Genomic DNA, 72,089 nt, shown 5'->3' with positions numbered 1-72,089 from the left:
TTCTATTAATATAGAAAAATCAAAATTCGGAGTCGAAGAGTTGCCGTTTCTAGCTATCTTCTCTCTACGGAAGGACTTCGAGCCAACCAGAGAAAGTACGAGCTATAGTGGAATACGATAGGCCCAATTCTATAACCAAGTTGCGCCGTTTCCTAGGAATGGCAACTACTATCGTTCGATTTATAGACGACTTCAGTGGAATTACAGCTCCACTCTCTGAGCTCCTCAAGACCAAATCCAAAATCTTGGGTTGGAATGAGGCTGCAGAAGAAGCTTTCGACAAAATAAAGGAGAAATTAATTTCCGCTCCGATTCTCTCCCCTCCAGACTTTGAGTTGGAGTTTACAATCCAGACCGACGCAAGTGATGTGGCGGTGGCCGGAGTGCTTACCCAAATCCAAGATGGACAAGAGAGAATTATAGCTTACTTCTCGCATAAAATGACAACTCCACAGCGGAATTATCATGCTTGCGAGAAGGAAGCTCTAGCCGCCCTCCTGTCCATCGAGGCATTTAGAGGATATGTTGAAGGGTCGCATTTTACACTAATAACCGACTCCACTGCTTTAACCCACATAATGACAGCAAAGTGGAAGACTGCGTCTAGATGCAGCAGATGGTGCTTGCAATTACAAGGCCACGACATGACGATCATTCACCGGAAGGGGCGAGAAAATACGGTCCCTGACGCTTTATCTCGCAGTGTCCCTACCAATTTGGCTTCACATGTCGTTCAAGCTGAAAATCAGGTTACTCCGTCGTCGGAAACCGGAAACCCTAATCCGCTTGGAATCCGATACGCAATGGTATGAGAATCTGATGACGAAATCGTTGAAGCATCCAGAAAAATACGTCGACTTCCATATACGGGAGGGAAGGCTTTAAATAGTATTGTGTCTACCCCCGGATCAATCAACGACCAACGTTTTGACTGGAAGGAAATTCCAGCCCCTAATGAGCGGTTCGCGATTCTTGTAGAGAAATCACGAGAACTCAATGCACGTAGGCACAGACAAAAACTCTGGCCCGTATTAGACAGCGGCTATTTCTGGCCTCGAATGGCAATTGAGGTTCGAGAACATATCCAAAAGTGTACGGTATGCAAAGAGACCAAAAGCGGCCAACATTTTCCTTAGCTCCTCCTTTAGGGGAGCAACGAATACTACACATCCGTGGCAGATCATTGCCATAGACTTTATAGGCCCCTTACCTAAAAAGCAAAAAGCAAAATCAGTATATATTTTCAGTGATGGATGTGTTTAGCAAGTGGGTTATGTTGGTACCAATTCCGAAAAATTGACAGTGTGGCTCTTTGCTGTGCGCTAAGGGACCAGTGGTTCTTCCGGAACTCGGTGCCGGAAGTTGTCATAACTGACAATGCGTCTTGTTTCCTTTCGCGAGAATTTCGTTCGCCTCTTGGAACGATTTGATATTAGGCACTGGCTGAACTCAAAATATAATTCTCAAGCGAATCCAGTGGAACGGGTTCACCGTACTGTAAATGCAGCTATCCGCACCTATGTACGTGAAGACCAACGGCTGTGGGATAGCAAATTGTCAGAAATTGAAACAGTACTCAATTCGTCACTGCACTCAACAACCGATTTAACTCCTTATTCACTACCCCACGGATATGAGATGATGATAAGGGGACCCGATCACAACTTTAGTGAATCGGGACTGATCTAAGCCTTGAAGAAAGGGCAAAACGTCAAGCCGAACTATATGGCAAGATTTGTGACTTGGTCACGAGAGAATCTTGCCAAGGCACACACTGAAACTAAGAAACGTTATGATTTGCGGCACCAGAGGTCGGAAAAGAATTTCAAGAAGGACAATTAGTGTTTCGCAGAAACATGAAATTGTCTAGCGCAATCGAGCATTATAATGCTAAATATGGTCCTCAATTTTTGCCAGCGCGTATCGTACGGAAAAAGGGATCCTCGTCGTATGAAATCGAGGACCTCGATGGTAAACAACTCGGGGTCTGGCCGGCAGCTCATCTCAAACCGGGATAACGGGTCAATCGAAAGGGTCTACTGCATCCCGATACATTCAACAATTTTCAGCGATAGTCAGAATGGGAGCCAAATTCTGATTAAATTAAAATTTTCTCGGTTTTTGTTTTCCTTTCGAAGAACGATGAAACTTTCTCACTTGTTAGCTGTGTTCAAATGACTTTGATCGAACTTGCTCGGGGTTGGTTGTAACTAGCTCGTATTTTTTGTCAACAAATAACTGTCAAAGCTACTTCGAGCAACTCCAAGCTGCTTTCTCAATGAAACGCTCTTTTTCGCTTCGAAATAAAAACAATTCCATTTTTGCATGAAAAACTGTCACTCTCCGCACTAATTACCCGGAATTCCACGTGAAAAAAAAAATTCGCGCACTTAACAATCCGTATCGCTTTCGGAATTTTGCTTTTTTTTCTCAATGTTTACGGTTTTTAAAACGTCAAAAAACACGAGCTAACTGCGAGCTGGTTGAACTAGCTCGGACTCTAGCTTCCAACCTGTTTCGAGCGACTCGGAGTTGGTTGGACTCGGCTCAATGACACAAACCCGAGCGACTCGAAGTAGGTTGGAGTGGCTCAATGAACACCAAAAGCTGACTCGCAAGTGGTTGCAACAAGTTCGAGCAGCTCGTTGAACACAGCTTTGTTTGGTTGCTGATTGGACATATCAATCAGGGACCGAACTGAAGTTGGCCGTGATGTTTTGCAGATAGCGGCGAACTGCAATAAAAGAGTGCGCTCACAACTATTCGGCGATCTGCAATAAAAGAGTGCGTTCACAGCTATGTTATAAAAAAATATATACTTTTTCAGAACCGCGGATATCAGACAAATGCTGTCTAGGGTAAAGTTTTCAGAATTGATCGAGTTCCAATTATTTCTGCCCCCTATTATTAATTTAAAAAAATATATATAACGGGTTAAAAAAATACAAACAGCCCATCAAGCCTGAGGTAGACCTAGCCTCGATGATAAATCTGTATACCGCTGAGACGAAAGGCATCGCTCGGAAAATTAGGTTTCAGGAGAGTAACTGAGAAGTGGATTAGGGTAGGTAATGTTAAGGTAATATATGAATGGTTGTGAAGTATGAATGAGTAAGGGCCCAATGAGTGTACACGCATGACATAGGTGAATGAGTAGTATTTAACATTAGTCAGTAGGATAAGGAAGTACCAAATAGTTGAAAAAGAAGAGAGGCAATTCTTCACCGATATGCTATGAAAATTTTCAATTCTTATATAAGAAAAACGTTGACGTAAATAGCGAAAGATAGTTCGTTAATTTTGTTTTGCACACGGAATAGCAAGAATGGCTGAAAAATAAGGCATTGTCAAGAGAGTTCATTATTCAAAGAAAGTGAAGGCAAACCGGTACGAGCAATTAAATACTTATAGATCCAAACTGGCGCCCTTATCTGGGAGTTTATGAGATGCTGTCACTTGGAACCTTTCCCGATGACTAACAAAAATCTATAACTTACTGATGAAGCATTCAAAAATTAAGCTTTTTAAGCTTAATTTTCACTCTATTGGGAGACAATTGTTACCCGAAACCGTTAACAATTTGGCAACAAACTTTCATGTCCGCAAATACTAACATAGATTGTGAGACTATGCATGTAGTACCTTTGAAGGGGATTAGACAAATAAATTTCGGTTTATTTGTCTATCCCATCCAACATTGTTATCACTAACGCTACCCGGCTCACTCCCCTACCACTTGAGAGCGAAATCACCGAGGGCAACCCCACATCCGGGGCGAAGAGACAGAGTGATAAAGAGGAGAGAGAGAAGGGGATGTAAGGAGAAAAAGTGAGTCGGCAGGAGAGTTGAGTCTGGACCGTCAACCGATCAAGACGAGGCGCTGGAAAATTAAGAACCCATCCTGTAAGGAAGTAAAAAAGTTGAAATTTTTGCGGAAGTGAGGATTGGCCCGAAGTCCGACTTCAACGAGTGGAGCAAAGATTGCGACTCCAGCTTTTCCAGTCCGGAGCTCGAAGTCCTACCCCCACGCCGTCCAAACTGGGGACGGGGACTACTGCTGAAGGCGGAATATTCTACCGTTTATCACCCCACGACACGTGTTCTTGGGGTCAATTCGGCCTACTGGCGGTGTGCTGAAGAACTGGAGCCTGTTCCGGATTATCAATCCCGGCTGGCGCCCAATAGCGTCCCGTGGTGACCCTCTAAACCCGGCGTAGAATTCTCCGCCATTCCGAGTAGCTTCAGGTGGCACGTGGCGAAACAACCCCAAGAACCCGAGCGTTGCGAGACCAGTGAGACCCGGCAAAGGCGACGATCGGCACTGTATCCCACCCCTTTGGCCAAAGACGAGCGCCCCCGGGTACTCCAGGCGGGAGAACAGCTGGATTCTGGCCATTTCCAGTACAGCAACAACCCACCGTTCGGATGCACTGACCCGTATATCCAGGGTAAGCCCCCCCCCCTCCCCCCAGAACAACCGAAGGAACCATTCCCGGCCAACAACTCCTGCAACGGTGCCCCATCAGAAGCCAGCTCAGGTATGTCAAGCAAACCACCCTCCTCCACGTCGCATGTCCTGCTATGGGGCCCCAACGTCTCCGATCGGCCGCACCCAGATACTAACCTCTAACTAATCCCAATTCAGAAAAAATGAATTTAAATAAACTTAAGTAAAAATGTATAACCTCTCTTTTAATTTCAAACACGAGAGCCATTGGTTGCATGAAAGTTCGTTGTCCTTCTTAGTTGCGTCCACTCAGCTTCACTTTATCCGTGTGTCCTCTAAGCAGGTCTAGAGCCGACCCTGGAAGGCAAACCGTGAGCTAGCCGTTTGTCGCAACCTATGGTTGCATTTAGCATCCATGCGGCAATGTTTTGTTCCATGATCCTATTCTTGGTACCGACGGCACTGAATGGGGTTCCGGGAATTACGTCCAGATTTCTGGTAATGTTCCCATGTCACACTTAATATCGAACACCTGGCTTTTTTTTTCTAAAGCTTTAAAATTATTTAGATCACTTTTGTTATAGTGAACAAAATAATATTCTTGAGAGAACCCTTTCCCGAACAATGCCAGATTGGGTTCTCTTTTTCATGATAATTACTTGGACTGAAGAAAATCCAAGTACAGTGGGGAACCGAAATCCGTACACTTCATACAAATAGTAGGAGTTTGTATGAAGTGGACGGATTTAGATTCATTTCTTAGGTGTACGTATTTTTGATCCTACACTGTAAATCATTTATTCCAATTTGATCTCTTCAGGTGACTCATAGTCACTTGAGAGACCTTTCAAGACGACTTTCAACAAACGTTCAGTTTTGTCGTCATAAATAAAAAAAATGTGCTTCTCATGTTCAAGATGTTTGAGCAAAAGTTCGCGATCTTTGAGAGTTTCCGGTAAAACACGACTGTCACAGGTAACAGGCGATTTGGAAAGAAATCATGATTCCCCTAATGGAATTCTGACTGACGGCATTCTTTGTTTCCTCACTTCAATCAAAGAGCCTGGGGTAGAGGTTGCTTCGATTTTGGTGTTCGAAAAATTTATCTAGATTCTAGAGTATCGAACTGATTGCTCATTTCGATGCATTATCAACATTAACCTTTCTTCCTTGAAAAAAGTTCACATTCCCGGAGAAACGTCCTTTCTTCCATTTTTGACACGTTTAGTCACAGTTTTAAATCCCACTTTTTGGGAGGAACCTGTGAATTCAGAGATTCAGCCTTCCTTTTGTTCGTGGTTGCAACCATGTTCAGTGCATAAACGAAAAGAAGAAGAGACCTTCTAAGAGTTTTTTTTTTAGTCGGTCTTTTACGAAGGATTACCACCGCTAGCTTTCACTAACGGGTCCCAACGAAAAAATCGATGGTACGGGTCCTTACAAGGTTCGTAAAGGGATCAATAGTAGAAAAATAGTACTGAAAAGTACTGTTTTTTTTATTTTAACACTGAAAAGTACCATTTTTTTGATACTGAAAAGTATTGTTTTATTGCTTTAGGTAGTTTCAAAAATTTCCAAGAGCAGAGAGAATGTTGTGTTATCTAACAGATCCTTCGTTGATCCAGTAAACCTTTTAGATACTTTTAAATTCAGATCTCTAACTTATAATAGCCATAATTCTTTGCAAAATTTTGAACCGGCTTAGTTTTAGACCTTTGTTTGAATGTATACCTGGGTACATAGATAAATTTCTCAAGATAATGAAAGAATACTACATTATATTGATGATGGTATACAATATCAATATCAGTGAATGGCTTGGTACCCCAAGCCATTCAATGATATTGGTTTCAAAAAATCACTGCATAAATTAGTGGTAGAAAGTGCGTTTTTTGCGATGGTATATCACGCCGCCACATAATGATTTCAATTGACCGCAGACGAGTTTTCAGCGTTGCCTTACCCTGTCACCTACCCATCCAGTAATATTCACTGTAATCAACACATTTTATCCAGTGCAAATTAGTGTAATAATATGCATAATTAAAGGCTCATTATGGCTGCTTGAATAATCAGTAATTGTATTCTGAACGCCCTTTCACTTTAAAATTGTACTCGTTAGGCAAACATTTGAACGCTCATCGCTATGGCAATTCAGCACATGAAACCAACATTTAATTAATCCTCAGTTTTGCAACCACATTGTTTGCCAAAGATTGGGCTAAAATAAATATGAGAAGCATCATAGCGCCCTTTTCATGAGAAACTACAATTCATTTCCATTCACAATAACACAATCTAGCAGGATTAATTTAATGATGTTTCTGCGGTTCTGCTTCATACAGAGATTAAAAGTATCGATGTTCTACATGAAGTGGAACAATCCAAACAGAAAAGCCTGTGGTAACTTTTTCCATTCTGTATATTTTCCACTAATTTGTAAACAAGGTGAACCTATTTTCGGAGGCATGAGAAATATCAGCAGAATAAAGTTATTTGCTGAATTTTACTTTATTCATGCTACCTATAAGTAGCCAGGTGTACGCTTAGGTGATGGAAAACATCACCATCGTCATTATGAAAAGCTTGAATTGTCGACAATAAAAAGTGTTACGAGACCTTACATACGCTTGTAAATGGGTTAATCGTAGAGTGGATTGCTGCCCATAAAGGCATAACTGTCCCATATGGTAAAAGTAGCCATTGAGAAAAGCTCAAAGTTTTAAATTTGTTTTCTCATACAAATGTTCATTATTTTCCAGCATATTTTTGCATGCCATATTCATTTAGCACAGCCGCACAGCTTAATTATTTTACCACTTTTGATCAGTAAAAAAATAGACTGTTGGACATAATTCAAGTTTTGCAGCTGTTATTGGGGTTTGAATATCATATAGAGACCGTTATGGCTTTATTTTTCAATATGGGACTACACCAGCATCATTTTCAAAGAAAGTGTGTAAATTTTTATGTGCATAGTAAAGTATATAAAGAAACATGTTTGTTGTAACGAAAAAAGGTGTTGGTTCGAAAACCAATATGGGACAGTTATGCTTTTATGGGCAGATTGGATCATTGGAGAATTACCCGACCAGTGGATTTCAAACAGAGATATAACAGATTGTGTTAGTCAGTAAGCACGTATTTTTTCTAACAAAGTTTGTTATAATTTTTATGGTGATTAGCCAAAAAAACAAAAATTATAACAAAATTTCCTCTACAATAAACAGGATTGAAACAAAACATCCAAACTCTAGGGGAATTCAATGGTATAGTTCTAAAATCGGTTTTTCATCTGTTTACAAAATATATTATAAATGAAACAAAGTTATTACTCAGTATGTTTCAAATTAAACAATAACATAACTCAGTGTGTTATTTTTCATATCTGTATGTTATATGTTGGGGCCTTCCTTAGCCGAGTGGTTAGAGTCCGCGGCTACAAAGCAAAGCCATGCTGAAAGTGCCTGGGAATCGGCTCGGTCCAGGATCTTTTCGTACTGGAGATTTCCTTGACTTCCCTGGGCATAGAGTATCATCAAACCTGCCACACGATATACGAATGCGAAATTGCAACTTAGGCGAAGAAAGCTCTCAGTTAATAACTGTGGATGTGCTCATAAGAACACTAGACGAGCGCTTTACTTTATTGAGCTGCTGAGCCACTTAGTAAATCTCTATAGTTATTAGTTTCGTATTCAAATCCCAACGGCCCATAATTTTTCAGAATGTTTTCAGGAAGATGTACCCGAAGGTCTCAGGAAACCTACGTATTCAAAATATCGAAATATTTGTGTTATTTGCTGTAATAATATAAGAACATCGAAAAAACTATTCATATCGTCGTTATCATCGAAACTTCAACAGCAGTTTTTCTGTTGAAAAATTGACATTTATTCGACGAAAATGTGTTCACTTTGTTTCGGTTGGAGAATAGAATATAGTGAACAAATTTTCATGTAAACTGCTTTTGAAAATTCTAAAGTTGATAATGGATCTTGCCCCCTTAATCATTGATTCAATGATAAATTATTATGAGAATTTATTGGCTTTTTTCGGTGAATACCATACCTATACTCAGAGTGAACAACACTACAACATCTAGCCGTTCAAGACTAGGACGTTAGGCAACGATTTGTCGTTTCGATTGTGTTGTTCACACATACACTCCCGTGCAAAAGTTTGGGTTCACCCCCTTAAAAACATACAAAAGTGTTCTGTTCATATCTCTATGATTACACGTCCAATTGAAACTCTTTAAGCCGCATTCGAAAGGCAAAGAGTTATTTTTACTTCGTATGTACTTTTCCAAAAACAGTTTTCGAATTTTGTATACTAAATTTTTACTTAAAGTTGTTACATTTTTCAAAAAACACACTGAAAAATCATATCTAATTTCCTCAGCATTGGATCGATCAAAATTTTAAAACAAGGTGTCATAAGAATCGTTATCTTGTATTCTTTGAAGAGCACTCATGAAATTTTGGCGGAAAAATCTTAAAAGTATTCAAAATCAATGAAACAGTCAGTCAAGTCATCGTGCAAAAAGTTTGGGTTCACCCTTCAGTATGGTGTATCGTGCAAAAGTTTGGGTTCACCTGAACTTACTTAAATCCGTGAAATCTCAAACCAATCATGTACGCGTCATTATTTGCGTCTCTTTCAAAGAAGATAAGATTACGATTCTAATGACACTTTGATTACAAATTTTGGTCGATCCAATGCTGAGGAAATTAGATATGATTTTTCAGTGTGTTTTTTGAAAAATGTAACAACTTTAGGTAAAAATTTTGTGTAAAAAAATTCGAAAAATATTTTTGGCAAAATACATACAAAGTAAGAATAACTCTTTGCCTTTTGAATGCGGCTTAAAGAGTTTTAATTGGACGTGTAATCACAGAGATATGGACAGAACACTTTTGTATGTTTTTGAGGGGGTGAACCCAAACTTTTGCACGGGAGTGTATGGCCCTCTGTTAAAACAAATTTTCAACTTCTATTCATTTCTCTCGTCACTCGCTTGCGATTTTATCCATCTTGTCATTTCATTACTTTCGTTACTCCCTTTCACTCTGAGTATAGGTATTGTATTCACCGAAAAAAGCCAATTAATTTTCATAATAATAAGTCATGCGGTGATTAAACCTTATAAATCAATGATAAATAATTAAGGCCGCACGGGACGGTGTTTTAATCACCCTCTTCATTTGAAGAAGCAAATCTCAAGTACCACTCAATATATCGATGCGATAAATGTATCACTATAATTCTATATATGTAGTGCACAACCCATTAAATTTTCAGTTAAATCGGTTCACTAAAACTAGAGATTTGCTTCTGCAAAGTTTTGATGATAATTGTTAGAGTGAGGCAAAAGATAAAAAAGGAAAATTACACGGTCTCCCGTGTCACCCTAATCATTCATTGGCTAATGACTAAATGCCTGAAAGCAGTGTTGCAAAGGATCTTCCTCGTAAACGATGATCGACGCATCTTCGCCAAAATTCATTTTTCATTTATGCGTCACGAAGAGCATCGAATGCAACGTCGAAGAAGCAAAATTAACACACCGATAAGTGGCTCGCGAAGCCTTCCTCGTAGGATTCATTTATCCACGCGCTATTCATTTTCGTGATTCATTACAACAAAAGCACGCTTGAAGTGCACAGCACGAGCGTGGCTGGGTGCTGCTGGCTAAGGCTTGGAGCGCGAACGCTATTGAACTAATTGCGCAACAATTCTCTGGCAATTTTTAGATACAATTGCAACATAAAATCAATGGCATGTATACGAATCGCAAAATGTACTGATTTTGGACATTTATTATTAGGCGGCATCCATTTATTACGTAACGCTAAAATTGGAAAATTTTCGACCCCCTCCCCCCTCCGTAACGCTTTTAGTATGGAAATTTTAAAATTTTTGTATGAGTCGTAACGCTTGAGCCTACCCCCTCCCCCCCTTCGAGCGTTACGTAATTTGTGGATGCCGCCTTAGTGCGATGTAAAAGTATAGCATCAAACTCAGAAAACAAAAAATGCTTTTGTTATTTTGTTAATGAGTATAATTAAATTTACTTAAATGTTGTTGAAAAAACATGAGAGGTTTTGAAGATTTCGATTGCAGGATTTCTACCATTTAAATAAACCAAAGTAGGTACAATTTCACTAAGTATTTACTTAACGCCTTGACCTATGCAACAAATGGGTTATATACTAGATAACGATGAATATTACTCATGATTAACAACAAACCCCCAGGTTTGTTTTGTTGTCCCCTTTTTGTTGGATTGAGGATCTCGGCATCCGGCAGACGAATACCGATCAACGCTACAATACGACAATAGAGCTACCACGATATATGAGCTGCAGAGAACTCTAAACTCAATCCTTACCATGTACTTCCTTCCAAAAAATGGGACCATTAAGCTCGACTCGTCACGAGAACCCATTGTCTACTAAAGCGTTAAACGCGATTGAGCCTCAAATAAACGAGCTAGTTAAAAAAACAATAAACCCCACATTAACAATTACAATATTTAATCATAAATCGTGATTAATTTCATAATTAATCATTCACGCTCTGGTTTTTATTTACTAAACTGTTTTAATAACACAGTAGAGCAAGTTTCTGTTTTTAGAACCTAAATACCCGCTATTCGTTTAACCCTCTAATACCCAACCCCGCCTTTAGTAATTTGGAATTTTGTGCATTTTTTCGTAGTTCGGAAATCAAAATTATTTTATTTTTGGCTTAAACCTTGGCTCAGAACACGCATATAAGTAAAGTTTTTTATGACTTTTGATTTTTTTTTGTATTTTTGAAAAATGTTTGAAAAATTGTATTTTTATATAACCTACAAATGCTCAAAATGATAAAAATTTACAAGAAAATGTGTTCACTGTATTCCATTCTCCAACCGAAACACAGTGAACACATTTTCGTTGAATAAATTTCAGTTTTGAACAGAAAATTGCTGTTGAAGTTTCGATGATGACGATGATTACGATGACGGATCCTTGAACGTTAAATGACTTTGAAGATGCCTTTATTGCCTTGAAGTATGCAATGAATGTGTCATACAGTTGAGAAGCCCAAGCAGAATGGTTCGGTTTTGCATCGTACGATTGATTTTGCTCACGGTTCGCGCGTGTTTTCGTCGCCGGAGATTTTTTGTTTTCCTCTTTTGGAGCGTTTTGCTGGGTGAAGCCCAAGCAGAACGGTTCGGTTTTGCGTCGTCGGATAGATTTTGCTCACGGTTTCGTGCGTGTTTTCGTCGCCGATTTTTTTTTCCTGTTTTGGAGCGTTTTGCTGGGTAGGTATTTGGGAAGGCCCAAGCAAGACGGTTTGTTTTCGAACGCCAAGAAGTTTTGCTGTCAGTGTCAGTTTTGTGTTCAGTCGAGAATGGATTACCAACTGGTGAGTTCGTTTCATGCTTATGATAACGCATTTTTTCTTGAAAGTGTAACTTTTATATAATATTAAAACAAACTTTGTATGGTTCGTCACTATAAGTGTCGGCATTATGCTTTTTTTTATACAATTTCAATATACATATATTTTTCTCTTTTTGACATTATTTAAAATTATCTTTTGAATTGTTCGACATTGTAAATGTTGACGTATTTTTAAAACTTCTACCATATCGTGACAAAATGCACAGTAATACTCATATGTAATTTTCAAACAAACTATATATGGTTCGTCACTCCAAGTGTCGGCATTATTCCTGTTTCATATAATTTAAAATATATACATGTAATTTTCAGTTTTTCGTCATTAATAAAAACGTCTTCTGAATTGTTCGACGTATTTTTTAAAGCTTCTACCAAAAACTTCTCGAGACAAAAATACAAAACTAGCTTTAAATATAAGTCGTATATTTCCCCCTTATCCATGGATCGCATCACCGACCAGAGGTTACTCCCAGATCTTTTCCTCCCTCACTAATAAACACCTTTCCCGTGGTGATTGTGGAAATGCAGAGGTATTCTCGGTCTCTAGAAGCAACAATCATTACACCCTAACATTCCTTCCCCATCCCAACTGACTGTAAGGACTTGGCCGGCTCCGTTAATGCTCAATAATATTAGATCTGCTAAAGTTGCACTTCGAGAGTAAGCGGAAACTCCCATCCCTTATTAATTTGGATCGTAGTGCAATTCTTACCAGTTCCGATCAATCACGGAGTAGCAACCATTGACATGTACAGTCAGTCTGTGGACCGATGCACGAGTTCACTAATTTGACGTTTGAGCGGTGCTGAATTCACTGGTTTCCGTGGTCACATAAATAACATAGCACCGCTAAAACGTCAAGTAGTAAACTCGTGCATCGATCCATGCTATGCTATGAAGTATGCAATGAATGTGTCATACAGTTGAAAATGGTTAGCTTTCCCTATGATTAATGAAAAATAAACAAATCGAAAAGCTTTTAGCTTGATTTATCCTTCAATCATCAAATTTTCAATCTTGATTAACTTAACGCTCGTATAAAAACACACAAGAGGGTCTAATAAAAGAGCGTTTCACTAAACATGCTTTGAATTGCTAAGTGCCAAAAAGATTTATCCAAACTATGAGAACTAACTTTCATCACCCGAACCCAAACACAACTGTTAGCTCATTGAAAACAATGGTAGAGTAAATTTATATAGATTAAAGTGTAAGGATATTCAACAGCAAATTCAGCACCCTTTTTTCCTAAGCATTATTAAGCGTAATGGATCAACCAAATTTAGCAGTATTTATTTTTGGTATGCTGTCATCGTTTGCATAATGTCACACTTCGCACAAAAACAAAGTGGGTCATCGCCTGCCTTTGTCCAGAGCAGATGTTGCTTCCTGTTTTTGATATCGGCCTCTTTGTTACTTAAATTGGGCCTCTGCTACATCAACACTGAGTGACACTGGAACGTAATAACTACGCCATTGAGTCAAATGGAACCCCCTCTATAACAACTTTATTTACTCATTTGAATTGGCTGTCGGGAATGTTGGAATTCACGGAATGAGCCACTGGAATTTATTATTCCACAGGATACATGTCGCCACTGAGGGACAACAGTGTTTCGGTCTATTTGTCGAACGTTTGAAGGTGACTTATGAAGCTGTAGATGAACACAATTTCACATACAGAAGTTCTGTAGACTGATAGTTAGTTTTTTCTCACGTTTTTGTGATATTCATGTAGACATTGTATAATGATTTGACTATAATGGACACATTATCAGTTACTCTCGACGTGCTGCAGTTATTGGTGCTGATAAAAATCATATTAAATGTAAGAAAAACGTGATAAAAAATTGGGTAAAAAATGGCTGGTTTAAAGGTATCGGGATCAAATGCACATTCTCGTGAAATTTATAGGATACAATATAACTAATATAGGGGCCTTCCTTAGCCGAGTGGTTAGAATCCGCAACTACAAAGCAAAGACATGCTGAAGGTATCTGGGTTGAAATACCGGTCCTTCCAGGATCTTTTCGTAATGGAAATTTCCTTGGCTTCCCTTGGCATTGAGTATAATCGTACCTGCCACATGATATACGAATGCAAAAATAGCAATTCTGGCAAAGAAAGTTCTCAGTTAATAACTGTGGAAGTGCTCATAAGAACACTAAGCTGAGAAGCAGACTCTGTCCCAGTGAGGACGTTAATGCCAAGAAGAAGAAGAAGAATATTACTAATATGTGGCTTGTGGATCGAAATCATCTGCATTGTTTGCATTTATTTATTTTTAATATTCGATGTACAGGATCTGGTAGAATCCCAGCTGTTACATCCTAAAACTGCTTAAAACATAACATTGAACACAACAGTCTATCACCTTGCACGCTATGTCTGAACCAGACGATTATAAAATCGAATGTACATCGGATTTTTTCTCGCTAGAGATCAGTATTTGATCCATATTTTCATAATCGGAAGGTTTTAAAATATTCTATCGGTGAAAATTTTTCCATACATTTTGTATGGGCTGAAATATGCCGAAAAACGAGGTTTTCATGGGTTTTAGTATGAAAAATAGCTGAAAAGTGTAAAAAATCAAAATTTCACCGATAGAATATTTTGAAACCTTCCGATTATAAAAATATGGATCAAGTACTGATCTTTAGCGAGAAAAAATCCGATGTACATTCGATTTTTATAATCGTCTGGTTCAGACATAGCGTGCCTTGTCGTAATCATCGTCGAGAATCGAGTGAAGCTCTGGCGATCATCCTGTTGAAGCTAGTTTTGCTTGAAATAGCATGGCATAGCATCAACGACTGTACAAATCGTGAGTGGCTGTACAATGCTCAACTCTATTGATTTTGAGAAATCTATATGTAGTGCCGCAAAAAAAAAAAAACGTTTGGGATGAATGTCTTTTTCTACGTAATAGAAATACAGAATACAAACATCACATTGTAAACCTGGCCACGTCCTCACAATCGCTTGGGGAAGGGAAGGAATATTAGTTCAACGTCTACTTAAGAAGATACAGGTAACTCAAACTATCTTTATAGACGTCGAGGAAAAGGAAGATTGTATTAGCAGGGTAGAGTGTATATAAGGATCAGCTCAATTCGACAATTTAGAGCATTTTTGGTAATGGAAATAATAATATGTTAAACAATTGATTTTGAATTTACCTGATCACTTCTGAAAGAGAACTTGTTATTGGTACAATAGAAATAAAATACTAAAATCAACCGTGCTCGCCTCATCAAGACTAAGCATTTTTGCGGGATTGTTGCCCGGCATTCTCACAACGTGCCCCGCTCATTGAACCCCTATGGCGACTTTCTGGATACTGGATTCACCGTAGAGTTGCTCAAGCTCGTGGTTCATTCTTCTCCTCCATACGCTGTTCTCACATACTCCACCAAAAATCATCCTAAGCACACATCGTTCAAAAACTCTTAGCGCTTGCAGGTCCTCTTCGAGAAGGTCTTGTGGAGTCCATAGTAAGCACTTCTGGCAATGATACGTCTTTAAATTTCTCTGCTGCAGTTGTTATCCGACGTTACCATTGATCCGAGGTAGACAAACTCATCCACCACCTCGAACTCATCTTCGTCGATCATCATGCGTCTGCCAATGCGAGTTCTATCGGGCTCGGTTCCTCCAGCCGGCAGATATTTCGTCTCTATACTCTTCAGCAATTGCCTGGAACGTTCTTTCTACTATGTCCACGTCGTCAGCGAAACAGAACTGGCTGGATTTATTGAAGATCGTGCCCGCTTCTTGAAGCCCGCTCTTCTAGCGCAATATAGAACAGGAGGCAGGAAAGACCATCTTCTTGTCGATGTCCTTTGCGTAGAACTTACGCGTTTCTTAAAAACGATACAGCTGCTCCATCCTTTCGCACTCCAATTCTTCCAGGCTGCGCTTTTTATCTCGGAATAGATGGGTTTGGTGCTTCCGCTTCTGTTTATCGTTTCACGTTTTGACGGGTGCCTTGCTGCAGCACCGCTCGCGCTGCATTCTTCTCGTCCGAAACCGTCTGACACTCCTCTCCGAACCAACCGTTCCGTCGATTTCTTTCCAGTTCCTGCTACAAGGCTTTGTGCGTAATCAGTTGCGACTTCGGGTAGCTTGAGTCGTTCCAGATTGTACCGTATCGGGCGTCGATACTGAATGTTGTTCACAACGGAAAGCCTTTGGCGCACCTAAACCATCACAAGGTAGTGGTCCGAATCAATGTTTGCACCGCGATAGCTTCTGACGGGGACGGACGTGGTGTAGTGGTTAGAACACACGTCTCTCACGCCGAGGACCTAGAATCGAAATCCCATTCCCGAGATAGTCACTAAAAATTTCTGTGACGACTTCCTTGGGAAGGGAAGTAAAGCCGTTGGTCCCGAGATGAACTAGCCCAGGGCTAAAAATCTCGTTAATAAAGATAGAAAAAAAAGATAGGTTCTGACGTCGATAATGTTTGAGAAGTGGCTTCCATCAATCAAAACGTGGTCGATTTTCGATTTAGTCTGTGCACCTGGAGGCACCGATACGATGACTGTGCTGGAGGTAGGTACCACGTATGGCCATATTCTTGGAGGCGGCGAAATCAATCAGTCTAAGGCCGTTTTCGTTCATAAGCTGGTGAGCACTGAACTTCCCTATAATCGGTTTGAATTCCTCCTCCTGGCCAACCTGAGCGTTGAGATTTCCGATATCGATTTTGACAACATGGCTTGGGCAGTTGTCGTGTTCACGTTCCAGCTGCGCATAGAAAGCGTCCTTATCGTCATCGTCACTTGTTAGGTGGGGGGCTGTGTACCGTTTTGTCTCAAATTCCGAACAGACTCATATTCCGAACACTAGGTTTTTGTATGGCTATTTGGTTGAAATGTTTCGCTGAAATATGTCACCAAATAACAAGGAAATGGCAGTCAATTGCAATTCAATTTTAACGTCCCCAATATAATTCGTACCGCGGGAGTAGTGATGATTCTCTAGTTTGAGACCAGTAGAATTAGCTCTGATAAATTTATTTGCGAAATTATTCATATGAATACGGTTTATTTGTGCTGTTCGGAATTTGAATCAAGGTGTTCGGAATATGAGACAGAATCAACACAGTGTTCGGCATTTGAATCAAAATGTTGTTCCATAATTTTACGTAAAAACAACACTAAAACTAATTATATCAACATTATTATCGGTACACCCACCAGCTAACAGTTAGGCTTTGCGAAGAAATTAATATTTACACAAATATCAGTTAATTTATGCCAATCAGATGCATTTGAAGTCACTGTTGGCCTTAAGTGTTCGGAATATGAGTCAAAACGGTACGTTGATTATGCTTATATTGAAGAAACGGCCTTTAATTCTCAACTTCCACATTCTGTTGATGATTGGCCACCACCTAATCACGCGCCTCTCCCATCACGATGAAAGCTGTACCCAGCTCCTCTCCTTCTGCTCTCCTCCTCTCCTCCTACCCAAATTTTTCGTGAAAAATTTCTGATAGTCTTGTCCATTTATGAGTTATTAAAATGTTTTTAGATCTGCCTAATATTTATTGAATTCTTCCTCAAGTTTAAAACTCAAATGCTCAAGAGTCCGGCTTATGATTCAGTGTCTTAACATTTCGTCTGTCTAAAACATTTATTCGCACTTGTTATAAATTTAGTTTTGTCTGTTTAAAAGTGAAGAATGACATAGGAGAGTTTTGTTCGTGTACTTTACAATTATAAAACAAAACTAATGATTAATAAAGCTTTCAGTTATTTACCGACATTTTTCCTACAATAAAACCATAGGCATCAATTTCTATTGCACCAAACAAGCACTATCAGTTCTTCATCGTATCATACTAAAAATATTTCAATGGATCAACAATAACAGTTAATAATGATGTAGAATAAAAAAGTTTTATTTTTTTTTTCATTATCGTGCTAAATCTAAATCATGGAAGTCACTGGTAGGGCCTGTTTAAACAGAAATTAAGTCCATGGAAGAGGGTAAACAAAGGTGCGATTATTATTAGACCTCAAAGAGTATAAAAAGATAACAAACGACAATACAGTTGCCATCCTCCGGTACCAAGGAACAGTCAACACAACTACTACGCGGATAATAATTTTTATATGATACAGAATAGGACGGTTCAAAGTTCAAAAAAGTTTGAAAATCCATTTTTCAGTATCATTTTTTACCATCCTTAAAATAAAAATAGTGTCATGTAAAATTTTGAGCTTGCTCGGTGGTGATTTAAAGGTGGCCCAAAACAATTTATGTTAATATGGAAATTACTATGAAGACATTTTGCAACATGTTTCAAAAACGTTAGTACTAACTTGTTAGTACAATTTTTTTATCTAATGGACCAATGCACGAGCTCATTATTTGACGTTTGAGCGGTGCCGTGTTATTTAAGTGACCATGGCAACAAGTGAATTTGGCACCGTTCAAACGACAGATTAGTGAATTCGTGCATTGGTCCATAGTGGAAATTCATTCTGCAACTTTAAGAAAGATCTTTTCATATGCCTAACTACATGCAAAGGCAAACATAATATACACCGTCTTCCGCCAAAGGCTGCACGCAACAACAAGTGTTTCAGTAGAGAATTATTTTCTTCTACTAGGCGGGAATCGAACCCACATAAACGAATGACGCCGCTGACCGTTCGGCTACAAAGCCCAAAAAGGAATTTGAATTATTCATATACTCCAAATATTAATATGCTCTTGATTAGGCGTGCTCCACACTTCCTGACTGTAATCCACAGACACGGCAAACGGAAGCACGATTATTCTATTTTTGCGACACCAAGGAAAAATGAGACAGTGAAAATGGGAACTCGATTGACATGGTGGCGGGGTTGTACAGGGTCAGGAAAAGCAATTATTTTTTCCATAAATTATCAAACACGACTCACTCGCTCGCGAGCGAGCTTAATTCCTTGACGGCAGTGTTAATCTGTTTTTTTTTTATCCTTTGCACTTTTTCGTCGCCTGCAGGAGGAAGGATGGAAGTTGAACCGTACGAACTACTATCAGGAAGGATGGCTAGCAACTGGCAACGTGCGAGGCATCGTTGGAGTTACCTTCACAACGTCACACTGCAAGAAGAACGTCGAATATCCCCTGAGGACAAACTACAACCTGCGAGGGCACCGCTCAGACGTAAGAACGAAATCCACGGTGGCAAGGCACCTGTCCCACCATGGAACCCCACTCAGTTAGCTAATCTAATGTATTTGCTTTTATTGCATTGACTCAACGTAACAGGTGATTCTGGTGAAATGGAACGAGCCGTACCAGAAGTTGGCAAGCTGTGATAGCTCCGGTATCATCTTCGTGTGGATAAAATACGAAGGACGATGGAGCGTGGAGCTAATAAACGACAGAAACACGCCGGTAACACATTTTTCCTGGTCACACGACGGAAGGATGGCACTAATATGCTATCAGGTGAGTGTAACGATTGAATGTTTAATGGGTACATCAATTATATCATTGGGCAATAAGGAGATATCCCTTCTTTGTTGATACAACAAAAAGGATATTTGCGCAAGATTATGAATAATGTTTTATTTATTTTATGTATGAGAAAAAGAATTAGTCTCAGAAAGACCTTCTTTAGCTTTGTCGTAACGTCAGTGATTATAAAGAAAAACCATGCGTAAAGTAACTGGATCCGATTTTTGGATTAACCAGGATCTTTTCGGAATGAAAATCACCTTGGGAATAGAGAAAAAATGCATTTGTTAAAACACTGGCTGAATACATGGCTACAAGGAATTTTGTCGATGTACAGACGTCAGTCCCTGGATGTGACCGATGTGACGTCTACTAAGTCGTTGTTGATAGCAGATGTTTTCAGACAAGCTGAAGGTACGAGAAGATGAAGAAGCGACGAGGTTTGCTAAATGTCCAACGACGTGCTTGTAAATACGGCAAAGCGCATGAGTTGAATGAAAACCTTCAGTTCGGATGAAACAGTGCTTAAGAGTGCTGACAAGGCGTCGAAACAGAAACGACGAGAAGATCGATATTCTACCGTGTTCATGATAGACAGAAAGAGCGCTTCAATTAGCGCCAGCCGCATTGTTGCACAGAATACGTGTCCCCGGATATCTGTGCCAGGTCCTGGAGACCTACTTACAGACCTTAATCTTAGCGTACGACAAGAACGAAGAGCGAATGTGAAATTGTCAGCGGATGTTCCTCAAGGATCCATTATCGGTATAACTCTTTATAACTAGACTGTTAAGATGATTATGAAACGAAGCCAAACTTTTTCAAGTGAACAGATCCAGACAACCTGATCACCGTTCTCGTTGAAAAAAATGATCGGTTGTTGAGATCAGAGCGCTATTTGCTTCTCTCTTGAAAATTCGAGGTTCGGCTTTGTTTTCTAATTATATCAAAGGTTACCGAAGGTATAGGTTGCTAAATGGCTGGGCATGGCGTACCATTGGTGCCTCGCGTACCTGCAGGAATAAAATAGACCCCTCTGTGCGGTTCTTAGCCTCCTGCCCAGCAACTCCTGTCCATACCTCCTCGCGGTACTGGTTGGGGTACGAGTAACCTTAGAGAAGATCGGGTAACTAATCCCCGGTGGGATCTTTGGTGCTGACAGGGAAGGGGGGGTTTGCTTTTGCTTTTGCTTCTGCAAACCTGGAGCGTCTGTACTCCATGTTAGGAGCGGCTCACAACAGCGTCTGTTCCCCATGTCAGGGGCGGCTGATCTTCGTCCGAGTGCCAGAGAAGGACTCTAAACTAAACTGCACACTCTGGCCTTCCGTACATTTAGGGGGAATGGTCCTCCGGAAATCTAGGGGGTTGGTGTCAGCCCCTGCAAGCCAGCCGTAAAAACATCAAGCCCACCGGTCGTCCAATCCTAGGATTCTCTGACGTAGATGGAGTTGAGTTCAGGCTGTAGAGTCGTTACGTACGGGACTAGAGTCTGGCATCCTTAAGAAAGCAAATTAAGGCCGCCAATGATGCGAGGTCGTTTCCGAGGGCATCGCGAATGCTTCCGGGAATGTTATTGGTACTTCTGTGGTGTTCATACAGAGGGCAATGACAGATTACATGTTCCGCTGAGTTGTGTACACCGCGTTGTTCACACTCTTGACGGAAGGATCTGCCATCAAAATTATAGGCAAAACGGGTATGTCCGGTCCAAAGGCGCGAAATTATTTTCTGGTCGCAGAGCAAGGAGAGCTCTTCCCAACTAGAAGTATCTCCCCATGGTCTCCCTTTACCTTCCGTAGCTGAGCCGAAGTATTTTGATGCCACTCTTGGGCCCAATAGTCTCTAACGGAATTAGCAACCCAGCGTTTTACGTCTGGGGGTGGAACGCTGTACTCATTTAATACGGCTGCAGCCACATTTCATTGAATACCACAATACCCAGAAACCCAGGTGACTCTCTCTGGAGTATGGGCTCGTATACTCTGTATCCACGGGTGGGATGGCCGGTCTGGCTGCAAGGCTGATAGAATGCTTGCGGAATCGATAAGGATGAGGATTGGAGCACTTACTGGTGAGATGGCTGCATAAAAAATGGTCGCTGCTTCAGTAGAGAAAACGGAACACTCAGCTCGGCGCCGGAGATGCCAGATAGCTTATGTTTGCGCCAAGATAGGTCCTGGTGTTGAGAATGTCGGAGAAGTGCCGTTCATCAATCAGAACGTGGGGGATTTATGATTCTGTCTGCTGTGGTGGTCTCCAGGTGTAACACGAATAGCCATATTTTTGGAGGCGGCGAAATCAGTTAGTCGTAGGTTGTTTTCGTTTGTCAGCCGGTGAGCGCCCGATAGTCAATCTGAACTGCTCTTGACCACCCTGAGCGGTCAGATCTCCTATAAAGATTTTGACGTCGTGGCTTACGCAGCTGTCGTCTACGGTGGAGCTGTCTTTATCATGCTGATAGACGGAAATAGCGCTTTAAGGTGAAGATGAATCGAAGCCAAACTTCAAATTTTCAAGAGCACGGATCTGGAGAACCAAACATCCGTTTAAGCGGAAAACTTAATCGATTGGTCACTCGCTGGTGGTGACTAATCGATTAAGTTTTCAGCTCAAACGTGTGTTCGGTTCTCCAGATTTGTGCTCTTGAAAATTTGAGGTTTGGCTTCGATTCATCTTCACCTTAAGAGGAAAATAACCATCATTGTTTTACTATTTTAAAAAACCACTTTTTCTGCTCAAAATTGAAACAGTTTCATGAGGATCTTTCAAAATTTGAAAGAAAAAACTGGTTTTTCATTTTGATGATCGTTAATGATTTAATGATTGATTCTTGAGCCTTAAATAGCGTCAGCTAAGTGGTCATTGCCGCATTGTTACACTGAAAACGCACCCTCGGCTATCTGTTAGTGCGGTCCTTGTAACGCGTGAGCGTGCGCAAAAGCGTTGCGATCAAAGGATTTCCTATTTTCGATATTCTGCTTCGTTTGCTCGCACACGCTCACGCTTCGCATGACGCGTTTACTATGGCAGCGTCCTGTGCCAGGTCCTGGAGAGTGCGAGGTCCTTCGAGAGCTAAGTCTTGGCGTACGAGACGAACGAAAAGCAAAAGTTGAAGCATAGTGGTTTCTGCGCTCGTGTACATACACGGTACATGTCACCAACACTGCTTAAAAATTGCTGGTGGAAAATATAAACATAGATCAGCTGTTCCCAGCAAAATCAAATGGCAGTATTTTAAACCAGCAAATTTGCGCATGTGTTCGTGACATCGCTCGGCGAGAGGTTACCGAGGGCAACGAACGCAGTATTGTCACTACTACATGTCAAACCTTGGCAATCCGCGAAGCAGTCATCGATAGTATTCATCGCGAATCCAAGTGGAACTCTTCAACGTTGAACAATGCGTTCTGACCGATGACAATGCGAGTTGGGATCATGTAGAGAACACGGATTGAATCCTGAGAAAATTGAGAGAAGCTTTCACTTATAGCTCTCTGTAACAATCATGATTTGCCGCTCATCATGAGAGCCTGTTTATCGTATACTGCTACAGCTCTGATGGGAGTCTTTATCGAAGAAGACGTGTGTTCCTTTCAAGTCATAGGTGCTTCAGGATGTATTGATTGCAAAGATTTGTGAAAGGACTTAGCGAAATACTCTATGGAACAAAATACTTATATGTTCATATCCAATCCTAGGTAGAAAAGAAAACAGGTGGCACGAGGAAAGCAGGGCTGAGTGATAATGCGAAACCTTTCATCGTTGCAGTAAAATTGACGAGAATTCCAGAAGGCGTCAGACCACGATCGAAATAAGCAAGGCTTATCGTCAAAAAATACGACGAGTAGGGCTAGAGTCACGTAGAACCGTAACATAGGTAACATATCCTCTGCCGGAATCGAAGGACTATCTTCGGCATCTATCCAAAAAGCAATGCGTTACCGTGTTAGGGAGTGCTTCCATCGTAATAAGCCAGTTTCACTCCGAATAGATAGCGAAGTAGACAATCAGGATGCCTGTAAACCGGAGTAGTGCGTAGCGTGTTACCCGGTTGAATTGTATCGTCGAGAGCTAGTGAACCGGAACTGTTCTGACTCCGATACTCACAGGCCACCCGCGAATAATAACGCGTAACGTTATCGGTTTTGGAAAACATCCCTTTGTCGGGGAACTTTCTGCTTGAGTGAGCTAGTTCCACCAATAAAGCAATAATTCTAAACACATTTTTTTAACATTAGCGTGATTTCCTGTTTATTGGTACTACAAAAAAACTTCATTTCTATTCCCAGGATGGTTTCGTGTTGGTTGGCTCCGTCGCTGGACAACGGTACTGGTCATCAATGCTGAACCTGGATGCTACTATCACGTGCGGAATCTGGACGCCAGACGATCAGCAGGTGTATTTTGGCACAACGCAGGGCCAGATAATTGTGATGGACGTGCACGGGGCGATGGTTTCACAGGTTCAGCTTGGTTCGGATACCGGAATCACTGCAATGGCATGGTCATGCGAAAAGTTCAAAATGGAGGAAGGTGAAGACACGGAACCAGGAGTTACAAATGCTTGTAAGTTTTGTCGAAAACATGCACTTATAAATTAGGTCATACTAATAAGATTTTATCTTTTGTTTTAGCCAAACGCTCTTTTGTGTTAGCAGTAAGCTTCCAGAATGGATACATTTACTTACTGAAGTCTTTCGATGATGTTTCGCCTTGTCACATACATACGGAAATGAACGGAAATCTAGGCTTTGTGATGGAGTGGAGTAATTCGCGTGAGTTATTGGCTGTGGCTGGTAGTGAAATAGCCGCTGAATCGGAAACGACTGAAACACCTGCAATGCCAGTGTACAATAATCTTCTGAAGTTTTACACAGAATCAGGAAATCTACTATACACAGCTAAAATACCTTGCACTACGGTATACTTGATAAATTAATCATAAAGAGTGCTAAAACTAATAAACATTTATTTTAGACTCCAGTATCTGCCCTAACGTGGGGTCACAACGACAAACGAATATTTATTGCTACGGGAACACAGGTTCACATCGCATGGGTGTCGCGAAGGGTTGCATCTTTGCAATTGTTTTGTCGACTACAAGTACAATCTTCGCTAACTTCAGAAGCCATGCTGCCCAAATTACCACTACCAGGTCGAATCAAAGCACTGATTGGCAATCTTTTCGCCCAAACCATTCGGGTTAGTTAGCTTCAACGTGAGAAATATGCTAAAAAGATTTAATCAATATTTTACTTATTTAGTGCTGTGTTCCGGATCTGAAATATTTACGAGAATTTGTGTCTCGACCACCAGTGTGTTCGACCCGGTTACATTGTACGATGATCCGACATGATGAAGACGCAAATCAAAGTTCTGGTACTTGTTACACATTGTACCTGGAATTTCTTGGAGGTTTAGTTCCGCTTCTCAAAGGCAAAAGGACGTCGAAAATCCGGCCGGAATTTGTGATATTTGATCCACAGATCGATGGTAAGTACACGTTATAAGGCGAACAGAACATGGAAGATGCGATCCCATTTTTCACTTACAGAAATATCCTCTTACGTCACCTACTCATCAGATTCAACGATCACAACTTCAAAAAGTTCATCAGCGTCCAGTCATTCGACGAGTGGGACCACCGGAAGATCAGACAGTTCGGAAAGTGATATAGAAGAAGGTTGTCGTGAGTATTATCATTCGATGTTCGAAAAAATGTATTGCTAACATTGTCTGTCATTGCAGGTTCGCCTCGATTGTCCAGAAAACGAAAAGCACGAACTAAAAAGCGACAACCGAGTAATAGCGATCGCTCTCCTAATCAAAACTCTGATTCTACTGAGAATAACGAGGAATTGGCATACCTGGATACATTACCAGAGGTTTGTTCTTATATCATATAATAGTTTAAAGTCATTCTTACATGATTTATCTTATTTTACAGCATGTCAAACTGGTGGAAGTCACGTCAAATATCTGGGGAACTAAGTTTAAAATTCACGGTTTAGCAAAAACACTTCCGGCAAATCTTGGTCAAGTTACTTATAAAACGTCTTTACTTCACCTACAACCACGCCAAATGACCTTAGTTATTACTGAACTTCGGGATGATTTCCCAACTGGGCCGGACCCGAACTTTAATCCCAACATATTTTCAGAAGATGAAGAAGAACACAATCAAACTCATTTTGGTTCTGGTGGTCGCAAACTTGTAGAAACCGCTCCTCCGATAGCCCCTATGTCACCTCGTCCAAATCGATTTCCTTCTCGACCGCGTCGTCAAACACCTTCTTCGCTGGCATCTGCCTCCAACGGTCGTCCTCCATTGCCTCATCTTGGCCCTCTAGCTCGTGCCGAATCCTATGAAGATGACACCGATGGACCAGATGGAGAACCGTCACGCACTGTTGCAAATCCTCCCCGTCAAGGAATTAGTTATTCTAGTTTAGTTAGCCAATGCAGTAGACCATCATCTGCGTCTAGTAGTCAATCACGTGTTGCCATATCTCCACTGTACTGCGAAGGTTCCGTTCCAACGCTACAGTCACCGAAGAATGCTGTAGCTCCTAGTGATATTATTTTTGATAGACCACCAGCCGGACAAACTACCCTTATGAGTTATTCAAGTAATACGGATTACGTTAACAATGTTGTTCAGGTGAAAAACGCCATTATGTCCTCGGATCATAGTCGTACCAACAATCAGTCTCACGTCAACCCGGTACCATTAAATCTAAATCTCAATTTGGAACGGATAGAAGCCAAAGCTAACAATAGTAGTAGTAGAGACTCGTCACATTCCACGGGTAGTGGTAGTAAGCATGGAACTCCGAAGAAGCAAAATTTAAAATACATCGACGAAGAAACTCCATCTACCTCTGCTACGCCAGTTGTTCCAGAGCCTAGCACCAGTGGAACTAGCAACTGCAGCAGTAACCCATCTGGTGCTATCATGAAACGCACTCCGACCGTAATTTCAATGACTCCTGTTGTGGCGAGTGGTATTCCAGAGTCTATCACACGTAGCTGTAGTGTAGGCTATCTAGATAATATGGAAATTGTCCCTAGTGATGCTGTACTTACGATGATGCGTAAAGAAACTCCTTATAAACGGTTAGTTTTGGTTGATAAGAAGCGGCAGAAAAAGTACCGTCGTAATTTTGATGATATGAAGAAAGCAAAACTGCGCCAAGGTTGCAAATCTAAAAGTTTAGACTCGTGTGACATACTGCAGGATTCGCCCAATTTGAACCGAGACCTGATAAATCTTTTCCGGCAGATGCCCAAAGTGAACGAGCTTTCAGAGAATGAAACTGAATACTCTTCGTCGGATCAGACCGATCGAATGCGTCCGAATGCGCCAACTGGATCATCCTCCGCAGCATCAACAAAACGAAGACCATCAATGAAATTTCCAGGAGTAACAGGCCCTATTCTACCTATTTCCAAAACACCTATTCTCAATCGGAAGGAGAAGCCAAAATCTTGTTCTATATGTAAAACGATTTCTCCGACTGTTAACTCCACAGAAACAGTATGTGTGAAGTGCCGAAAGAATGGAGGAACTTCCAATGGAGTAGACAAAGAAAATAATAGTATAGAAGACCACCAAAACCACATTTACGTAGATATAATAAGCGCGAAACCTCCACAAGCTCCCCCCAAAGCCAAGCGATCAATACTTGAGCAATACATTAGTTCAGTTTATAGTAATAACGGAGAATTGGTACTTAAGGATACCTCTAGTGGAACCAGTGGAACGAAAACTACTAACGACAAGAAAAACAACAATAGTAATGGAGATACTAATGGATCGTGTAGCACGCCGAAGTCCAAAATTAGGAAAAATTTCGAGATAGTTACAAGCTTTACCGACAGTCCTCTATTTAGTCGAAGACATCGTTCCTTGAATAGAACCGACTCGTCAAAATTGCAGAGTGAAAGCAGCACTCCAGTAATGGCTCGCAAGTCCGAAACAAGTAAAAGTGAAAACGGCGAAAGTCGAAAAAGCAGACGAAAAGACGAATCACCTCGGCGACATCGTCGCAACGATAGTTGTCCTGGTCCAAGTATAGAAAACAACAATGGCGAGGGACCATCCCTTCAACCAGTGGAAATTACTCCCGTTGAGCAGAAAGCTTCGGTTTCGCTTCACACGCAAGCTTTGACCACCCTTGAAAACATCATCAGCCGGCTGAGGGATCTTGACGAAGGCCGTCTAACGCCACCCTCATCTCCGTCGAATTCTCGTTTGCCACGCAGTTCACCGGCTTCACCTGCTCCGAGTAAAAAGAGCAAACGTCACCAAAGTGCTTCGCCTATTCGTCATATATTGAATTCACCGCTACTGAATCGGAGGCAGCGGAAGAAGCAGCATACGGAAAGCTCTGACGATGAAAATCAATTGTTGACCCAGACAGACGACAGTAGCGGAGGAAGTGGGAGTAACAACAACAAGCAGTATCGTGACTTGGAAACGTTTCAAAAGGCTCAACTCCGACAAAAGGTGAGAATTAGTCTATCAAAAATGGTTGAAAAACTTATTTCCGTTATTATATTGTTTTGTAGCTAAAACGTGGTAAAATTGAGCCAAATGGAATTACGAGTTCCTTTCAGCCGCAGGCTCCAGTGAGACGAGAATTCGTTATGCACAATAAGGCTCCCATGTGGAATGAAAACAGCCAAGTGTATCAACTGGACTTCGGTGGACGAGTGACCCAGGAGTCGGCTAAGAATTTCCAGATAGAATTCCGTGGCAAACAGGTAAGCAAGAGGGATACCATCTGATCAGTAGAGAAAATCAGGACATTTCATGTATTTTCGAAAAGATGTGCAAACAATTTAAGCTAAAAAAAGCTGAAATCAGGACATGTCCTGCTAAATCAGGACGGATTCCCTATCTGTAAGTAAGTTATTTATACTGGAAACATGGGGATGTCCATAGTCCATTTTACGAAACGACAACACTGATGATATTGCTGTTACTTTCAAACGCTACGACACCGCCTTCTGTCAAAATGTCATTCATAAAATTAGCGATCAGTTAAACCAGTTAAACAGCTCGTAAAATGGATTATTATATACACTGGAAAAAATCCACACGTCAAGGTCGTGTGTTTTACTTACATATTTGCGCAATAAGAAAACCACATGACTCGAGTTTGGTAGCCATATGAATTTCGTCATTCACGGTATCAACATAAGATTGTCGTGTGAATCAAAACATGAATGTCTAAAGTTTTTGTAATGAAAACTGACTGCTTTACTTATTGAATACGAATGTAGGGGCTTAAGATAGCCATGTGTGACAGAACATGAAATTCGTGAGATTGAAAGAAGAAATTTGGTACACGCAAACAAATATACCGAATCCATGGTAGAATTAAGAACTGCACCAACTATTTTCAACCGACTACAAAAATCTGTTAAGTTTATTATAATCTGGTGAAAATCACTGAGCAGTGCAGTAAATTTGACTATGTCCATAGTAGCATCCACTACAAAGCATTGTATTTCAATCCGTGACACTCACCGTACAACACAGTGTGGTCAAAAGTATGATGCTAAACTTCTCAAATCAAGAATGTTCCTAGTCAAAAATACTACAACTCTGGTTAAATCAACAAAAGAAATTTTCTTGTGTAGTGATGTTGACTATGTTTTGGTAGAGTTAACAGATGAATGCAGTCGGTTGAAAATCGTTGGTGCAGTTCTTAATTTTACCATGGATTCAATAGTTTCCACAATAAAATTCATTTCAGTATAGTAGAACCCTTGCTCCCCAAAATATGGATTCGGGGCACCTCTTGTCGTCGCAAGGTAAAAGCACCGGTTTGGCCAGCCTAAGAGAAAATGTCAATACAAATGAAATGGGAAGCCGTATTTATACTACAAATATGTCAAATGCAAGCTTTTAATCCATTATATGTGTATAAAATATCAAAACTGAGATAAAACCATTTTTTTTTTATTGAAAATGCCGTTGGTCAATATAGGCCAACGGAACCAGTTTCGGCCAGAGATTTATCTTCGGTTCCTAAATTAGCCAATCGTTTTGTTTTTATGAGAGGGGCCAAATTAGGAGTGCCCTGGCCAAATTAGGAGTGCCCTGGCCAAATTAGATGTATGGGAGCTAAAATTCTGAACACAAAAGGTTTCATGTTGATTAGCTATGTAAAACGGTGTATAATCCCCTATGGCTACAAACCGGTGCTTCTACCCTACTTTTTTTTTACAACCAAGTGAGCCAGCAACAAGCGGAGCGACACAAATCCATAATTTGGGAAGCCCGAGATTAGCATATTCCATTCTATTCAAAGCTGAAATCTAGGAAAATTTGTGGACGTCATTTTTGCATAATCCTTATTCTCATTATATAGAATAATCCAATTTTAGAGACACACCAAAATGAACTGAATTTTACTCACTTTCCATTAATGCTTGAGATGATCGATTATAGAACTAGGGATTATGCATACGATATTACTCCAGATGGGCCTTCCTTAGCCGAGTGGTTAGAGTCCGCGGCTGCAAAGCAAAGCCATGCTGAAGGTGTCTGGGTTCGATTCCCGGTCGGTCCAGGATCTTTTCGTAATGGAAATTTCATTGACTTACTTGGGCATAGAGTATCATCGTACTTGCTACACGATATTCGAATACGAATATGGCAACTTTGGCAAAGAAAGCTCTCAATTAATAACTGTGGAAGTGATCATTGAACACTAAGCTGAGAAGCAGGCTCTGTCCCAATGAGGACGTAATGCCAAGAAGAAGAAGATTTCTCCAGAAGAGTCCAGTCTACAGATTCCTCCAATAATCATTCCAAGGAATCTATTATGGATTTTCCTAGGGATTCCTCCTAAGATTCCTGCATTTTTGCTCCGATAATTTTTTTTCCGAATTTCTGCAAGAAATCTCGCAAGGATAACTCTATAATTTCCAGTTGCAATTTTCTAACGAATCCACCAGGAATCCTTCTAGCGATTCAACTAGAAAATGCTCTGTAGATTCCTCGTTGAAGAATTCATCCACATGCTCCTAAAAGGATTGCTTTATGAATACGAATTCCTCCAAACATTGCTGAATTTATGAAGGAATTAATCATTTATTTCATAGAGGAATCTTCAGAATGTTTTTAGGAGTTCTCCAAAGATACGACCTTCAGGAATTTTTATAAGAATTTAAGAAAAAAAAATACTTGTATCCGCCCAGCAAATAGAAAATCCTAAAGGGTGCTATTTATACAATTTTTGACGGTATTTCGTCCAATGGAATCGTATAGATGTTTAGTTTTGCGATGATCAGTGGATTTTTTGGAAAATTCCACCGGTTCGGAGTTGTATCACTGAGTCACATCGGGTAAACATGACTCCATCTTCCTTTTTCGTCAACATTTACCCAACTGTTTGCTATAAATCTGACTCCAACTCAACTTGTTTTTAAAAACACTTATATTATTTACCAGAATACCGGATTATTTGATTCCTTCTATATTATTCCAGGCAGCCAATCCTTCAAGAAATTTCTCCTTCTAGAAATTCCTCCAGGGTTTCCTTCAACAATAAAAAAGGAAAAATTCCTTAAAAGATTTACCCCTTTTTCCCACAGATTTGTTCGACAATTTATTTGCTAAACAACGTTTTTGAAATAAGCGCTTGAACCAATTTTGTTGCAAATATGCAAAATTATTCCAAATCATTGTGAAAAAAAAAATCATTGTAAATCAATAGTTAGTTTCTTGTTTTTCAATAGTATGTAACCTAAGGTGATTTCAATACTTTATGAGACAAATGAGCATATAAAAATATACCAATGATAATCGAGATATTCGTACCAATTCGGTTTGGGTAGTCGAAAATCGGTGGATCATCTGTGCTACCATGAACAAAAAAGAAGGGTTAACCATAAAATTCCTCTGTGATCTCTTCAGGATTCTTGCTGATAGTTGAATTTGAGGCAAGTATGCCACCTTAAGCTTTTGTGTTATCTTACTTTGTTCAAAGCTTATCAAATCCACCAATTTAGTATCATGATCTTAGTTTCACATCTTCTCATAACACTGTGTCATTGAAAATGAAAAGAAATTTTGAAAGTTTTAGTTTAAAGCTTCTCGAATATCTTCCAAAATAACGTTTTTTTATCACTATGGGGCAAGACGACCACCGAATCAATATTAAGTTAAGGCTAAGTAGTCCATCATTCGTTTCGGCAGCCATGTTGACAATGCAGCTCGCAAATTCAATTTAATAAAACTCAGTCCTCATGCTTCGTATTGGTCCGGCACAGGGCTGGAAATCGTCAATGTAAATAGAAAACGTCGTGCGACTTTTACATAGATACACTGAACGAAATCTCCCGCCACGAATTGAATGATTTTTGCCTCATCCGAGCCCCATACCTATTTTCAGACACATTCCGGATGATTTTCATCTTCGTTGAAATCATCTGTTTACATATCGCACCGAATGAAAATCATCCAATCTTGGAATGATTTCCATCCCTCTAGAAACTGGATAAATTTGAATGATCATCATTCATAGATGTAAACAAACCCCATTGCATACTGTTTAATAATTACGAGATAGAATAAAATTATATATAGTTTATTTCTTACACGTTTCAGCGTGGAGTTTTATTAGAATAAGTGATGGTAAATAATGTTTAGTCTTGACTGCCGGAAAAGATGCCAGCCTACCGCAAACATGCTGAGTGTTGTTTATTCTCCAAAATCCTTGAGCTTGAGTGGCTGAACTACGGCATCGGCATTTAAACGAGCCTTTAAGAGTAACAAAATGCTAAATAACGGTACAAATAATGATTATTCCACCATAATATGCAATTACCTGCAAAATTTACGAAGAAGTTCTGACTGAGCACGCTGCTGGCGCCATACTTAAATTAAGACTGTCAACAAGGATGATTTTCTATCTAGGATCATTAAAGTTTTGTATGATATGTGAGACTATAATTGAATGATTTTCGATTCAGGGCATGGAAGAAATTACAATCCGTCAAAAGTCGGATGTTATTCATTTCTACTAGTATAACTCAACTACCTGCTTAACTTCATACGGAAATAGATAAGAAATCATCTTAGAATCGGATGATTTTCGTTCAATTGACGATGGATGCATCATATTGTTCCATTTTCATTCAAAATAAAGAATATGAAGATTGGTAGCCATGTGAATTACAAATCATTCATTACACGGCAGAAGCTTTCGTTCAGTGTAGGTACTTCCTTCACTGTCATCGGACGGCGAAACAGTGACAGAGACTTTTTTTCAAACTCTCTTTATTTTTTCCGTTTTTACGACTTGTGACGGAATCGTAAACTTGATATTTTTAGTTCATTATCTGGTATGACTGTTATTTATTTTGTTGGAATCATGGAAGGATATCGATTTAACTCATCAAACACGTTTACTTCCCCACATTCTCCAAAATGAGATAGAAATTTCAATAGCAAAACAATGTTAAAATTGCTCTCGTGAGAGCTCCGTAATAAGCCATTTTATGAGACGTTTCGAATCATATGGTTTCCGTTTGTTTACCAGCTTTGAAAGTTTCTGGCGGGCCGATTTATTTACGTTTCTTCTAGCGCTACATTTGGAAGGAGCTTATTCAACAATGGGGCTGGTGGCAGTGTAACAAAGCTTTTAATTTTCGCATGTAAAATTGAAATCAGCAGGCAGAGAAGATATTTTTCATTTACAGGTAACATAATACATGTAAACCGAGTGGAACCATGTGCTGGAAGAGACGGGGACGTCATCGCCAACAAAAATGTGACCAGCGCCATTCAGATATCAGGCTAGTTTTTTGAACAACAACAATGAGCGGCCCGCCAGAAAACGTCATTCGAACGTCTCGTAAAATGGCTTATTGCGACGTGACGAAGTGAGCACATGAAATATACACTCAAAATAATTCAAACGTCAATACTACATAAAATATCACGTAAGCACCTAGAACTGTTCATTCGCTCGAATTCATCTGTCGAAGGTAACAATTAACGGACAATCGATGAATATGAAATGAAACGTAGCATTCACGCAGCCACCCCGTAACAGGTGAAATCACGTACCTACCCAAATTCATTCTGACAGCTACATTTCGAGTTCATTTGGTGATGTGCCTGCGTCGCGTGAAACGAGCGGCATCATTAAAACATTCTAAGATGGAGGTGTGTTCAGAATCGAATTTAGAATTTGTAGATTAAATACACAAAGCATCATCATGCATTTGCCACCGCAAGGATTCTATAACGTGACTTTACTAAACTCAATCTAAAACGTAAGTAGGTTAATATTCTTGTAAAATAATTGACTTGAATTATTTTATTTTTCCAGTGCTAGTCGTCTTTTTGAATGTTATTGAAGTCAATGGCCAACCGCTCTAGCTTACTTTTATACGAACTCGCCTGCCGACATACCGCATAAACAAGAACTATATCAATACAGTTTCCCGAAAGGTCCACAACCATTTGTAACAATATCTGAATGATTTTGGTTTCAATAAAAAATAACAATATATCCACCATACCCGAAACGTTTTTAACAATTCGACAAACGGAAAATAGGAAAATCACAATTTGGGGAATAGGCGGTTAAGTTATGTAACCATTTGAAAACGTCGATTTTCTCGAACAAAATTTCTCATCAACAGTTTTCCAAAAGATAGATATTCTGTCCATTTTCCGGCAAAATCAATGTAAGCCAAACAGTGTTGATACATGTGAACCATATGTTTCTAAAGGAAATAAATAACGTATGCATAATTATTGGATTACGGTGCTTTATCTATCCTAGCAAGCACTAGAATAATTCCTGAGGCTCTTTCTTGAGGAATTTGAGAAGAAATTCTTGAAGAATCAGATGAATAGTCACGTTTACATAAGTTACATAAGTACTTTTCGATTGCAATTTTTCTGTACTTTCAAATAATCACATACAAAATTATTGTTTTCCTCTATTTCGATTCCTTTTTCAAAATCTGTAATTCTTTAAAAAATCATAACTTTTTTGTCCATAATTCTTCCATTTTGAAACATTGTGCAATAAATCACATAAGGCGGCATCCACAAGTTACGTAACGCTCAAGGGGGATGGAGGGGAGTAGGCTCAAGTGTTACGGCTCATACGCAAATTAAAAAAAATCATATAAAAAGCGTAACGGGGGGGGGGGGGGCAAAAATTTCCAATTTTAGCGTTACGTAATTAATGGACGCCGCCTAAGTTGTCCCCTAAAACATATCCAAAGATAAAAAAAAAATAAAAACTGCGTTTCTGGAGAAAATCGATTTTAAAATTTTGTTTTTGAAATATAAAATAATCTGTAACTTTTTTTACCGTGCATATTTTTCTCCATATATTCCTAAGCAATACCTACAACTTTGTAGAAGATCTCAAATCGATCGGACAAACCGTTTTCGAGTTACAGTTTTTCAAAGATTTGCCATGCATTTTCCGATACGCTCTTCTCAAAAATAAGGCGATGTTCAAAATGGCGGTCTGAAAGTGCATAATGGCATTTTTGGTCATAAAAAATCTGTATGCTAATTTTCAGGCGATTCAAAAAATACAAAAATAATCGGGTTTGCGAAACGGCGTGGAACCGCTCAATTAATATCTTAATTTTGCATTTTTTAAAGACTCGAATTAAAATAGAAAACCAGACCCGCTACCAGCCCTGTGATGATTCAATTAAAGTTAAATATCACCTCAAGGATATTCCTTCATTCTTTTTGAAACTCACAGAATATCGCCTTCCAATGCAATCATTTAATTAATCAATTCCCTTAAGGCCCAAACGCAATGATAGCGGAACGGCAACGGAAAGCGGAACCGGTTCGCCAGCATGAACTACAACAAGTTTGTCGACTCAGTGTTGATTCAATTTAATTCGTTGTCAGCTCAGTCGATATGGTGTGATTCATGCTGGCGAACCGGTTCCGCATTCCGTTGCCGTTCCGCTATCATTGCGTTTGGGCCTTTAAGGTGAAGATAAATCGAAGCCAAACCTCAAATTTTCAAGAGCACAAATCTAATGTAATAAAGTTGATCATTGTTAGTAACTGTCAAAGTTTTGATAGAACACTTAGCTGAGAAGCGAGAAGAATTATATAGCTCTGCTTTGTCATACAAAGTAGAGAGCAATTCTCGCTGAAACCAGGCCGCCATCGGCACCCATCGTTAGAATTCCAATTTTATGTCACTGATCGCTAGTTTTCGATAAAACTTAAGGGTGGTCCTTTCTGTTTTCTCAAATTGGTGGACCCCTCGTACGCCAGCTAGCTAAACAGTTTGCGAAAAAGCCCATTTTTCGATAAATCTTGGGTATTTCTTCACGGGATATGTCTCATATTTCACTTGGAACACATAGCAAATTTAGTGACATCGTATAGAGAAAGGATATAGCTTTCATTTAAACTCAAAAAAGTTTTGGCGGCCATTTTGAATTTGGCCGCCATCTTGAACTTTGTTAGAAAAATCGATTTTTCATCATTAGCGCACCGCTAGTTTTGAATTCTGAGATCACCATCAGAAAGTTGAGAAAAAAATGCGTAAGATAGGCTACAGAAACTAGGTGAGCAATGGTATTTACCCTATCAAATGAACGATTTTCGAAATCTCGATTACTTTTTCAAATCGACGTAAGTAACTTTTATACAGTTTTGAGAAAATTAATTAGGAAAAATCACAATCTATCTTCTAAAACTGTTTTAAAATGAATCACCTTTTTAACATTTTTTTGCCGTGTACTTCGCTCAAATTTTGCATACACTCAGCTCACGTTCAAAAACTAGGTAGTTTCTATTATTTCCCACAAAGATAATTATAAGAAAATGATAAGCCGTTTCATTCAGTTACTTTCGACGTTTTTCTACCAGTGTAAAATCGGCTCAAGTAGTGTTTTGTTTTGATTCGTGGTTAAGTCACTTTGTCTCTCCATACAGCGGGGCGGCGAAAGTAGTGGTTAGGTTGCGAAAGTTGAAAATGTTACTTTCGTCGTTTTGTAAATCCGAAAATTAAACGTTCTAAAAGTGAAAAGTTGAGTTGGTCCAGAGCGGTACGTGTAGAATTCCGCCTGCTTAACACGTAGGATCGATAAAGTAAGTTTGTATACTTTTTTGACTTGAGTCTGTATGAATAAGTTTTCGAGAAATCATGTTATACGATTTTGACGTATATGGCGAGTGCAATCAATATAAACATCTTTTTTTGTACTACAAAGAAACAAGTTTTCAACCTTTGGTGTTTTATTTGAGTCGAGTGAAGAATAGGAATATTATTTTGAGTGAAACAATCTGGCGGCCATCTTGGATTAGACGCCATCTTGATTTTAGGTAGAAGAATGAATTTTTCACCTTGATAGCACTCAGCATGTTGAAATTAGAGGTTATTAATAAAAAAAGGTTACGTATACTCTTCTTCTTTTCATTATTAATTTTCCTGACGTTACGTCCCTACTGGAACCGAGCCAGATTCTCAGCTTTATTTGTCATAAATCCAGGTTATTAAACAGGAATTTTCTTTTATAATGCGATTTCTGACAACAGAATAATTCTTCGACATATCTTTAAATTCAGTAATAATGAATTAATAAATTCAATAAATGGAAACCGTCCAAAAACATTGATTGTATTAAACAAATATTTTTTTTATCATATGCATTGTTGTTCATTGAATGAAGTTTATAGATTGCGCGTCGGGACATTAGTAAGCCTTGTGGTAATATCTGTAGTTTTAACGTAAAACATTGACAAAAGTGCATTAATTCAGAATGGAAATCTTAAATTTTGAAGCAAAAACAACATCCTTGATTTTCTGAGCCATGAAGTATCGTTTTAAGTACCACCCAACATGCATGTGAAATATAGCGAGATTGAAAGATGAGAAGCAGGTTTTGTTCTAATGTGGACGTAATGCCGAAACGCAGGTGTATTATTTCGAGGTTGTAAAATCTGGCGGCCATCTTGGATTTCGACGCCATCTTGGCTTTTAGCAGTTGAATGATTTCTTACCATCTCAGTGCTCATCATGTTAAATTATGAGGCCTTCGTTAAAAAAAACAATCAAATTCTATTTTTCTTATCTTATCTCAGCTGTTCAACTGATTGTTCATTTCTATCAATGGTTTTAGACCAAATGAATGAAAGAAACAATGCTATTTTACAACTCGAAGATATGCAGAAGAATCATTCAGGTAGCAAATAAGCGTTAAAATCCTATTTGATAATTTGTTTTTTAAAACTAGTTAAGCTGAAGGGCTGGCTCTGTTCCAGTAGGGACGTAACATCAGGAAAAAGAAGAACAAGAAGAAGAATAAGTGTAACGGTAGCATTAAAATTCAACATGTTGAGTGCTATCAAGGTGAAAACTCATTCTACTACTTGAAAACAAGATGGCGTCAAAATCCAAGATGGCCGCCAGATTTTTTCACTCAAAATAATACTCCTATTCTTCATCTGTCTCAAATAATTCACCAACGATTGAAAACTTGTTTCTTTGTAGTACAAAAAAATGATGTTTGCATTGATTGCACTCGCCATATACGTCAAAATAGTAGAACATGATTTAGAAAATCGTTCATATCATAGGGTAAATACCATTGCTCACCTAGTTTCTGTAGCCTATCTTACGCAATTTTTCCTCAGCTTTCTGATGGTGATCTCAGAATTCAAAACTAGCGGTGCGCTAATGGTGAAAAAACGATTTTTCTAACAAAATTCAAGATGGAGGCCAAATTCAAAATGGCCGCCAAATTTTTTTCGAGTTTAAATGAAAGCTATATCCTTTCTCTATACGATGCCACTAAGTTTGTTATGTGTTCCAAGCGAAATATGAGACATATCACGTGAAGAAATACCCTATATTTATAAAAAAAATGGGCTTTTTCGCAAACTGTTTAGCTGGCTGGCGTACGAGGGGTCCACCAATTTGAGAAAACAGAAAGGACCACCCTTAAGTTTTATCGAAAACTAGCGATCAGTGACATAAAATTGGAATTCTAACGATGGGTGCCGATGGCGGCCTGGTTTCAGCGAGAATTGCTCTAGAGCCATCCTATTGCATATTATCTATTAAAACTTATTTTTTAATCCTCAGGTCATGCAGTTCGGTCGGATTGACGGTAATGCGTACACGTTGGATTTCCAATATCCCTTTTCGGCACTGCAAGCTTTCGCCGTCGCTCTAGCGAACGTTACTCAGCGGTTAAAGTGAAGTTGTTTCACTGATATGCTACCTAAAGTTTCATTCATGAAGTGACGAAAAACAAAAAATCATTTACATATCACAACAAATAAAACAGCATACGGCCAGCATCGTACGTTTAGTGCCGCTATCTGAGAAACTCTCTGTTATAGCACTGCTTTTCAAATTATTATCTAGGTGCATATTATCAATAGCGGAATGGTTGTTGGGTACTGTTGCTAGCAGCTATGATGTATGAGTGTTGATCGTTGTGTGAGGCAGCTTAGTAATCAATGTAATTCGCAAAACATACAGAAGAGCAATTCTCGTTCAGTAAAAGTACAGCTGCTAATATAAATTTGATGCCAACTGCTTTCGTAACATTGGTTTCAAATGACTCACAAATATTAAAACGCTGAAATGTTGGAGTTGCGTACATTAAAAAAATCATAGCTTTTCACATATCATCAGTGTAGTTATTCATTGTAAAAAATATTATCTAATTATTGCAGCATTTGAACGTAGGTGTTATAATCCATGCCCTTTAGAATCTAAGCCAATTAGAGTTATTCAAGCATGGCCTATAGATTAAAATAGTGAATGAATGAAATGAGGTGCAGATGTAAATACTTGAATCGCCAAATTAGTCGGACAGAAACAAACTAGTCGTAGCTGTCATGCTGCTGCCAAGCAGCCGTAATTCATGTGCAATATGAAGAAAATAAATTGTAGCTTAAGTTTCTCAACTATAATACTACCGAAGAAGTGTGTTTTATATGCTAACAAGCGCTTATCTATCATACTTGTGAAGCTGATTGTTTAAACTGTTTAAAATATGTTCGACTTTTCATCTAGTCTAATTATTTGCTTATGCCATTGCAATTGTAAACTGTTTCTAGTCATTTTTGTCACGTTACCTCTTCGTATATAGACACGTTCCTCTAGTTATACTATACAAGTTTTCAACTACGTTAAGGATTTTGTTTTCCTTTGATTTTTCTACAGTGAGCATTTTTCTGAAACACCAGATCTGTTTGTAGCAACCAAGTTTTTGAGAAACAATCCCTTGTTTCTCGCAAAAACTAATCGTTGACTTTTGATCTCATATTTGTTTAATAATTCTAGCAGAATAGCAATAACTTGGAACCTGTATCAACCAGTTTTTGAAGATTCCTTCAACTAGGCACAATAGTCACCCTATTACGGGTCATCCACTATTATGGGCCATTTCCATTTGAATTGCATGTGCAACAGAGTGACTAATAATAGCGACTAGGTGGCCCATAGTAGTGTGAGCAAGTGTATCATTTAGCGACATTTCCCGGTTTGAAAACATCTCAGAAACGTATGTTCCAAATATTTTTGAGAAAGTACTGTCAGTAACGGTGATGTTCGAATATTGACTATCATATTTAAAACAATACTTTTAATTTCGATCTGGTTTCAACGAAATATTCTCATTGAAGCTCCACAGCTTGGGTTATAATTGAACTTTGTTACCGTTCAAAGACACATGTAGCAGGCTTTTGTAATATTGCTAGTCACCAACCACTAAACTATAAATAAACCATAGATAATGTTAAAGCTTAGGAACAAAATCCATCCAGAGCTGGGAAACTTGAGTAATGACACATTCAACAAACATAGTTTGCCAATAGGAGAAACCGAAATAAAATAAAATTGCTTACACAACAGCTCTTACGTCCGTTTTAACCAAAATCGTACACCCTTAATAAGACATTTTTTGCGAATAACCGAACAGCTAGTATACTCATAAACAAAACAATTAAATAGCTAGAAACAAACACACTTGCGCAGGTAGATTGACAAAATGTGAACCGTAGTGAAGTTTTGTGCGAAATCTTTTTGTACAGATCTTTTTTACTGAGCTGAGAACAAGAAAACGAAACGAATTGAAACTAATGCCGATAACGAACGAATGTGCTGGAATTTTTTACGTGCGTTCGTATTTTGTATAACCATTGTTGCAAAACACGCCAAACGATTTGCTTCATTTGGTGAATGCAAAACTCTACGTTTTGTAATGTAACACTTTTGCCAGAAATCTTTTTTATCGCGTTTTTTTTTTTTTTGCAACATCCAGGAAAACTAAATAAAATTGTGAAACAAAAAAAAAACACACCTGAAGCTAGAGAATGTTTAGAAAATGAACAACAGTTTCGTATAATAAAAGCAAACGTTGATTGAGAAAAATCCAAATAAACCAAAATCAAATCATACCCGCGCTCTAGTTAAAAACAATGAAAACAAATCTCCCATTTATGAGAAAAATAAATGAACTTTGTGTAATTCATTGAAAGCAGCCACGAAATAAACATTGAATGTTCCGAAACGAATAAAATAAGCGATGTGGGTTTTAGATTTATTATAAAATTGTAAATTGTGAAAATTCCAAACGAAACATAGGCTTAAGCATCACATTGAAAGAGTCTTACCCTTTATAACTCCTTTGATTCGTCAAAATACATAAAAAACAAACTTTTCAAGAAAAAAAAAATAAGAAAATTAGAAGGTTTGACATCGATGCATCGTCACCTTAATGCGCAGAGAAAAGCGCGTTCGTTTAAGAGGTTTTCATCTTTTTCTTAGTTATGTTCCATTCTTAATATTTCTGATTTGGGACAATTGGAAAACCTTAAGGTGAAGATTAATCGAAGCCAAACCTCAAATTTTCAAGAGCACGAATCTGGAGAACCGAAAACCCGATTGGGCTGAAAGCTTAATCGATTGGTCACCACCAGCTAGTGACCAATCGATTATGTTTTTAGCTCAAATTGATGATTGGTTCTCCAAATTTGTGCTCTTGAAAATTTGGGGTGTGGCTTCGATTCATCTTCACCTTAATTTTGACAAACTAATAAGGAACCTTTTTCTCTGGGCTTTAAATTACATTTTCCAGGGAGACATGTTTTTAGATATTTGATCGCTGTATTTTGTAGTGTTGATTAGAGGTTGCATGAACTTCATGAATAAGATTTTTTGGATATTTTAATCTAGTGATCCTATTCAAACTATAATGGACCAATGCACGAGTTCACTAATTTGACGTTTGAGCGGTGCCGAATTCACTTGTTGTCATGAGCTGTGATGTTAAAGTCACCAAAATAGCTTTGGTGAGCGAATTTGACGGATAGCGCCGACAATTTTTGTCGCATAGGATTCATCGAATGTAGCGCGGTTGTTGCACCATGGCCAGATTCATTTCCCGAGCGCGTGCACGGAAAGAAATAACAATTGTGATTTAAAAAAACAGTAGCGGAAAAACAACTGATGATCATTGTCGTTCTACTATTATCAAACATTTTAATAAAAATAAAATGCTTTTAGAAGTGCGCAGCAATGCTAAATCGGTCTGATGTATTCTGCTCAGTTCATATGTATTTTCCACACGTTCTCCTATAATTGTTTTTAATCCACTTCGATACCGTCAATCCGCCCCCAAACTGGATGGCGTACACTCAGCTCAAGGTGATTATAAAACGAAGCCAAACAAGGGCACAAGACTGGAGAATCTGACAACAGTTTGCGTTGAAAACCAATCAATCTGCTTGCTTGCTGGTGGTGACTAATGGGATAAATTTTCAACGGTGAGAGCTGTTTGGTTCTCAAGTCTTGTGCTTTTGAAAATTTGAGGTGTGGCTTTGTTCTATAATCACCTTAACGCAATTTATTATTAAGTATTGAGTTGTAAATATTAGTATATATTAGTTGTGTTGCTAGAGGACATCTTGAAAATTCACTGAGATTCTTTCAGAAACCCTTCTGAAATTATTATATGTAGTTATTTCTTTGATCGCTCTGATTTTTCCAATAACCTCCTTGGGACTTCCTATTGGACTATCCCAGAAACCCATCTTGGGTTATTATGGAAATCCTTTCAGGATTCTGCTGTAAAATTCTGGAATTCTGCCGTAAAATTCTGGAATTCTGCCGAAAATGATTTAATGATTGCTTTCCAGTGTAATGGAATCTATTTTTAAAATCTGGGTTCGGGGATTCTCACAAAATTTCTCGGGATTTCTTCTGGAAATCCAATCGAAATTATTATATAAATTCTGATATTTTCCTCGTAATTCTTCAGTATTTCTTCCGTGAAACTCTTTGAAAGTTCTTCAAAATCCCTTTGAGATTCTTTCCGAAAAATGTCTTAGATTATACCTATTATTCTAGAATACTCTCGGAAAGACGCCTGAGACTATAATCAAAAAAATCTATTATTTCACTTCACTTTCTTCCGTGCAAATTCTTAGGATTCTTTCGGAAATTCCTCTGGAATTCTTTTGTAAATCCCAATGGAATTCTCCCAGAAATCCCTGTGGAATACTTCCGAAAATCCTGCTAAGAATCTTCCAGATGACGGGGATTTTTTTAAATCTTTATTTATGGAAATCATCCGAAAATTCCTCTGTAATTGTTTGTAAATCCTCTTTATATCCTTACAGAAATCCTTCTTATATTCTTACAGATTTATTGCTATTGATTTTATTGTTTCTGCCTGAGATAATTTTGTATATCCAGAATTATTCCGAAAATTCCTTCGTGGTTCTTTAGATTTTTTTTCTAAGATTTTTTGAGAAAAAAAAACTCTGTGATTCTTCTGGAAATTCATAAGGAAGTGTTTTTGATTTTTTTCGTGATTTATCATTGATTTTCCTTGAAAATTTTCTTAAATCCTTGGCAGAATTTTCTGAAAATCCATCTTAACTTCAAATGGAAATCGTCCAAGAAAACTACCGGACAGTCACTGTACCTATGAGATTCTTTGATTACTGATTTCTTTTTCTGAGCATCTTTTGAAAGTGACTTTTAAATGGTTCTGGAAATTCCATTTGAAATTATTCCGTAAATCTTTCTGGATCTCTTCTGGACATCGTAATTATTCTGGAAAATATTCATGAAATCGTCTGGATGTCTGTGACTTTTCATTGAATCTTCAGGGGTTCTTGCGAAATAACTTCTGGGATTCTTTTGGATATCACTGTAAAAAAACATTCAAAATCCATTCGAAATTCTCCTGAGATTGTTTCAGGAATTTACGAGAATCCTTAAAATAATTCCTTTAGAAATCTCACTGATAATATTTTAGTGATTTCTCTGTGGTTCTTCTGTAAATCGACCTGGGATTCTTCCGGAAATCCTCCTTTAATTCCAAAGCAATTTCCAGAACAATTTTCAGAAGGATATTTTAAGAATCCTGTATATTTTTCCCTAAGAATCTCAATGTATTTAAACAAAATACCAGGACAATTTACGGTTCAATCCCACAAAAACTTCCGGTGGAATTCTTGAATGCTTATCATTCAAGCAGAATTCCAGTCGTATTTCCGGATGAATTTCGGCAGGTTTTACGGAAGAATCCCAGCAGAATTTCTTGAAAAATTCCAGTGAAATTTCTGGAAGAATCTTTGAAAGATGTTTTGAAGTCCTCCAGCAGGATAACAGAAAGAAATCTGGGGTATTGTAGAAGAATTTCCGAAAGAATCCTAGAGAGATAGTCGAAATAATACCAGTTTTCTTGAAAAATTCAGGAAACTCCCAGAGTCTAGAGGTAATTCGGGAAGAATTTCTGCAAGAATCCCTAACAGAAGGATTTGAAGGATCCGCAGAAAGATTTTCGAAAGTATCCCAGAAGGCTTCCCGAAAGAATGCTAGAAAGATATCTGGAAGATTTTCTACAGGATTTTTGGAAGAGTCCCAGACAAATTTCAAGAATATGGACGTAAAAATCTCAGTGGCATTTCTAGAATAATTTCAGAAAGATTTTCGGAAGCATCCTCGAAAGTATTCTAAAGGGGTTCCGAAAGCATCTCAGGTGATTTCCGGAAGAATACCAGAGGTATTCTCATAATAATCCCAGAAGTATTTCCGGAAAAGGCCAGAGTTATTTTCGGAGGAATTCTCGACGAATTTGTAGTAGAGTCGTAGTACATTTTTTGGCAAAATCCTCTAAAAATATCCAGAAGAATTGCATCAGGATTTTTGTTAGAATCTTCCATTGAATTTCCGAAAGAATCTTCGAGAATTTCGATTCGAATTTGATTTTCAGGATTTCAAAAGTAATCCTTAAGGAGATAAACGCAAACTCACATACAGATTTATGCAAATATTCCAATAAGATGTCCAGAAGAATCACAAAGGATATCCGAAAGAATCTCAGATACAGTATGGCCCATAAAAAAATGCGAAAATCGTCATATCATGTTTAATGGTAGTTTTTACATAGAAAATGTGAATGAAACATAAATTTTATTCATTACTTGTATTGATTAATCTATTTAGACTCAGTGATTTGCTTTGGACATGATTTTAATCTGTTATTTTCACCTCTCCAGAGAGGAATTGGAAGCATACCTTCAAATTTTATCATGCGGACGTCGAGTTCAATATCTGTGTGATGAAAGCTTCTAAAACATCAACGATGGCGTGAGATTCTTCACAGGCCTTGTCTCCAGCATACGCCCATATCAAATGATAGAATTTGTTCATACCTGGGTCATTGGAGACTTAAACATATTTTCGAAAAAACGGCTCATTTTGTAGAGCTTTGACTGAACCTTAATAGAAGTGTGATAAGCGGCTCCATTTTGCTCAAAACCTATGAGCTAGTATTGATATAAGTTGTCTCTAACCAAAGGAACGAATTTCATCCTCAAAAATCTGTTATAGGCCTCAATATGTATTTTTTATTCAACTTTAACAAAAAATAAAGGCTTATCAAACCTATAAGACGCAAATGCCCTCAAAACTATGACCCTGGCAAAATATTTTATTGTGACCATAAAAGACACGTTTTCTAAGAACTCCTCTATCCTCTGATACCAAACAAACTAAAGTTTACAACAATTAAGTGTGATTTTTGAAGGTGGAAAGTTTATCACCAGAGTATACGACAATCAGACGCTGTTTCAAGTTTTGTGCGAAAAAAACCTTTGAACTTCTTTGCTTTATTACATTATTTGAGACAGTAAGAAAAATATGACAAAAATTGTCCTGGATAGCGAAGTTATGTCAGAATATACTACAATAATCAGAAATTACATTTACTAGCAAAAACAATGAAAATAACGCTTGTGGATGCTATATTCACGTTCTAACAATTTTCGCATTTTTTTATGGGCCATACTGTATAGTACCGGAATGCTAACGATGTTTTTTAGATGAGTTCAAAAGCGATATCTGTAAGTATTCTGTGATTTCCAGAAGAACTTAGAGAAAAATCAGAAATCATCTTTAGATTTCCAGAACAATCCCAGAGAAGTTTTGAAAGATTCATAAGTGATTTAAGGAAGAATCCCAGGAGATCAATATTTACAAGTAATTATAATAAACAAGTATTTATGGAACAATAACAATTTTAATTTATCGCCATAATTGAACGACAATTTTAATTAGAATGTGCATCCACCACATCATCCCTCTCAGAAGGATTATGATTCTAAATATTTTTTTTGTGGTGATTCAGAATTGTAATCACATACTAGTTTAATTGTATGTGGTGTCATTCAATATTTAAAATAAGATTAGTTAAGCCGAACATGTTGATCCTTCGACATGAACCAACGAGCATTGCTTGAAATAATGAGATTTTTTCGATTACTTTGATTACTGATTTCTTTTTCTGAGGATCTTCTAAAAGTTACTTTCAAATGATTCCGAAAATCCCGTTTGAAATTATTCCATGAATCTTTCTGCAGTTCATCTGGACATAGGAATTATTCTGGAAAATATTCATGAAATCTTCTGGATGTCTGTGAATATCCTTTACATCTTTCAGGGATTCTGGCGAAATAACTTCTGGGATTCTTTTGAATATCACTGTAATTTGGATTTAGAATTCTCATGGGATTATTTCAGATATTAACGATAATCCTTCATACAGAAGTGATGTTTCTGTGAATCGAATCGCCTTGGAATTCTTCTGGAAATCCTTCTATAATCCCAAAACAATTCTCAGAAAATTTTTCAGAAGGATATTTTTAAGAATCTCAATGGAATTTCTGAAAAATACCAGAACGATTTACGGTTGAATCTCACGAAAACTTCCGGTGGAATTCTTGAATGATATCCGGAAGAATGACAGTCGTATTTTTGGATGAATCTTAGCAGGTTTTACAGCACAATCCCAGCAAAATTTATTGAAAAATTTAGAATAGAAAGATATCCGAAAAAAAAAACTCCAACAGGATTTTTGTAAGAGTCCCAGGAGAATTTCAAAGATATTGGCATAAAAATCTCAGTTGAATTTCTTGAAGAATTTCAGAAAGATTTCCGAAACCATCTCAAGTCATTTTTGGAAGAATACCAGAGGCATTCTCATAAGAATACCAGAAGTATTTCCGGATAAAAATCTAGAGTTATTTTCGGAGGAATTCTCGAAATATTTCTAGTAGAGTCGTACATTTTTTGATAAAATCCTCTTTAAATATCCAAATGGATTGCATCAGGATTTATGGTAAAATCTTCCATAGTATTTCGAAAACAATTTTCAAGAATTTCAAAGAATTTTATTTCCTGGATTTCAAAAGTAATCCTTAAGGAGATACACGCAAAATCACATACAGAGTTCTGCAAAAAAATCCAAAAAGATGTCCAGAATAATCGCAATGGGATATCCGAAAGAATCTCAGAAGTAATACCGGAATGGTAACGTTTTTTTTTTTTTTGATGAATCCCAAAGCGATATCTGGAAGAAAATTCAGAAATAATCTCAAGATTTTCAGCAAAACAATCCCAGAGAGGATTTGAAGGATTCATGAATGATTTAAGGAAGAATCCCGGGAGACGCTCCCAAAGAATTCTAGAGTACTTTCTGGAACATTTTTTTTTTCATATGATTTATATATAAATATACTTTGATTCAAATATATTTCTTGTGTAGCATTAAGTTTAACTACAGACATAGCTCGTAACATCAATAATAAATTAAATTTATAAATCTTTTAAACACATCCAAATTAAATAACAGTTCAAAGAGTAAAATACCATTCTCATGAGTTTTTGAGAGTCATATGGTCGGTGTTTAGACAGACCAGACTAGATGAATTTTGGAGCTCTAAGGATACGTAAAAAACTCCATCAATTTTAAATCTTCCATGTTATTTTGATACAAATGTATCATCAAATAGATAAGTTCCATTATTACAGTAAATATCTATAATATTTTGATGTTTCACATGTTTGGGGTACATTTTTCTTACTCGATTGAAAAAAAACACTTGGTTCAGTCTGTCTGAACACCGACCATATCTATGTTTGCTATTTGATATTTAAATACTTGAATTGTGCTGTATCAATATTTACAGGTAATTATAATAAATAAGTATGTATAGAACAATAACAATTTTAATTTATCCCCATAATTGAACGACAATATTAATTAGAATGAGCCATCATCCCTCTCAGGAGAATTTTGATTCCCAATATTTTTTTTTTCGGTGGTTCAGAATTGAAAATATCAAAAGTCTATTGTAATCACATCCTTTTTGTTCAACTGCATGTGGTGTTATTCGATATTTAAAATAAGATTCGTTAAGCCGAACATGTTGATCCTTCCACAAGAACCAACAACAAGCATTGCTTATGTTAAGAGATTTTATCGTAATGCACAACCAGCCTAAACGTTCTCCCCCTTTTGTATATGTACTAATTATAATTTCAAATTATTTTAATTAAATTAGTTGTGTTGTCTACTATTGTACACGGCAATATGTTTCAAAATAAGTGGAGCTGCTTTTAAAACAAACTTTAACATCGATCAACCAAACCATAGAATATCCAATAGCGAAAAAATAATAATAATAACCGATCATTGCAAATCGAGCCGAACTGGCACTCTTTCCGTGCGCACGCGCTCTGTCCGTGCGCACGCGCTTTCTGCAGAGCTGTCAAACAGACTTTTGTGCCTTCCTTCTTTCGCTCTCCTTCAACTCAACAACTCAGCACGATCCACCTCGCGGTGGATTGGTGAGCTGTCTGGTTGTTGCAGATGAACACTTATCGTGTAGCGTGACATCATCATTGACAGTAAGCGTGCAACTCACCAGACAAACGATAGGTGTAATTAACAACTGCGCTATGGACACGTAAATAACACGGCACCGCTCAAACGTCAGATAGTGAACTCGTGCATCGGTCCATACGGTTACCATTCATTAAAATAATTTATGCTCCAGGAAAATACTTGCGTTCTGTATCATAAGGGCGTATCTATAGTGATCGATTTCTCTTGATCGATTTTCTGTTTCACTAATTACTTGGCTATTATCGTTCTTCGTCTTCCTGCATCGTAAAATGTTCCGAAAATCGATTGAATTTCGAGTGCTATTGCAAAGAAAAAGTCGATAAGGAGAAATCGATCACTGCAGACAGATACGCCCGTATGATACAAAACGCGAGATATAATTTCAAGCTGGTGAGAAGATTTCAAACTGGGGGTGAGTTGAAAGATCCTAGAATGTGCAATGTAGATCAGATCCTCCGCTCCGCTCCGCTGATTCCTCCACACCAGCACAATAGGGGCACGCAGGAGATTCTATGCAGGTACTGTCTAAAGCAACCATGTCCTGACAGAAACTACGTCAGGTGGAAGTTCACTTCCCCATGGTTTCTTCCATACCAATCTGACACATTTGGTATTAACCGATGGGTCCATCTACCCTTAGTGGAGTTATCCCATTCCTATTGCCAGCTTCTGAGCGTTTCCTCTTTACACGTGTCGCGGACTCCTCTGTGTAGCATCCACCCTAGCTACACCACTGGCTGTCTGGTACAGCAATGGATTCGTATCAATAAAAGAAACAGTTTATCTTCTGACTGCACACCCGAACAGACGCGCATTTCATTACGTATCGATAACCGTACCACAGTCTCGGTCATAAATCGTTAATTAACCGTTTAGAACCCAATCTCCCACAAGATATTACAGTGGCGACGAGGTGGAGATTTGTTTTCGCGTCCCGGGAAGTGCAAATCAGTGCAAGTTACCCGGTTTGCCAGTGATTTCTGGACGATTTTCACCGGGGAGAAGTTGACTGCGAGCGAGCCATTCATCCCGTTGGATTCACTTTTGCCGACGGAGGAAAGCAACAGTTTGCGCTGCGCGATACTGGCAGTACCTACACTGCAGGAGTTGGTTTGGTTTTACTTTGCACAGGTTTGCTGCAAAAACCGTAAGTTTTTCTCAAAAGTGGAAATAACTAGAGAAAACTTGTTTTATTTTGCATGCCGTTTGTGTGTTTAAAGTGAGTTTATGAGCCATTTTCTTCTGCCTAGCAAGCAAAGAATTTGTGTTTCATTTTATTTTCCCGTACTTCCCGGCTTTGTGTGTACATAATAAAAATTAAATCAATCACAGCCGAAGTGTTTGTCACGTACGAGGAGTTTGTTTCGCCAACATTGTAGTGTGTTGCGCCAAAGTTTGTTTGCAACAAAGTTTGTATCGCGAGAAATTTGTTTGTAGCGAGAAATTGTTGCGTTGGTTTATGCTCATGTTTGATAGCAACTGAAGTTTATGCTAAGCTGTGATGTTAAAGTCACCAAAATAGCTTTGGTGAGCGAATTTGACGGATAGCGCCGACAATTTTTGTCGCATAGGATTCATCGAATGTAGCGCGGTTGTTGCACCATGGCCAGATTCATTTCCCGAGCGCGTGCACGGAAAGAAATAACAATTGTGATTTAAAAAAAACAGTAGCGGAAAATCAACTGATGATCATTGTCGTTCTACTATTATCAAACATTTTAATAAAAATAAAATGCTTTTAGAAGTGCGCAGCAATGCTAAATCGGTCTGATGTATTCTGCGCAGTTCATATGTATTTTCCACACGTTTTCCTATAATTGTTTTTAATCCACTTCGATACCGTCAATCCGCCCCCAAACTGGATGGCGTACACTCAGCTTAAGGTGATTATAAAACGAAGCCAAACAAGGGCACAAGACTGAAGAACCTGACAACAGTTTGCGTTGAAAACCAATCAATCTGCTTGCTTGCTGGTGGTGACTAATGGGATAAATTTTCAACGGTGAGAGCTGTTTGGTTCTCAAGTCTTGTGCTTTTGAAAATTTGAGGTGTGGCTTTGTTCTATAATCACCTTAACGCAATTTATAATTAAGTATTGAGTTGTAAATATTAGTATATATTAGTTGTGTTGCTAGAGGACATCTTGAAAATTCACTGAGATTCTTTCAGAAACCCTTCTGAAATTATTATATGTAGTTATTTCTTTGATCGCTCTGATTTTTCCAATAACCTCCTTGGGACTTCCTATTGGACTATCCCAGAAACCCATCTTGGGTTATTATTTATCTTGGGAAATCCTTTCAGGATTCTGCTGTAAAATTCTGGAATTCTGCCGAAAATGATTTAATGATTGCTTTCCAGTGTAATGGAATCTATTTTAAAAATCTGAATTCGGGGATTCTCACAAAATTTCTCGGGATTTCTTCTGGAAATCCAATCAAAATTATTATTTAAATTCTGATATTTTCCTCGTAATTCTTCAGTATTTCTTCCGTGAAACTCTTTGAAAGTTCTTCAAAATCCCTTTGAGATTCTTTCCGAAAAATGTCTTAGATTATACCTATTATTCTAGAATACTCTCGGAAAGACGCCTGAGACTATAATCAAAAAAATCTATTATTTCACTTCACTTTCTTCCGTGCAAATTCTTGGGATTCTTTCGGAAATTCCTCTGGAATTCTTTTGTAAATCCCAATGGAATTCTCCCAGAAATCCCTGTGGAATTTTTCCGAAAATCCTGCTAAGAAACTTCCAGATGACGGGGATTTTTTTAAATCTTTATTTATGGAAATCATCCGAAAATTCCTCTGTAATTGTTTGTAAATCCTCCTTATATTCTTACAGAAATCCTTCTTATATTCTTACAGATTTATTGCTATTGATTTTATTGTTTCTGCCTGAGATAATTTTGTATATCCAGAATTATTCCGAAAATTCCTTCGTGATTCTTTAGAATTTTTTTCTAAGATTTTTTGAGAAAAAAAAAAACTCTGCGATTCTTCTGGAAATTCATAAGGAAGTGTTTTTGATTTTTTTCGTGATTTATCATTGATTTTCCTTGAAAATTTTCTTAAATCCTTGGCAGAATTTTCTGAAAATCCCTCTTGACTTCAAATGGAAATCCTCCAAGAAAACTACCGGACAGTCACTGGGACTTTAAAAAAATACCTATGAGATTCTTTGATTACTGATTTCTTTTTCTGAGCATCTTTTGAAAGTGACTTTTAAATGGTTCTGGAAATTCCATTTGAAATTATTCCGTAAATCTTTCTGGAGCTCTTCTGGACATCGTAATTATTCTGGAAAATATTCATGAAATCGTCTGGATGTCTGTGACTTTTCATTGAATCTTCAGGGGCTCTTGCGAAGTAACTTCTGGGATTCTTTTGGATATCACTGTAAAAAACATTCAAAATCCATTCGAAATTCTCCTGAGATTGTTTCAGGAATTTACGAGAATCCTTAAAATAATTCCTTTAGAAATCTCCCTGATAATATTTTAGTGATTTCTCTGTGGTTCTTCTGTAAATCGACCTGGGATTCTTCCGGAAATCCTCCTTTAATTCCAAAGCAATTTCCAGAACAATTTTCAGAAGGATATTTTTAAGAATCCTGTATATTTTTCCCTAAGAATCTCAATGTATTTAAACAAAATACCAGGACAATTTACGGTTGAATCCCACAAAAACTTCCGGTGGAATTCTTGTCGACTTCCAGTCGTATTTCCAGATGAATTTCGGCAGGTTTTACGGAAGAATCCCAGCAGAATTTCTTGAAAAATTCCAGTAAAATTTCTGGAAGAATCTTTGAAAGATGTTTTGAAGTCCTCCAGCAGGATAACAGAAAGAAATCTGGGGGTATTGTAGAAGAATTTCCGAAAGAATCCTAGAGAGATAGTCGAAATAATAACAGTTTTCTTGAAAAATTCAGGAAACTCCCAGAGTCTAGAGGTAATTCGGGAAGAATTTCTGCAAGAATCCTTAACAGAAGGATTTGAAGTATCCTTAGAAAGATTTTCGAAAGTATCCCAGAAGGCTTCCCGAAAGAATGCTAGAAAGATATCTGGAAGATTTTCTACAGGATTTTTGGAAGAGTCCCAGACAAATTTCAAGAATATGGACGTAAAAATCTCAGTGGCATTTCTAGAATAATTTCAGAAAGATTTTCGGAAGCATCCTCGAAAGTATTCTAAAGGGATTCCGAAAGCATCTCAGGTGATTTCCGGAAGAATACCAGAGGTATTCTCATAATAATCCCAGAAGTATTTCCGGAAAAGGCCAGAGTTATTTTCGGAGGAACTCTCGACGAATTTGTAGTAGAGTCGTAGTACATTTTTTGGCAAAATCCTCTAAAAATATCCAGAAGAATTGCATCAGGATTTTTGTTAGAATCTTCCATTGAATTTCCGAAAGAATCTTCGAGAATTTCGATTCGAATTTGATTTCCAGGATTTCAATTTCAGGAGATAAACGCAAACTCACATACAGATTTATGCAAATATTCCAATAAGATGTCCAGAAGAATCACAAAGGATATCCGAAAGAATCTCAGATATAGTACCGGAATGCTAACGATGTTTTTTAGATGAGTTCAAAAGCGATATATGTAAGCATTCTGTGATTTCCAGAAGAACTTAGAGAAAAATCAGAAATAATCTTTAGATTTCCAGAACAATCCCAGAGAGGTTTTGAAGGATTCATAAGTGATTTAAGGAAGAATCCCAGGAGGGAAATTCCATAGAATTCTGGAGTAATTTCTGGACCAATGTCTTTTTATATGCTGTATCAATATTTACAAGTAATTATAATAAACAAGTATTTATGGAACAATAACAATTTTAATTTATCGCCATAATTGAACGACAATTTTAATTAGAATGGGCATCCACCACATCATCCCTCTCAGAAGGATCGTGATTCTAAATATTTTTTTGCGGTGATTCAGAATTGTAATCACTTCTTCTTCTTCTTTCTGGCGTTACGTCCCAACTGGGACAAAGCCTGCTTCTCAGCTTAGTGTTCTTATGAGCACTTCCACAGTTATTAACTGAGAGCTTTCTATGCCAATTGACCATTTTTGCATGTGTATCTCGTGTGGCAGGTACGAAGATACTCTATGCCCTGGGAAGTCGAGAAAATATCCAACCCGAAAAGATCCTCGACCGGTGGGATTCGAACCCACGACCCTCAGCTTGGTCTTGCTGAATATCTGCGCGTTTACCGCTACGGCTATCTGGGCCCCCAATAGTCACATACTAGTTTAATTGTATGTGGTGTCATTCAATATTTAAAATAAGATTCGTTAAGCCGAACATGTTGATCCTTCGACATGAACCAACGAGCATTGCTTGAAATAATGAGATTTTTTCGATTACTTTGATTACTGATTTCTTTTTCTGCGGATCTTCTAAAAGTTACTTTCAAATGATTCCGAAAATCCCGTTTGAAATTATTCCATGAATCTTTCTGCAGTTCATCTGGACATCGGAATTATTCTGGAAAATATTCATGAAATCTTCTAGTTGTCTGTGAATATCCTTTAAATCTTTCAGGGATTCTGGCGAAATAACTTCTGGGATTCTTTTGAATATCACTGTAATTTGGATTTAGAATTCTCATGGGATTATTTCAGATATTAACGATAATCCTTCATACAGAAGTGATGTTTCTGTGAATCGCCTTGGAATTCTTCTGGAAATCCTTCTATAATCCCAAAACAATTCTCAGAAAATTTTTCAGAAGGATATTTTTAAGAATCTCAATGGAATTTCTGAAAAATACCAGAACGATTTACGGTTGAATCTCACGAAAACTTCCGGTGGAATTCTTGAATGATATCCGGAAGAATGACAGTCGTATTCTTGGATGAATCTCAGCAGGTTTTACAACACAATCCCAGCAAAATTTATTGAAAAATTTAGAATAGAAAGATATCCGAAAAAAAAAACTCCAACAGGATTTTTGTAAAAGTCCCAGGAGTATTTCAAAGATATTGGCATAAAAATCTCAGTGGAATTTCTTGAAGAATTTCAGAAAGATTTCCGAAAGCATCTCAAGTCATTTTTGGAAGAATACCAGAGGCATTCTCATAAGAATACCAGAAGTATTTCCGGATAAAAATCTAGAGTTATTTTCGGAGGAATTCTCGAAGAATTTCTAGTAGAGTCGTACATTTTTTGATAAAATCCTCTTTAAATATCCAAATGGATCGCATCAGGATTTATGGTAAAATCTTCCATAGTATTTCGAAAACAATTTTCAAGAATTTCAAAGAATTTAATTTCCTGGATTTCAAAAGTAATCCTTAAGGAGATAAACGCAAAATCACATACAGAGTTCTGCAAAAAAATCCAAAAAGATGTCCAGAATAATCGCAATGGGATATCCGAAAGAATCTCAGAAGTAATACCGGAATGGTAACGTTTTTTTTTTGGATGAATCCCAAAGCGATATCTGGAAGAAAATTCAGAAATAATCTCAAGATTTTCAGCAGAACAATCCCAGAGAGGATTTGAAGGATTCATGAATGATTTAAGGAAGAATCCCGGGAGACGCTCCCAAAGAATTCTAGAGTACTTTCTGGAACATTTTTTTTTTCATATGATTTATATATAAAAATACTTTGATTCAAATATATTTCTTGTGTAGCATTAAGTTTAATTACAGACATAGCTCGTAACATCAATAATATATTAAATTTATAAATCTTTTAAACACATCCAAATTAAGTAACAGTTCAAAGAGTAAAATACCATTCTCATGAGTTTTTGAGAATCATATGGTCGGTGTTTAGACAGACCAGACTAGATGAATTTTGGAGCTCTAAGGATACGTAAAGAACTCCATCAATTTTAAATCTTCCATGTTATTATGATACAAATGTATCATCAAATAGATAAGTTCCATTATTACAGTAAATATCTATAATATTTTGATGTTTCACATGTTTGGGGTACATTTTTCTTACTCGATTGAAAAAAACACTTGGTTCAGTCTGTCTGAACACCGACCATATCTATGTTTGCTATTTGATATTTAAATACTTGAATTGTGCTGTATCAATATTTACAGGTAATTATAATAAATAAGTATGTATAGAACAATAACAATTTTAATTTATCCCCATAATTGAACGACAATATTAATTAGAATGAGCCTCCCCCACATCATCCCTCTCAGGAGAATTTTGATTCCCAATATTTTTTTTGCGGTGGTTCAGAATTGAAAATATCAAAAGTCTATTGTAATCACATCCTTTTTGTTCAATTGCATGTGGTGTTATTCGATATTTAAAATAAGATTCGTTAAGCCGAACATGTTGATCCTTCCACAAGAACCAACAATAAGCATTGCTTATGTTAATAGATTTTATCGTAATGCACAACCAGCCTAAACGTTCTTCCCCTTTTGTATATGTACTAATTATAATTTCAAAATATTTTAATTAAATTAGTTGTGTTGTCTACTATTGTACACGGCAATATGTTTCAAAATAAGTGGAGCTGCTTTTAAAACAAACTTGAACATCGATCAACCAAACCATAGAATATCCAATAGCGAAAAAATAATAATAATAACCGATCATTGCAAATCGAGCCGAACTGGCGCTCTTTCCGTGCGCACGCGCTCTGTCCGTGCGCACGCGCTTTCTGCAGAGCTGTCAAACAGACTTTTGTGCCTTCCTTCTTTCGCTCTCCTTCAACTCAACAACTCAGCACGATCCACCTCGCGGTGGATTGGTGAGCTGTCTGGTTGTTGCAGATGAACACTTATCGTGTAGCGTGACATCATCATTGACAGTAAGCGTGCAACTCACCAGACAAACGATAGGTGTAATTAACAACTGGACTCTAGTGTTGAGCAACAAAATTGTTTGGTTTGTTTGTGTGTTTCACGTTTCGTTGATAAAGTTTGTCGTTGCATGTTGCATACGATCGTTTCGAAACAGTTGAAAAGTGTTTAGTTTGACACAGTAGCAGTTTATGTTTTGCACTGTGGGACAAATTGTTTCAAAATTGGACAAAAAAAAGTTTTGCAAAAAAGTTTTTAAATTTTTGCGTTTGTTTAGTCAACTGTTTGTTGTGATCAAGTTTATTCGATTGTTACACTGAAAGAAATTTGTAGTTGAATTTCGTGTAATAGTTTGTCGAATCGTTTTCAGTTTTTCGTCGTTTTTCATCGCTGTCAGTATGCCGTTGGTGAATCATATCGAGCCGTATGTACCCGGCACGATTCCGTTTAGCCAGTACTTGGAGCAGATGGAATGGGTGTTCATCGACAACAAGATGGCGGATGCGAATGAGCAGAAAGCATCGTTTCTGGCGGCATGCGGAAAGGAGGTGTACAGCGAGTTGAAGCTTTTGTTTCCTGGAAAGGATTTGAAGACGGTGTCATTCAAGGAAATCACCGATTCTTTGAAGAAGCGTACGACAAGACTGAAAGCGACATGATCCAACGTTTTAAGTTTTATCAACGAGTTCAAGGCCCTACTGAAAGTGCGGAAGATTTCATTTTAGCTGTGAAGCTGCAAGCGGAGTTGTGTGAGTTTGGCGAGTTTAAGGACATCGCAATCCGTGACAAGCTTGTGTGTGGCATTCGCGATCCGGATGTGCAACAGCGTTTGTTTGATGAGGAAGCTTTGACACTTGCGAAAGCGGAGAAGATTATCATCAACAGGGAGCTAGCTGGAGCGAACCGAAAGCTAGTTTCTCGTGAATCCGGTCGAGTGAGTGTGTTGAACAGGCTTGGTAAGAGGCAAGAGCCAACAGTTTCACGTGCGAGATCCCGTGGTAGGAGTCGTGGACCAAGTAATCGGTATAGGAGCCGTAGTCGATCAGTTTCGTTTGACCGTATAAATCGTTCTTCATCACGATCACGGAAGTTTCGCTGCAATTTCTGTGGCAGAGATGGTCACACGCGTCGCTTCTGCTACGACTTGAAGAGCAAAGAGAAGAAATCTGTGAAGTTTGTCGATTCTCCAGCAGCAAAGCCGAAGTTTGCGTCGTCGGTTGAACAGATCTGTCTCGGATGACGAGGATATGGAGTGTTTGTTGATCTCTTCCATCGGGAAAATCAACGAACCGTGTTTCCGATCCGTTTTGATCAAGGGTATCCGTGTCGAAATGGAGATAGACTGTGGAGCTGCAGTTTCTGTCGTCAGCAAGGAGACGTACGAGGGAGAATTCGGCGATATACCATTGCAGAAGTGTACGAGGAAGTTAGCGGTGATCAACGGAAGTCGTTTGGTGGTCGAAGGACAGATTCCAGTGCAAGTTGAGTTGAACGGAAGACGGAAATCCGTTAAACTGGTTGTTTTGCGCTGCGGAAGTTCGTTTACACCGTTGCTTGGACGTGATTGGCTGGATATATTTTTCCCTGAATGGAGGAATGCGTTTGGCAGTGGTACAAACCTGAACCAGCTGTCGTTGCCGACTTCAGAGGAGCGTGTCGTGAATGATATTCAAAGTAAGTTTGCCAATGTTTTTGATAAGTCTTTGTTTACTCCGATAAAAGGTTTTGAGGCAGATCTAGTGTTGAAGAAAGGTGCAGCACCGGTTTTTAAGCGTGCGTATGACGTTCCATTGCGTTTAAAGGACAAAGTTGTTAAACATTTGGAAAGTTTGGAAAAAGATGGCGTCATAACACCGATAGATGCGAGTGAGTGGGCATCGCCGGTGATCGTTGTAGTGAAGAAAGATGGCGGAATCAGGATGGTGATCGACTGCAAGGTTTCAATCAACAAGGTGATCATCCCGAATACCTATCCGTTACCGTTAGCACAATACATGTTTGCTTCACTAGCTGGTGCTAAAGTGTTTTGTTCCTTAGATCTGACCGGAGCGTATACACAGTTGTTGTTGTCTAAAAAGTCAAGAAAAATCATGACAATTAATACGATCAAAGGTTTGTTTTCGTATAATCGTTTGCCACAAGGTGCTTCTTCAAGTGCTGCTATTTTTCAACGTGTAATGGATCAAGTTTTGGAAGGCATTGATGGTGTTTATTGCTACTTAGACGATGTTTTAATAGCGGGTGAGGATTATGAGGACTGTTTGAGAAAGCTTTATTTGGTTTTAGAGCGACTTTCTAATGCCAATATAAAAGTTAGTTTGCAAAAATGCAAGTGGTTTGTGACAAGTTTGCCATTTCTGGGTCATGTGTTGACTGATAAAGGTTTGTTGCCGTGTCCAGAGAAGGTCGAGACGAATCGTAGAGCCAAGGTTCCGAACAACGTCACCGAGCTCAAGGCATTTTTGGGTTTGATAAATTACTACGGTAAGTTTATCCCTAATTTATCCTCACGTTTAAGCTGTTTGTATCGTTTACTCAAAAAGACGTTAAGTTTGTCTGGACCGATGAGTGTTGTCGTGTGTTTGATCAAAGTAAGCAATCGTTGTTGTCTTCAAAACTTTTAGTGTTTTTCGATCCAAAAAAGCCTGTCGTTGTTGTGACAGATGCTAGCAGTTATGGGTTAGGTGGCGTGATAGCTCATGAAATCAATGGAGAAGAGAGGCCCATTAGTTTTACCTCCTTCAGTTTAACGAAAGCACAAAAATCCTACCCAATTTTACACTTGGAAGCGTTGGCCGTTGTGAGCACAATAAAAAAGTTTCATAAGTTTTTGTTTGGACAGAAGTTTACTGTGTATACCGACCACAAGCCGTTGATAGGCATATTTGGCAAAGAAGGCAAAAATTCGTTGTTTGTGACGCGTCTGCAGAGATATGTAATGGAACTGAACATCTACGATTTCGACATTGTTTACAGACCGTCATCAAAAATGGGCAATGCAGATTTTTGCTCAAGGTTTCCTTTACCAGTTGAAGTGCCAGTTTCATTGCAACAGGAGTTTATCAAAAGTTTGAATGTTTACGAGGAAACTCATCAAACATTTGGATCATGTTTTAATTGCAAAAGAGTCAGAACAAGACGAGTTTATCCAAAGAGTTGTTTCATACATGAGGCATGGTTGGCCAAAAAAGTTGGAACGTTGTTTGTTGGACGTTTATGCACAACATCAAGATCTCGAACTGGTCGATGGTTGTTTATTGTATGTACCAGGATCGTGTGTTTATTCCTGCTAGTTTGCAAAAGCAGTTGATGAAGTTGTTGCATCGGAATCACTCAGGAATCACCAAAATCAAGCAGATGGCAAGAAGGACAGTTTACTGGTATGGCATGAACAGTGACATTGAAAGTTTCGTCAAATCATGTAGTGTGTGTTGCCAGATGAATGCAGTTGCAAAGCCAGTTTCAAGTTCCAGTTGGATTCCTACAACAAAACCGTTTACCCGTATCCATGCAGATTTTTTCTACTCCGACAAGAAGGTTTTCCTGGTCATTGTGGACAGTTTTTCAAAATGGATTGAAGTTGAGTATATGAAGTTTGGAACAGATGTCAGGAAAGTCATTTCAAAGTTTATGAGCGTTTTCGCTAGGTTTGGGTTACCTGACGTAGTTGTTACTGATGGCGGACCACCGTTTAGCTCGAAAGAGTTTATCGTTTTCTTCGAGAAACATGGAGTGAAGGTGATGAAGAGTCCACCGTACAACCCATCGAGCAACGGTCAAGCGGAGCGCATGGTCAGAGTAGTGAAGGAAGGTTTAAAGAAGTTTCTTTTGGATCCGGATATGATTGGTTTGAGTACTGAAGACATGGTTTCGTACTTCTTGTTTGGTTACCGGAATACTTGTTTGGAAGATGGACATTCGTTTCCGTCCGAGAGATTGTTTAGTTTTAAGCCTAAGACGCTGTTGGATTTAATCCATCCAAAGAATAGTTTTAAACATCATTCGACGAAGCCCAAGGAAGTGGATAAGCGTGTTGTATATAGTCCTAGTCGTAAGAAACATGACTGGATCGACAAGCTGCGTCCTGGAGATACTGTTTATTATAAAAATTTCAGACCTACGGATATTAGACGATGGTTAGAAGCCAAATTTCTCAGACGTATCTCATCAAATGTTTTTCAGGTTTCCGTTGGAGGGAGAGTCTACTCTGCTCACCGAAATCAGCTCAAGCTGGTTGGCACCCCAAAGCGCCGAGGTTTGTTCTTGGGGAGGAGCGAGAGGAACTAACGCAGAAAACGAAGTAGAGAGGACGATGACGATGACGATAGGTTTAGCGACGACGACGAAGAGGACTTTTACGGTTTTCCTTCGGATTCTTTCATCTACAGTGACGGGGGCGGTCGTAACGGTGTTTCAAGCCGTAGTCCTGAAGCGGAGGTTGGTGTTCCGCGCCGTCGAAGTGCGTTACACGTGGAGGAGGATCTACGGAGATCGTCGAATTTGCCGGTTGAGGAGGTCGAACCGCAGGCTGGTCCGTCACATCGAGCTGTGTGCCAGTCGTCACCATCGAAGAATCGACAAGAAAATGTCAGGCGTTCTAAGCGACCTAAGCGGCTGAAGAAAGATGTCGAATATGTGTATTATTGAACAGTTGTGTTTGTTTTACGCCATGGAGGCGTTCTAATGAACTAGTTTATCGGTAGTTATGTTTTGCCGAGTTCAAAAGTTTTCGGTAGTTCAGTTTTACCGTTCGTTTTAAATGTAGACGGCAGTGAAGTTTAGCCGTAGTTTTGTTGAAAGTTTCCGGCAGTCGAGTTTTGCCGAGAGTCAGTAGATTGCGGCAGTCAGGTTTTGCTGCATTGTCAATTGTAAATATGTTTTGAACTAAAAGGGGGAGAACTGTAGCATCCACCCTAGCTACACCACTCTCTGTCTGGTACAGCAGTGGATTCGTATCAATAAAAGAAACAGTTTATCTTCTGACTGCACACCCGAACAGACGCGCATTTCATTACGTATCGATAACCGTACCACAGTCTCGGTCATAAATCGTTAATTAACCGTTTAGAACCCAATCTCCCACAAGATATTACACTCTGGTACCCCTTTGATTGAAGCATTGAACATCTTCCTTGATGATGAGCCCGATGGGTGTCATCCCGGCTATGATGCACACGGCCTCTTTAGATACCGTCCGGTATGCACTTGCTACTAAGCACATTATCCTGTACGTGCTTTCCAACCGTTTTAGATTTCTGCTCGTTCTAAGCGCTTTTGACCAAATTGGTTCTCCATACCTTAGTATGGATAGCGCCACGCTTGTCAGTAGCTTGCATTTGCTGGTAATTACAGCAGAGCCGTTAGACATCATCCTCGAAAGAGCCGCTATAGCCATAGCCATGCCATTTTACGTGACTAGCAAAGCCGAGCTTGTCATCGATCATTACCTAAAGATGCCCAAGGGATCGATTGAATTCGATGGTGCAATCACCTACCGAGATAAGCATCCGTTGCTCGGACTTGCGGTTGTTGACCACCACCATCTCAGTCTTGTGACGGGCCAGTCCTAGTTTCCTAGACTACATCCATTCCTCAACTATGGAAATAGAGTGCGCTGCTGTCAACTCTACTTCCTCCATCGATTCACCCTAGACCACTAGGGTGATATTGTGTATTTTTTTCACTACTGAACTGCGAAGTGCGGCCTCAAAAGTGCGAAAATGCGAATTAAACGGCGGGATTGCATCGAAACATGTTGATGTCTTCAGAGCACTTATTCTTTGGATTGCGAAGAATAAGTCCGCTGAAGATATCGACTCGATTAGAGGCGATCGCGCACTTTTATTAGCGTTTCTGCACAAATGCGAAATGCGCAATATCGTCGGCGAAGCCAACAATCTTAACACCCGTCGGAAAGGGTCAGTCTCTGTACGTCATCGTACATCGCATTCCATAACAGCGAGCCCAAGATTGAACCTTGAGGTACTCCCGCGGTGATTCGAACGCTTTTCTGCCCCTTCTCTGTATCATACAGTAGAATCCTACCATCAAAATAGCTTTTTAGAAGCTTACACAACTGCACCGGTACCTTGAGGCGGTGAAGCGCGTGTGCTATTGCTTCCCAGCTGGCGCTGTTGAACGCATTCTTCACATCCAGAGTCACAACCGGATGCCGCTCCTTTTATGCTCAATTGCCACCTAAGCTGTCTGAACGACCGTCTGGATGGCGTCCAGAGTAGATTTACTTTTTCTGAATCCAAACTGGTTGTTGGACAGGCCGTCCGCACTTTCCGTATACGGTACTAGCCTGTTGAGAATCAACCTCTCCAATAAAGAAAAGCTCGTCGTATCTAGTAGACAGATAGGTTTGTACGCCGATGGGTCACCTGGTGGTTTCCCCGTCGCTTCCATTCATCCGGGAAGTTTCCTTGATCAATGCAGCGTTGTATCGTGGTTCTTCAACCTCTTTGACTCATGTGCACTCAAAATAATCCACACGTCATTGCTACGTGAAAACATACGTGGCTTTTTTCCATCGCACTTTTCACGTAGCACTTACGTGGATCATAGGTAACACAGAATGAACGCATGAACTAATGAACTTCATCCGTTTCACCGGAGTTTCACGTAGCAGCTACGTGAAATTTTTCGTAGTTTATACGCAGTCTTCCAATTGATTCTACACGATGTTCAAATACACATTATTAACATATTTTAATAGAAGCCATCTGGTTCTGCATCGGCATTTGGAAGCTTTTTTTCAATTTTCAGAGAAGTGAAATAAATTAGAGTTAAAAGCATGGATGATACTATCACTTTAGTCAATATAGCATTGTAGGTGGTAGCTGAATGGAAACACTGCATGATTTCCTGCTGCCGTATGTGCTTTGATCTTGCAAGTCGCAGTACAAGGATCGACGATATAGTCCAGTAGCAATCGAACATTCCTGGAGAATAGTGTAAAAAAAAACAATTTGTAAAGTTAGGAAATTAGAAAAATCACTTACAAACGCACGATTTGCTTTTGACAAAACAATTCATCCGCTGCCAGATTATTCCAAAACTGTTACGTTCTTGAAGTTTACGAAAAGGTCTTCCTGCTTACCGTTTCGCAAAATATTGCCAAAATGTATACCTAATCAATAAAATTGTCAATTAGTAGAGGATTATTCGGTATCTAAACCATATTTACCTTGGAATCGAGCGATTGAAATTATTCGGCAAACTAACTGAGCACCATCTTCATAAACGAGCACAATACAGAATGAACACAAAGTCTAGATGTCAGAGCTCATGTCAGAATGAATAAGTGTCTACGTGATTTTTACGTAAGAGTGATTAGCTCACCACAGTGGAAACTGCCGGGTCTCAATTTTGTGATTATATTTGGTCAGGTGATCATTACCTTAGTCAGGTAAAGTCAAGGCAAAATGAATTTGGATGAATCTACGTGATTTTTCACGTAACAATGACGTTTGGATTTTTTTGAGTGTGCCAAAATTTTCTAACAAATCTCGATTACTTTTTCAAATCGACGTAAGTAACATTCATACGGTTTTGAGAAAGTTAATTAAGAAAAATCACAACCTTTCTTCTAAAACTGTTTTAAAATGAATCCTCTTTTTAACATTTTTTACCGTGTATATCAGCTCGCGTTAAAACACTAGGTAGTTCCTATCATTTTTCACAAAAAATGTATGACAAAATGATTAGCCGTTTCAATCAGTTACGTACGACGTTTTTGTACCAGTGTAAAATCGACTCAAGTAGTGTTTTGTTTTGATTCGTGGTTAAGGGCTGATTTTTTTACCTTCGCTTAAGCCGTAAACCACGTTTACCCATATGATTAAACTAGGTTTAAGGCCTAAGCGGGGGTGAAGAAATCGGCCCTAAGCCACTTTGTCTCCAATACAACGGAGCGGCGAAAGTAGCGGTTAGGTTGCGAAAGTGAAGAATCTTACTTTCGTCGTTTTGTAAATCCAGAAATTAAACGTGTAGAATTAAAAAACGCTTAAATGTAGGCAATTTCCTAAGGAAATCCCTGATATCTAACAGAAATTTAATTATTTCAACCGTATGACCTAATTTGGTGTGAGTTTAGAAGATGAAATCGGGCTCGGGGATATATTTTAAGCATCCTTACAAACTTTACTTACTTTGAATAATGCCGTTGTCGTCGTCGCTACGTACATGTAAATGCATGCTAAAGCGATCAGTATCAACCTGAGAGTATCAACTTATCAAACAAAGAGCTTAAACTAATCAGCAACAGTTTTGTTGATGTTTTGATTTGGTAAGAAATTGTCGATCGAATCGAAATACGCACACAGAGAAAACTGCGAAAGTGCTACCGCGCCGCCCGATCCGAACAACAGGAACCTAAAGCCTGTCCACGTTAAATTTCGGACACCCAAATAATGGCAGCAAAAAAAAAGTTACTCATAATTCAACAAAAACAATTGTTTATTTCAGAATAAAAGAGTTATATCTACAAAATAAACAGTTGACAAGGATGTTAATACTTCTTTCTGTAAAATTCTCGAACTTTCTGTGGTACACCCGCCATCCGTGTCCGAAATTTATCGTGGACAGGCTTTATGTAGAACTTTTTTGGTCATTTCTCTCCATTGATAACTAATCAACCTAAATTATAATTGATGAATAAATAAATCAATTAATCAATTAATAGTAATAGATAAAGTGTCTCTGCTTGTAACTCTTTTACGTCGAATGCATTTTTGTAACCCGTTTTGTTTGAAATTGTGCTGAATTTCAAGCGCGTTCGCCACGGATACGACAAGTCAGCTGGATTTCCTTCGGCATGATGCTGACACGCTTCGCCTGGATCGCGCACAGGTTGGTATCCTCAAACAAACCGATCAGTTAGGCCACTCGCTTCTTGCAGGACCTTGACGGCCGAGCCCTGGAATCGCAGATTTGCCTCTACATTTCCCCGGATACTACGACGAAGCAGAAGAAGTTCTTCATGGTGCGGAACTTCTTCGAGTATCAAAAGGAGATCATGCCAATCATCGTGACTGGCAAGTTTAACATCGATTTGAGCAAAGAGGAAAACATGGAGCTCGCGGACTTCATGGAGAAGTGCCTCAACCTCAATGTGGACCTAACGTTCCACCGGAATATTTGTTTGGGAAGCAAGAGTTACCGCTCATGCTTCTTCTTCCATCGACCGATTCTAGCGGTGTTGAAGTGTTAACCGAACCAACCAAATAATAACACACAATGCCCATAATAGGTCAGAATTGACATGCAACAAATAGTATGAAAATTGATTGGATTTTTATCAGTAGAAAGTTCCTGACGGTCTCATGTCAATGTTATCCAACGTCAACTTGGCGGTTGTATCTCGGTAACAACCTCTTACTTTTTTGTGAGGAACAACAAATTACATTTTATTTATCGTAACAGTACAGAATTTAGTTTTTCTAAATAGTAAAAAAAACAGTTGCTGGATCGTAGCAAATAAAACAGCAGGATAAGTAGATTTTCTGATTTCTGAGCAAATGTGGGTAACTCAGAGTTTGCTCGATGCGTATTGCAAATCTGTCATCCCCCTTGAGCAGATCAAAATGTTAGCCCTTGTGATACTGAATAACTCTTCCGAAGACACCAACCTTCCAAAACATCAGGATCTAGAGATATCATATATTGTTACAAAATTTGCATTCCTATCCCTCATGGTAAAAGTGCAAGTCAGAAAAAGCGCCCCTACCGGCCAAGTTCTCAACTAAAAGGATGATCCTCAATTCCTAAAGGTAGATCGTACTGAGTTCTGAAATTCCGCCGAAGACAGCACTGTGCTATCTCTTAACGCATGCGAGATATTCAACAACTCCTCCAAACCGATGAAATCCCATAAGCCCTGGGATCCTATAATGCTCTAGCGCAGACAGACGTTTAAGCAGGAACAAATTTATTCAAAATTCCTGTGTAAATTCTACCGTGGTGTCATCTAGGGAGCAAATTGCTGCAGTACAGTGACAGTTTGTAAAAGCACGTGGCTTCATCTTCTCGCTTACCACCCAGTCCACCACCCACTGAACAAAACTATCAAAACAATCACTTCAAAAATAATTCACACAATTGTGATACTTTCACGCAAATTTATTTTACATGAGTAACGATCATTCAAGGGTGTTATACTAGCATGAATCTGTGAGTAAATTGAATGCCAACTTGTGGTAAAAATTACAATGGATTTTCTTGATTTTTACATGAGAAATTGGATCCAAAAGGGAACATCACCCACCCAGCCCAAAACAAAGGTACATAGTTTTTAGCGTTGAGCACGCCGGCTGTGGGAGCGGTTGTGTGTCGTGCTGTCAACGAAATGTGATCGGGGTGGTGGCGGGACGCATACGCCACTAACGCCATCTGTTAGCTGATTGCCACTTGGCGATTTGTGGCGGCCATGTTTTTACACAAGTGGCTGAGTCTAACTTGAACGTCTGTCTGCGGCTCTAGTTTGTCTTATAGGAGTGCGCGTTATAGGAATGCGTTTGATAGGAAACCCGATTGTACATGCTTGCAGGTAGATATGAAGATAGGCTTGGTAAGGTGGAAAGAGGTGTTTCGGCTGCAAATAGGGCGTTTTATGGACTGCATAACCAACTTAGGCCCCGCAACTTGCAAACGGAAACCAATTTTACCCTGCATATAACATTGATTCTACCAAATCGTAAAGTGCTGTGGGAATTTAGAAAATGGTGTGCGGCGCAGACGCATGAATCACGAGTCAAGTGTATAAAGATGCGAATATTACGAGGCGTGTAAAATACGGTAGACTTCAGTGCGAAAATAATATTCAGCAAAGAACCAAGTAGAGGTAGACGACTTCGTGGAAGACCACAAATACGCTGGCTGTATGTAATGGAGGAGAACCTGGCGATCATAAACGTTCGGGTCAACTAAAGAAGTATCGCTCAGGACCAACTAAGATGGAGCTCTATAATACGCCTGACAATTTCGTCTACCAAGTATGACGTATATACCCTATCCTTGAGCCCGGCTTTGGCATGACTTGCGCTCTTCTTTTCCCACCAAACGCTACAAAATGAAAATGAAATTTTGACGGATTGTAAGGATGATTTTCGTTGCTATTATACCTATTCTGCCCATATTCGCATTACAGTCCCAATTATATAAAATCCTATAGAACATGGGACTGTTATGCGAATATTGGCGGTATAATCCATATAAAATACGTCGCACATACAGAGATGAACCATCATTTGGCAGGAAATCGCTCTGATAAAAGTGATAATATAATAAAAAAATAATATAGCCGACCATGCACTTGGGCGCTGTGCAGGATACATTAATTTAAAGACAAATTAGCGTTAACTATAAAACTATATATTTTTTACATTTAGATACATAACAATACTCAACAATCGTATTCTATCGGTCTCACATTTTCGACTTTGGAATCTCGTTAATCTCATTAGCTACCTCCTGCAATTCCCAGTCCGGGAGCGGCTTCTTTTTGATATCGTGAAATTTACCACCCTTCCCCAAGCCCTGCTTGAACCGTTCAGCCCCATAGACAGCTTCCTTCAGGAGCTCTTCATTCGCCGTCAGCAGTTCAAATTCCATAGCATCCTCCAACGATTTAGCTTGATAAGTAGCGTAGTACATTGAAGTCCTGTCGTGGTTCAAGCATGCCTGTGGATACTTTGCAATGCTCATCGCAAGATTATAAGCCTGGCCAAGTCCTGTTCCCACTGCTACAACTCGATTGACGAGCCCTATTTCCAGAGCCTCTTTGGCGCGAACCCCTCGCCCAGTCAGAACCAAATCCATGGCGCGGGAAATACCGATCAGTGCCGGTAGTCGAACGCTTCCACCATCAACGAGTGGAACACCGAATCGTCTGTTATAGAATCCCATCACTGCCAGCTCCTCCATGACCCGCAAGTCGCACATCAGTGCCAGTTCCATGCCACCGGCCACGCAATATCCGGTTATGGCGCAAATCATAGGCTTTTTAAAGTTGCGCCGTGTGGGTCCCATGACGCCACCTCTTTGGAGAATTACTGATTGTGGTTTCACATCCGGATTGGCTAGTTCAGATAGATCGTAACCAGAGCAAAACGAACCACCGATCCCATGGAGAATGGCCACTGCAGCTGTCGAATCCTGTTCGAACGCTTCGATGGCTGCCGTCAATTGTCGACCCATTTCCGAATCGACTGCATTTCGGATGTGAGGTTTGTTCAGCCCGATCATAGTTATGTTTCCTTCCTTCTCCACCAGAATGGAGGGTTCCTCTGGTTTTGTTGTATTTGATTGGTCGGTTGCAGCTGGAAGTGGAGAAGTGGAACATATATTAGCTTTGGTGATCACGTGGATGTCTGGTAATGAATGTCTTGTGTGGATAGGAAAAACTGGCTATATAATTTCCAAAACGGATAGTACACAAACGATAGGCCAAATCGAGGACTGTTCCACAAAATTTCAGCTCCATTGCACATCGTTCAAGGAGAGCTTTACAATTTGTGAATTGCGGAATCAAAAAGGGTCACGGATACCTTTCGTAGAAACAAACCATACAAAAAAGTATGGTAGCCCTTGACAAGATCACCCATTTTTGACAATATTTATCCCAGGTCCTCGGCGTTCGATGCGAGTGTGGGAGAGGATGATCCTTAATAAAGGTAGATGAAAAACCGAATTTAGTATTACAGTTAACTCTCCCTTACTCGATATTCCGTATCTCGATAATATATTATCGAGTTAGAGAACCATAGTTAAAGTTGGTTTTCATGGCGAACTCGATGGTCCCTTGGATCGCAGTTGTATTGGTTTTGTGTTCTGTAACTCGATACCTCCCTAAATCCCTTCTGCATTAAAAATTGGCTCAGGAATATCCGGAAGGATTCCCATTTTAAACGAGCGGAACAATGCGAAGCGGACAGGAGGAACAGGCTACACTGAAAAAAAAACTAGCCACCATGCGATCCAAGTCGACGGAAGTCCATGCGTTCTTACTCCGATAGGCTTATTCAAATGACGTCTCAAATCAGCTGATCGGGAAGCACTTTGACATTTCTTCTATGAAAATGACAGGCCCGTGTTAGCACCGGTCCTCCACCGATGTAAACAAATGACATAGACGGATCTGTCACATGAAAAGGCCTATTGTAGAACCCATTGAAAATTTCGCAGTTAACCGTTTGACGCAGCAGTTTACAGTAGAACAATTAACACACCTCAACAAGGGGGTAAGAATATGCAGTGACTACGAAGCCTAACGTGGAGAAAATCATTGTAGACATGGAAACAGCGATTACCCAAATCGTACCAATAAAGGACCAGAACACAACAAGGAACATCGGAGCAAAGACCATTACGACATGACAACGCAGCAGGGCAGACAAGGATCATGAAAGAACTTAAGGATTAACTGAAAGACCCTTCTAACTTAACCCCCTTCTTTTATATTCTGTAAACAAAGAATAAAATAATATGTTAATCAGTCCACAGTCCACAGTCCAGGAAGTCTCTCTTCTGCGCCTACAGCAGCTAGTATTTATAGCGCAGAAATCCCGTAGGTGCGAACAAGTAAAAGGTACCAAAATCGTGAGGTAGAATAATGAATATCACTTTAGATAGGTAGATATGACACCTTCTTCCACGGATCAAAGGACTTCCGAATATTCACAAGCCAGGAAAAGAAATGCGAGATATCGTTTCGGCCGACGGATCCCCCACTCATAAATGGTTTCTTTCGACGTAGTGGCCCTTTTTCCCAGCGTTCCAGTAAAGGATTCCCTAAATCTTCTCGAGGACTGGTTATTACCCCAAAGGACGGATACAGCATGGATAGGAAAGGTCAGGACATACATACATGAGGATGGCAAGATTGTGCATGGACGAGAATTATTTTCAATTTCGAGGAAATTTCTACAAGCAGACGAAAGGAGCCCTCATGGGAAACCCTCTCTCCCCGTTTTTGTGCGAACTATTCATATTTAAAGAAACAAGGAGTATTACCGGATAAATGGTGGAAATATGTCGACGACATTTTCAGCGTTATCAAGCGGAACGATCTAGCTAGAATTTCGGATACAATAAACAGCATACACAATGATATCAAGTTCACCCACGAGAAGGAGAGGGATGGAAACCTACCGTTTTTGGATCTACTGGTCACCAGGGAAGAAAGCTAATCTTACAACTTCGAAAACTATAGGAAGCCTACAAATACCCAGCGAGTCATCCCTCTTTTTTGCATTACGTCCTCACTGGGACGGAGCCTGCCTCTCAGCTTAGTGTTCTTATGAGCACTTCCACAGTTATTAACTGAGAGCTTTCTTTGCCAATGTTGCAATTTTTGCATTCGTATATCGTGTGGCAGATCCTGGACCGGCCGGGAATCGAACCCAGACACCTTCAGCATGGCTGTGCTTTGTAGCCACGGACTGTAACCACTCGACTGAGGAAGGCCCCTAGCGAGTCATCCACTACACATCGAATCATTCGTTCCAACATATTATTAAAATGGCAGCATTTTACCACATGATCCACAGGATGCAAACTCTACCCCTCAGCGAAGACGGATAGACCAAGGAACTGGAATACACCTACGAGACGGCAAGAATAAACGAAGATAAAAGCCATCATCGACACAAAGGAAAGACAGCAAATTCGGAGTGCTTTAACGACACTAACCCCTATTACCGAACCCATGAAGAGATTCTCCATCCCATACGACATACACATCAGCAAACAGCTCCACCCAAAGCTAAGGAATTTCGGAATCGATTTGGTGTTTCCAGCAGAGACAACCAACTTAAGACTTTGTTAGGTTCTACCAAGGATCCGGTAAACACACTAAACAAGGCTGGTGTTTACAGAATCAGTTGTTCTCACTGCAGCAAGGTCTACGTTGATCAAACAAAGCGGTCTCTTGAGGTTAGATTCAAGGAACACTTAGCGGAAATAGGGAAAGCTTAGAAGACGATAGACAAGGTGATGACATACGACTTCAAATCTAAGGTGGCAGAACATGTGCTTTTAGAGGGTCATACAATTTACGACGGCCGATATCAAAATTTTGCGAAATGTTTCTTCTCCTTGGAAATTGCATGTGGCGGAGAGTCTGGAAATTGGCAAACAGGTACCTACGATGCTACTCAAAATAGACCAAGGCAACGGCAACACATGGCTTTTCAACTTGATACCTACTAATCGTTCCCGTGATGTACCTTTCAACTCTTGAATTTAAAGTTTCAACAAAAAAGGGATGGGATGTACAGCTCTTAAATTTTAAGATTCTTCCAAAGAAGATTAGGGAATTATGACCATACCTAGTTTAAAAATATAATGTATGCTTACGATGGTGTTCTTCAAGTCGAGTGTTGTACACGACACTGAAGACGGCCTTACAGTTGAGGTCGAAATACGCGTTTCTGTCAAAAGATACAAACTCTAGTGGAAATAAAGTGAAGATGAATCAAAGCCAAACTTCAAATTTTCAAGAGCACGGATCTGGAGAACCAAACATCCGTTTAAGCTGAAAACTTAATCGATTGGTCACTAGCTGGTGGTGACCAATCGATTAGGTTTTCAGCTCAAACGGGTGTTTGGTTCTCCAGATCCGTGCTCTTGAAAATTTGAATTTTGGCTTCGATTCATCTTCACCTTAAATGGTATAGTACTAAA

General features: G+C 39.0%; 2 protein-coding genes and 1 long non-coding RNA gene across 5 annotated transcripts in view; 1 reads left to right on the top strand and 2 right to left on the bottom strand.

Moving 5' to 3' along the window:
• The first annotated feature begins 18,894 nt into the window (after positions 1–18,894).
• On the top strand, positions 18,895–40,935 carry LOC110681307 (tubby-related protein 4-like). 2 transcript variants are annotated; one of them, XM_021857065.1, is made up of 11 exons: positions 18,895–19,074; positions 19,180–19,362; positions 23,661–23,937; positions 24,006–24,292; positions 24,349–24,573; positions 24,636–24,864; positions 24,926–25,054; positions 25,120–25,256; positions 25,319–27,880; positions 27,943–28,137; positions 38,484–40,935. In XM_021857065.1, the coding sequence occupies exons 2-11, from the start codon at positions 19,342–19,344 to the stop codon at positions 38,598–38,600; spliced, it is 4,179 nt and encodes a 1,392-aa protein (XP_021712757.1). In that variant the 5' UTR covers positions 18,895–19,074; positions 19,180–19,341; the 3' UTR covers positions 38,601–40,935. The 2 variants fall into 2 exon arrangements, with proteins under 2 accessions (XP_021712757.1, XP_021712756.1); XM_021857064.1 differs by lacking the exon at positions 18,895–19,074 and having other exon boundaries at positions 19,228–19,362; positions 24,956–25,060.
• Positions 40,936–63,193: 22,258 nt separating this feature from the next.
• On the bottom strand, positions 63,194–63,870 carry LOC110681309. Of its 2 annotated transcripts, none has more exons than XR_002503159.1 (3): positions 63,595–63,870; positions 63,410–63,537; positions 63,194–63,349 (listed from the first exon to the last, which is right to left on the bottom strand). It is a non-coding gene; the product is annotated as an uncharacterized LOC110681309 (long non-coding RNA). The 2 variants fall into 2 exon arrangements; XR_002503160.1 differs by having other exon boundaries at positions 63,418–63,537.
• Positions 63,871–67,756: 3,886 nt separating this feature from the next.
• LOC5577523 (probable enoyl-CoA hydratase) overlaps positions 67,757–72,089 on the bottom strand; it is a 7,217-nt gene continuing 2,884 nt past the window's right edge. The window contains exon 2 of the mRNA XM_001656494.2: positions 67,757–68,725. Coding sequence (XP_001656544.2) covers positions 67,833–68,725 — 893 coding nt within the window. The 3' untranslated portion in view covers positions 67,757–67,832. The remainder of the gene's footprint in view (positions 68,726–72,089) is intronic.

This window comes from Aedes aegypti, unplaced genomic scaffold, assembly GCF_002204515.2.
Source record: "Aedes aegypti strain LVP_AGWG unplaced genomic scaffold, AaegL5.0 Primary Assembly AGWG_AaegL5_hic_scaff_695_PBJ_arrow, whole genome shotgun sequence".
In the NCBI taxonomy this organism is placed as follows: Eukaryota; Metazoa; Arthropoda; class Insecta; order Diptera; family Culicidae; genus Aedes; species Aedes aegypti.
The sequence above is the reverse complement of the archived record's forward strand: the minus strand, read 5'-3'. Positions and strand labels throughout refer to the sequence as shown.

Bases quoted from the DNA above. Each gene is read 5' to 3' on its own strand.
- LOC110681307 (XM_021857065.1), top strand. From the start codon at position 19,342: ATGGCACTAATATGCTATCAG. The intron at 24,293-24,348 runs GTATACTTGATA...CATTTATTTTAG, and splicing joins CTAAAATACCTTGCACTACG to ACTCCAGTATCTGCCCTAAC. The intron at 24,865-24,925 runs GTAAGTACACGT...TTTCACTTACAG, and splicing joins ATTTGATCCACAGATCGATG to AAATATCCTCTTACGTCACC.